Genomic DNA, 72,089 nt, shown 5'->3' with positions numbered 1-72,089 from the left:
CGGGAAAGGAAAACGGAGGCGCAACAGAAGCAGCAACAACAGCAACAGAAATAGAACAAGAGAAAAAGGAGCCTGAGGGGCAGCCAAAAGCAAAACCAAACAAACAAATAAGAGGAAGGCGTGAGTGCTCTCAGGTCCACCTGTGCACAGGTTTTGCTGCTATTTACTTTGAAATTTATTTCTGTTACAGAGTTTTATGCATGTAAGTTTTTATAATTTTTAATGTCATAAAAGCCTATGCTCAGAGACAATACTCAATCTCACTTTGTGCTATCCTTCTGTGTTAAAGTGTAATGGTCAGATGTGGATTCATAATTTTGGGCAGTTAGGGTTAGAGGGGAAAAGTGGTCTCGTAGTTAAGTATGCATACTACTCTTTTCTCATGAGAATCTTGCAGAGGATCAGTAGTGAAAGGATGTATATGTCCATCCGCTAATAACTTGTTTAGCTAATAATAGTTTTGCCATATGTATAGGTAAAAAAAGTAAAAAGTGGAAGTAAGGTAAGCGGGGACGAATTTTCGAAATGGAGGGAAATGTAGATCTAGGATCAACAAGAGACGCGAGCATCTTAAAGTTGGGCTTTTTAGTAGGTACATTACTTCACTCTTCTGATGAGAATCTCGCGGGGGACCAGAAAGGAGCAGTAAATATGTCAGTCGGAAAATAATCTGTGTAGCTCATAATTAATTGTTGGTATATTTAAACCACATCAAGTAGAGAATGGTAGTGGAAGTAGTAGGTACGAATTGTCGAAATAGTGAGCTCTGTAGCTTTAGTGTCACCACGAAAGCCAAGAATCTGCCAGTTTGGGTCATTATACGTACATTACTTCCATTTTCTGATAAGAATCTCGTAGAGGATTAGTAATGAGAAGGTGTATATGTCCGTCCCAAAATAACTCGTGTAGCTAATAATTAAGTGTTGCTACAGGTAAGGCAGAAAAACTTGAGTTGAAGTGAAAGAAGTATGTACGCATTTACAAAATGGACACCTCACTAGGTCTAGGACCAGCACGGCAGGCGAGTATTTGCCAGGGGACCACTTAAAAGTACTTTACTTCAATTTTTGATTAAAATATCGTAGAGGATCGGTAATGAAAGGATGAATAATTTCTTCCGAAAATAATTTGTGTAGCTAATAATCAAGTGTTGTAATATGTATTGCTAAAATAACTAGAAAGTGGAAGTAAAAAAGTGGGTACTTTCGAAATGGAGACAACTTTACGTCTAGAATCAACAAGAGAGGCGAGTATTTGGAAGCTGGGTTTTTATAGGTACAATACTTAACTTGTTGATGAGAATCTCGCAGATGATCAGCAACGAGAGCATAAACATACCAGTCGGAAAATAATCTGTGTAGCTCATAATTAATTTTTGTTATAGGTAAGCAGAACAAAAACGGAATGGTAATTGAATGAGTAGGTACGAATTGTCGAAATGGAGACCTCTGTAGCACTAGGATCACTGCGAAAGCCGAGAATTGGCCAGGGGAGCTCATTATACGTACATTACTTACATTTGCTGAAAAGAATCTCAGAGAAAATTAGTAATGAGAAGATGTAAATGTCCGTCAGAAAATAAATCGTGTAGCTCGTAACAAAGTGCTGCTATAGGTGAGGTAGAAATCCTTGAGAGTTGAAGTGAGAGAGGTATGAACCTATTTAACAAATGGAGACCTCACTAGTTGTAGGATCACCACGACAGGCGAATATTTGCTACGCGAGCATTTAAAGGTACTTTACTTCTATTTTCTGATTAGAATTTCGCAGAGGATCAGTAATGGTTGGATGAATATGTTCGTCCGAAAACAAGTTGTGTAGCTCGTAATTACTTATTGTTATAGGTAAGCTTGCTATATGTATAGTTAAAACAACTAGATAGTGGAAGTGAAAGAAGTGGGTACGAAGTTTCGAAATGGAGACCACTGGAAGTCTAGGATCACAACGACAGGCGAGTGTTTCAAAGGTGGGATTTGAAGGTGCATTAATTCCATTTTATGATTAGACTCTCGAAGAGGATCAGTAACGAGAGGAAGTACATATCCGTCCGAAAAAAAAATGTATAGCTCATAATTAAGAGTTGCTATAAGAAAGCTAAAACAAGTAGAGAGTGGAGGTAAAGTAAGTAGGTACGAACTTACGGAGTGGAGACTTCTGTAGTTCTAGGATCACCACGACAGCCCATTTGTCAGGTGGGCTTTCTGTGTGTAAATTAATTTCATTTTCAGATCAGAAACTCGGAAAGGATCGGTAATGAAATAAGGTACATCTCCGTCAGAAAGTAAAGTGTATACCTAATAATCAAGTGTTGCATATGTATAGCTAAAACTAGATAGTTGAAAATTAAAAAGTGGGTACGAATTTTTAAAATGGAGACCACCGTATGTCTAGGATCAACATGAGAAGCAAGTATTTGATCGTTGGTTTTATTAAAGGTACATCACTTCCATTTTCTGATGAGAATCTCGAAGAGGAGCAGAAAGGAGAGGTTACGCATGTCAGTCGGGAAGTATTCTGCGTAGCTCATAATTGATTGTTGCTATAGATAAGCTTGAACAAGTACAGAATGAAAGTGGAAGAAGTAGGTATGAATTTACGAAATGCAACATTCTGTTGATCTAAGATTACCAAGACAGTCGAGAATTTAGCAGATGTGCTTTCTATAGGTATATTACTTCCATGCTCTGATGGGAATCTTGCAGAGGATCAGTAATGAAAGGATGTACATGTCCATCCGAAAATAATTTGTCTAGCTCATAATTAATTATTGTTATAGGTAAGCTAGAACAAGTAAAGAGTGAAAGTGGAAGACGTAAGCACGGATTTTCGAAACGAAAACATCTGTATGTTTAGGATCACCACAACAAGCGAGTATTTGCGAGGTGGCCTTTTTATACGTACATTAGTACCTGGTGAGAATATCACAAATGAGAAGTAAAAAGAGGTTATATATGTCCGCCCTAAAATAAATAATGTAGCTCATAACTAAATGTTGCTATATTAAAGTTAGAAAGGTAGTGAGCGGAATTAAAATATGTAGGTAGAAATTTACGAAATGGAGACCTCAGTAGCTCTTGGATCACCACGACATACGAGTATTTGCCAGGTGGACTTTTTACGCGTACATTACTTCCATTTTCGGATGAGAATCTCGCAGAGTATCAGTAATGAGAGGAAGTACATGTCCGTCCGAAAATAATTTGTGTACCTAATAAGCAAGTGTTGCCATATATATTGCTAAAAAAAGCTAGATATTACGTACAAATTTTTGAAATGGAGTCCACTTTAGGTCTAGGATAAACATGAGAGGCAAGTAGTTTAAAGGTGGGCTTTTTATAGGTACATTGCTTCCATTTTATTATGATAATCTCGCTGGAGTCAGTAATGAGATAATATACATGTCTGTCCTAGAATAATTTGTTTAGGTCATAATTAGGTGTTGCTATAAGTAAGGTAGAAAAAGTAGAGTGGCAGTAAATTAAATAGGTAAGAATTTAAGAAATTGTGATATCTGTAGTTCTAGTATCACAACCGCAGGCGAATATTTGCCAGGTGGGCTTTCTATAGGTATATTATTTTCATTTTCAGATGAGAAACACGCAGAGGAAAAATACGAGTAGGACGTACATGCCCGTTCTAAAACGATTAGTGTAGCTCATAATTCAGTGTCCCTATAGGTAGGCTAGAACAGGTAGTGAATTGAAGAAAATAAGCAGGTACGAATTTACGAAACGGTTATATCTGTACCTCTAGGATAACCACCGCAGCAAGATTTGTAAGGTGGGCTTTTTATACGAAAATTACTTCTATTTTCGGTTCAGAGTCACGCATAGCGTCAGTAATAAGAGGATGTAAATGTCCCTCTGAAACAAATAATGTATCTCATAATAAAGTTTTGCAAAAGTAAGATAGAAACACTAGTGAGTGGAACTGAAGGAAGTATTTATGTATTTACAATACAGAGGCCTCACTTGTTCTAGGTTCAATACGACAGGCGACTATTTGCCAGGGAAGTATTTTAAGATATCTTATTTCAATTTTCTGATTAGAATCTCGCTGAGGATCAGTAATGAAAGGATGCGCCTGTCCTTCTGAAAATAATTTGTGTAGCTCATAATTAATTTTTGCCATTTGTATAGCAAAAACAACTAGATAGTGGAAGTGAAAGAAGTGGGTACGAATTTTTGAAATGTAGAACACTGTAGGTCTAGGATCAGGAAGACAGGCTAGTAATTGAAATGTGGTCTTTCTAGACGTACATTACTTTCATTTTCTGATAAGTATCATGTGTAGCATCAGTAGTGATGAGATGTACATGTCCGTCCGAAAATGATTTGCGTTGCTCATAATAAAATGTTGGTATTGGTAAGCTCGATCAACTAGAGAGTGTACTCGAAGAATTAAGTTAGAAATTACGAAATCAATACAACTATAGGTTTAGTATCGCCACGAGAAATAAGTAAATTTCCAGGTTTGCATTTTAAAGGTAGATTAATCAAATTTTCTTACGAGAACCACGCAGAAGATCAGTAAAGAGATTATGTTCATCTCTGTCCGAAATTATTAGTTTAGCGCGTAATTAAGTGTTGTTATAGGTAAGCAAGAACAAGTAGAGAGCGAAAGTAAAATAAGTAGCTACGGATGTACGAAATGGATACCTTTGTGGTTCCAAAATCACCACGACAGTCGAGTATTTGAATGGTGGGCTTTTTATAAGTGCATTACTCCTCTTCTCTGATGAGATTATCCCAGAAAATCAGTAACCAGAGATAAACATACCAGTCTGAAAATAATCCCTGTAGCTCATAATTAATTGTTGTTATACGTAAGCGTGAACACGTACAGCTTGGAAGTGATTGAAGTGGGTCCGAATTTTTGCAATGGAGACCACTGTATTTCTATAATCACCACGAGATTCTTGCATTTGATAGGTGGTCTTATTTAGGTACAATTCTTAATTTTATCATGATAATCTCGCAGAGGATCAGTAATGAAATGTTTTACGGGTCAGTTGGAAAATAATTTGTGTAGCTCATAATTAAGTTTTGCTATCTGTAAGTTACAACAAGTAGAGAATCGAAGTGAAAGAAGTAGGTACGAATTTACGAAATGCACAATTCTGTAGGTCTAGGATCACCACGAAAAGCGAGCATTCACGAGGTGGCCTTTTTATAGGTATATTAATTCCATGTCATGGTGAGAATGCCGCAAAGGATCAGTAAAAAGAGGATGTACATCTCTGTCCTAAAATAGTTAGTGTTACTCATTAATTGTTGCTATAGGTAAGCTTGAACAAGTAGCGCGTGAAAGTAAAATAGGAAGCTACGAATTTATGAAATGGAGATCTCTGTATTTCTAGGATCACCAAACAGTAAGTATTTGTCAGGTGGGCTTTTTTATAGGTGCATTACTTCCATATTATGATGAGAATCTCGCAAGTGATCGGTAATGAGAGGATGAACATATCCGTTGGATAAAAAAATTTGTGTATCTCATAATTATGTGTTGATATGTATATGTAAAACAAGTAGCAAATGAAAATGAAGGAAGCTTGTACGAATATTGGAAATGTTGACATCTGTAAATCTAGGATGACCACAGAAGGTGAGTATTTGAAAGTTGTAATTTTATATGTACATTACTTCCATGTTCTGACGAGAATCTCGCACGCATTAGTAATGAGAAGATGTACGTGTCCTACCGAAAACAAAAAAATCGTGTAGCTCATAATTACGTGTTGTTTTAGCTAATCTAGAACAAGTAGGGAGTGGATGTGTAACTCATAATTAAGTGTTGATATATGTATATGTAAAACAAGTAGCAAATGAAAATGAAGGAAGGTTGTACGAATATTCGAAACGTTGACATCTGTAGGTTTAGGACGACCACAAAAGGCGAGTATTTGAAAGTTGGGATTTTACATGTACATTACTTCCATTTTCTGATGAGAATCTCTCACAGCATTAGTAATGAGAAGATGTAAATGTCCGACCGAAAAATAAATACTCGTGTAGCTCATAATTAAGTGTTGCCATAGGTAAGGCGGAAAACCTTTCAAAATGGAGACCAATGGAGGTCTAGGATCACAACGACGGGCGAGTGTTTCAAAGGTGGGATTTAAAGGTACATTAATTCCATTTTATGATGAGAATCAGGAAGAGGATCAGCAATAAGAGGATGTACATATCGGTCCAAAAATAATTTGTGTAGTTCACAATTAAGTGTTGCTATATGTTAGCTAGAACAAGTAGAGAGTGGAAGTGAACGAAGTGAACGAATTTATGAGAAGAAAACCTCTTTAGGTCTAGAATCAACAAGAGACGCAATTTTTTGCCAGGCGGGCTTTCTATAGGTCCATTACTACCATTTCTTTATGAGAGTATCGCAGAGTATCAATAGTGAAAAGGTGGGCATGTCCCTACCAAAAATTATTCGTGTGGCTCATAACCAATATTGCAATATGTATAACTAAAACAACTAGGGAGTGGAAGTAAAAGAAGTAGGTACGTACTTACAAACTGGAGACGTCAGTAGGTGTAAGATCACCATGACAGGTGAGTATTTGCTTTTTATATGTACATTACCTTCATTTTATGATGAGAATTTCGCCGAGGATGAGTAATGAGCTTATCAACATGTCCATCTAAAATAATTTTTGTAGCTCCTAGTTAAGGGTTGCTATATGTTTAGCTAAAAAAGAATAGAAAGTGGAAGTGAAAGAAGTGGCAATAAGTTTTTAAAATGGAGACTTCTATCCGTCTACGATCAAAACGACAGGCGAGTATTTGATAGGTTGGCTTTTTATAGGTACGTTACTTCCATTTTATGATGAGAATCTCGCAGAATCACAGTAAAGTGAGGACGCTCATGTCCGTCGGAAAATAAATTGTATAGCTCATAATTATGTTTTGCTATATATATATATATATAGCTTAAACAACCAGATATTGGAAGTGAAAGAACTGGGTACAAATTTTCGAAATGGGGATCACTGTAGGTCTAGAATCGCCACCGCAGGCCAGTATTTGAAAGGTTTGCTTTTTAGGTACATTACTTCCATTTTTTGACGAGAATCTCGCAGCGGATCAGTAATGAGAGGATGAACATTACGTAAAGATGGCGGCGGAACGTTATACTTGTGTGGATCGTGCTCCCAGGAAAATCACCGTATTTTATAGAAAACAGAACGAGATTTTCATGTAAACTTACAACTCTTTATGTGATAGTGTGTGGGTGCTGTGCTTCAGAATTCTTGAGATCAAAATATTCTAAGTGAGGACATTTGTCTTGATAAATATTTTGCGAAAGCATGGCTCAACAGAAGAAAGTCAGCAGCCCATCTTGTCTCCCGGAGAAGCCCTCTCACGGCGAACTGGCAAAACAAATTTGAGCGGAGGTAAAATCAGTGATACAATCCCCCGAAGTGATGAAAATCATCGTGGACAATATCATTGAAAATGTGACAAGTCTTGTAGTGCAACGTAATGAAGACATTTTGAAATTCAATAGAGAAGTGGTGCATGACTTTGAAGAGAAGCTGAAGAAAAAAGAAAGATACTATCAACGATCTTTCTGCAGAATTTTTCCAATCTTCACGAGAGAGTAGTTCATCTAGAACAATATTGAGGAAGGAATAGTGTACGTAATTTTGGTGTACCACACAATTCAGATAAAGATACTACAGAATCAGTTATCTCACTGTTCAAAGAAAAAAAATGGTGTGGAAGTTACACCAAATGAAGTGTGTCGCAGCCATCGTGTTGGTCCCTATGCCTCAGATAAACTTAGACCTATCATAGTTAAATTCACCAATTATCACGCAAGGGCCAAGCTGTTTGCAAATAAGAACAAACTTAAAGGAACGAATATAACAATTCGTGAAGACCTGTGTTCTCAGCGCTTGCAGCTCTACAAAGCAGCATCAGCTCGGTTTGGCTTTAAGAACACATGGACTTACGATGGACAAATTGTAGAGAAACATGGAAATATTAAGCACTATATCAGTAGCTTTGCTCAGATGGACAACATATAAGTGCAATCCTGGTAGCACGTTTCTGTGAATAATTATGAACACTTTCTTGCAATATGTTTCTATTCAATTTACTTTGCCATTTTTTGCTACTTTTGTGAATTATTTTCATAGTTCAGTATATTTAACGTATCTATCAATAACTATTTCAATTTGTATTTGTACTCCACTTCATATTGCAAAGCTAGGGATGTCTAAGCTACATATATTTTTCCTGTCCAGTGCCTCATGTGTCCATGCCTCATTCTCCTCATGTGTCGGATATTTTTTTTTGTTTAGTTGTTTTGTTTAGGTATCCAGTGTCGGCAGGAGACGTGTTGTTCTCTGTGTGTGTGTTCATGCTATTATTGTGCTGTTATAACGGTGTTTCGTCTTTTATTTGTTTTTAATAAATATTCTGGTAAGCAGAACTACCGATTATCTTGTACGTATGTATAGAGAAGGGATTCTTGTGAACATTTCAAGTATATTACTTTACATTGCATCTGATTATCTTCTCAGGATAGGACAAGAATGACACATTCGCAGACTTAAATATGGCAACCTTGATTTCTAACTGTTTTAGTGGGCTTGACACTTCCACTCTCATAGAAAGTGACAATGACCTTCCTCCCTCCCCTTTGGAAACTACCTCCCATGACCAGAAACCAGATTTTGCCGAAGAGAACTTCAACGCTATTCATTTCAACGCGCAAAACCTTCTTTCAAATTTCGCGGAAATTGAAAGCATTGTATCCTGTTTTAAACATGTGCATGCAGTATCTGAGTCTTGGCTACAGGATTCCCTCTCAAACAACCTCGTTAATTTATCAGGTTTCCATCTCTTTACAAACAATAGAAAGGGTAAACGCGGCGGGGGTGTGGAAATATACTTACGAGACAACTTCCAGATCAAACTTCTGTCTCAGTCAGCTGGTGTATATAACAATAGCTCAGAATATATTATACTCGAAATCACTGTAGGTCACCAGGCATTGCTTTTGAGTGTTGTGTTTCATCCCCCCGCACATCTTTCATAAACTTTGTTGACGATATTGCAAAACATTTACCCAATTATCAGCATTCCATAATAATGGGTGATACAAATTGGGATCTTTTAACAACGAAAGACGAAGTCTTGCAATATCGGGATACGATCTCGGGCCTTAACCTTGCTATCTGTCCTCTTGGTCCAACCCATCACATAAGGAACTCAGAATCATGGATAGATGTCATACTGGTATCCAAGGAAGAACATGTAATTAGCCACGGTCAAATCCACACACCGGGCATCTCGTACCATGATATGCTATATATATCCTACAAACTTCGAGTTCCGCAATATAAAACTAAATTCACATCATACAGAGACTTTAGGTACATGAATGAAGTAGACCTGAACATCGACGCTGCCTGCTTGCCGTGACACTCAATAAACTGCCTCCCCACAGTTGACGAGCAGGTAAATACTCTAAATTCTTTAATAATAAATTTGTATGATAGACACGCCCCTGTAGTTAAGAAACGTGTTTCGCGACCACCATCACCATGGTTAACCGATGAATTACGTTCGTTAATGGCGTGGAGAGATAAAGCTTATAGAGCATACAGGAGACATGTTAAAAATAGTGATCCTTCCAGTGATAGGACAATAAATTCCAATACAGAATTCGAAAACTATCGGATATTAAGAAACCGTTGCACTCAAGAAGTAAGGAAGACAAAACGGCGCTTTGCCTCAGAAATACTTGAATTCGAAAATAATGGAGCAGTTCTTTGGAAACGACTAAAAGTATTAGGTGTTGGGAGAAACATAGCCAAGAACGCAGTTAACTATACGCCAGATGAATTGAACATTTTTTCTGTCATAGCCATATGATACCACCCTCCATGAAACTGCAAACAATGAATAATATTGTAGCTTCGGAAATTAACTCTCTGTTCTCGTTTCCTCACGTACAGCCTGCACATGTATTAAAAGCGATCCAAAGAATTAAATCTAAAGCCACTGGTACAGATGATATTTCAATAACCATGATTAGGAAAATCCTACCGCATGTACTTAATCCTATCACTGACATTTTTAATTACTCTCTTGCCACAGGTACTTTCCCACAGTATGGAAACACGCTAAGGTGCACCCACTTCCGAAAAAGAACAACGCTGATAATATTGCTGACTATCGCCCTATCAGTGTCCTTCCCGTGCTTTCAAAAGTTTTTGAATATATTGTAAATGATCAAATTCGGGAATACTTAACAACAAATAATTTACTGGATACATTTCAATCTGGTTTTCGAAGTAATCATAGCACATGCACTGCGCTAGTAAACGTAACGGAGGATATAAAATGGGCTATTGATAACAGAAAACTGACGCTCCTTACTCTACTTGACTATAGTAAGGCATTTCAAACGATTGATTTTGACATATTACTTCAAAAATTATCATTATCGTTTAGTTTTTCTGAATCAGTGGTTAAATGGTTTCATTCTTACCTTCACGAACGTAAACAAAGAGTAGTGATCAATCAGGATCACATATCGACATGGCATTTTATCAACAGTTGAGCCCCGCAGAGTAGCGTACTAGGTCCCCTTCTCTTTCCCTTTACATTAATGATCTCCCTAAAATTCTCACATATTGTAAATACCATATTTACGCTTATGATTTTCAGTTGTATGCTTCTCTTCCCCAACAAGATATTAATAATGCGATTGAGAAAATAAATACTGAGTTAAACAAAATCAGTGACTGGTCTACGGCTCATGGGTTAAAATTAAATGCAACAAAATCGCAGTGCATCTTAATTGGCTACCCAAGAATTCTTTGTTCTATTAATATCTATCAGCTCCCAAATATAAAATTGTAAAATACTGTTATTCCATTCTCTACAACTGTCAAAAATTTGGGAGTCATACTAAATTAACATCTCTCCTGGTCAGATCAAATAAATGGAGTTTGTAAGAGAGCATTTGGTGCCCTGCATACGTTAAATCGACTAAGAAATTTCTTAAGAATATCTTTGAAGATCAAACTTGTCAAGGTACTGGTGTTCCCACATCTTGACTATTGCAACTCAGTCTATTCTGATATAACAGAAAATCAATCAAAGCGCTTGCAAAGAGTGCAAAATACCTGCATTAGATTTATTTTCAATATAATTTACAGGGAACATCTCACATCTTTTTATAAAAAAAACTGTCATGGCTGTCGTTAGCTGGAAGAAGAAATTTACATAAGCTTCCCCTATTGTACAAAATACTGACTACGTCAGAACCATCGTATCTAGCCCGTAGATTTTCATATTTATCTGACTTTCATACTAGAAGCACAAGATCAGAAGATAATTTCTTGCTCTCCATACTCAGTCACAATTTTGATTCAAACTCAAAATCCTTCACAGTAAGTACTACACGCGTCTGGAACAGTATACCTCAATTAATACACAACGTTTCCACAGTTGCCAAATTTCAAAAATCTGTAAATTCCCTTCTCTTAAGTAAAGATAAGGATATTGGTAGCACATGAGGCATCTACGTTTTACCAGATTATTAATAACCCACATATGAACACATAACAAACAGGTAACTTATGTTAATTTGTACAGCTTATATATTCATACTTCTTTTACCGCTATAGGCAATATACAATTTAGGTTTTCTTCATGTTATTTTTGTTTCCTCTATTGTATATTATTTTCAATTTTTGTTTTTGAAGTGTTTAACCATTTTTTATTTAAGTAGCATATTCTTTTTTATGTGGTTCAGTACTTTTCTTATTGTAATTGTTAATATATTCTATATATTGGTGCTTTTTTTAAAATACATAATGTATGCACGTGGTTAAGTGCTCGGAGAAGGCTGCAGCGCCTTAACTTCGCCATCTAAAATAAGTCATAAATAAATAAATAAAATAAATAAATAAACATGCCCGTCCGAAAATAATTTGTGTAACTCAAAACTAAGTGTGAATATATGTAGATGTGAAACAACTCGATATTGTAAGTGAAGGAAGTGGGTACGAATTTTCGAAATGGAGAAAACTATAAGTCTAGGATCCCAACGGGAGACGAGTATTTGAAAAGTGGGCTTTCGTAGGTGCATTACGTCCATTTTATGATGAGAATCGCGCAGAGGATTAGTAATGAGAATATGTTCATGTCTGACGGAAATTAACTCGTGTAGCTCATAATTAAGTGTTGCTGTATGTAAGGTAGGAAAGTTTGGAGTGGAAATGAAAGATGTATGTACGTATTTACAAAATGGAGACCTCAGAAGTTCTAGGATCACCACGACAGGCGACTATTTGCCTTGCGAGCATCTAAAGGTAATTTGCTTTTATATGCTGATAAGAATCTCGCAGAGGATCAATAATGAGAGGATGAATATGGGAGTCTGAAAATAATTTGTGTAGCTCATCATTAAATGTTGCCGTATGCATAGCTGAAACAGCTGCAATGCGTCACACTAGCTTTCGAAACCGAAAAAAAGTTATAATTTCGGAACAAATGTTCATACGAAAATGAAATTAACAATGTACGTATCTTGTTGTATGCTAAACACGAGAAACGGTTGAATGGAAGAGCACACGTCAAAACAAATGCGATAGGTGGCGCCAGGGGAATTGCTGCTTTGCGTGGTGCGCGTGCGTTAGTGTGGCTGGAGTCGCTGCATCGCGAAGTTTGTTCTGTACAATGTACAGGGACGCGTGTTCATTGTTAAAAATATTGGATATCGGGATCGTATCAGACCGTTGAACGTGAATTTGGATGCCGTAAAGGACCAACGAAATCATCAATACATCATTGGTGAAGAAGTTCGAAACAACAGGAGTGTTTCTTACGGGACATGGAAGCGCGTGTCCACGGATATCCGAGGAGACAGCACAGAATGTGCAGCAACGTCTTTGCAGTCCCGTAAGAAGAGCCTCGATTATCACAAAAGGTAGGGGTGTCAATTCAACTGTGCCTAAACCAACAAGGGAGCCAAGCTGTTTCTATATCGCGTTACAGTCGTCCAGGAATTGAAGACTAAAAATTGGGAAAAGCGCGTGATGAATTGTAGTTGGTTGCAAGCTTTGTTGCATGACAATCCAGGAATCCTAGACTATACTTGGTTCACAGATGAAGCTTGGTTGCATCTTTCCGGTTATGTGAACTCGCAGAATAGTCAGGTGTGGGCCTCCGAAAATCCGCATGTGTACCATGAGATTCCATTTCATCCCTTGCAGGTGGGAGTTTTGTGTGCAATTTCCCAACAGCGTATCATTGAACCCAAATTATTTAAAGATATAGTAAACACACAAGTTTACTTACACATCTTCAGTGAATTTGTGAATCAGCTGGACGATCAAGAACTGCGTCGCGGTTATTTCCTACAAGAGGGAGCAACATTCCATACTTCCAACGTGGCCTTGGTAGAAACTGACTTCTTTTTTGGTGACAGGATAGTCTCCAGTGGATTGTGGCCACCAAGATCTCCGGATTTAAGAACCTGATTTCTCCTTAGCGGTTTTCTTAAACGTTGTGTCTACAGAAACAACCCACGATCGCTGCAAGAGTTGCGAAACAACATTTAGAATGCGTCGGACTTTTCGCGATATAGAACGACGTATCCAAACATGTCTTGACGTCCAGGGAGGACACATTCAGCACCTGCTCTGACGGTCATGTATTCAAAATGAAACAAGGTACGTGTATTGTGAATTTCATTTTCCTATTAATATTTGTTTGATACAGTAATGAGAGAATGTACATTTCCGTCCGAAAAAGAACTTCTCTAGCTCATAATTATAGGTAATCTAGAGAAAGTAGAAAGTGGAAGTAAAATAAATAGGTACGAATTTACGAAATAAAGGCTTCTGTATTTCTAGGATCACCGCCACAGGGGAGTAATTGCAAGGTTGGTTTTTATTCGTACATTTCTTCCATTTTCTGTTGAGGATCGCGCAGAGGATCAGTAATAAGAGGATGGATGTACATGTTCATCTGAAAATAATTTGCGTAGCTCATAACTAAATCTAGCTATAGATAAACTAGAACAACAAGAGAGATGAAGTCAAAGATGTTGGTACGTATTTGCGAAGAGAAGAGGTATGTAGGTCTAGGATCACACGGACAGGCGAGCATTTGCAACAAGGCTTTTTATACGTACATTATATAATTTTCTAATGAGAATCTCAAGAGGATCAGTAATGAGAGGATGGACATGTCAGACCGAAAATAACTTGTGTTGTTCATAATTGTTTTGCTATTGGTAAGAAAGAAAAACTAGAAGGTTGAAGCGAAAGAAATCGGTACGAATTTACGAAATGAATACACCGCTACACGCGATTATTTGCTAGGTGGGTTTCCCCTAAGTACATTAATTCCATCTCCTGGTAGAATATCGCAAAGGATCAGTAATAAATATGTCCACCGGAAGTTAATTTGTGTAGGTTATAATTAAATGTGGTTAAATTCTACTAATTTTATCATTTTCATTTTCTACTAATTTTACATGTCACCTTTGAACACCCCCTCAGACACGCTTGGTTCGAATTATGAAAGAAATCTCCTCTTCTTCCAGCCTATACCGCGAAAACTATGAATGTGACACTAACATCTGCTATTTTCTACTACTTTTTACTTATCCGGGTAAAAGCCACTATGATCCTTTGGTTCAAATTTTAAAAAACAACGCCTTTGGCCGGAAGCCGATGGGGGCTGCATTTGGACGTCAACGCCTGTGGAAGTATCACAATTGATCTCAGCGATAGCGAAAACTATGGATTTGACACTAATATCGGTCATTTTGAATTACTTTTACGTTTCGATATCCTTCTCCCCCTCCACGTTGTTCCCCGGCCCGCAGCCGAATAGGGTGGATGTGGAGGTTAATGCGATCGAAGTTTCACCATTGATCTTAGCGACCGCGAAAGCTATGAAATCGACACTAATATCGGTCATTTTCTGCTACTTTTACCCGATCCAGGTCCCGGTAAACGCCCCTCTGAGACCCCCTGGTTCGAATTTTGTCAAAAACGCTTTTCTTTGGTGTGGGACCTGGGAAAAGGAACCCGTGACCAAAATTTGGTTACTCTCGGTCAACTTGTCTGGTCCCCAGGTCGGTCCCGGAAAACGTCCCCCTGATACCCCCTTAGTTCGAAATTAAAAAAAATACTCTTCGTGTATATCAGGGGCCTGGTGAAAAGTTTAAGTCTACTCGTCTGGTCTACAGACTGCACAAAGATAGACAGACAGACAGAAGCAAACTATTTATTTTATTTATATTAGAAAGGTCAGATCCGCCGATATTGTAATAGAGTGGTGCTTGAGCAATTGATGGTAGAAATTCAAACTCCGATGAGTGATAATTTCATAGGCTTGTTTTATTACAAGTTTAAACTCTTTAGTCAGTAGAGAAGAGGACACGGATCATGGGTCAGAGTTGATGACAATGGATTTTGGTGGGTCTGTGGGTCACAGTGGGTCTGAGTGTTTCATGGTGGGAAGTGGATCATACTGGGTCACGGTGGGTCGTGTGTCACAATGGGTGGTGAGTCAATTGGTCGTGGCTAAAGCTTTCATTGCCCCACGCCCTCTCTGAACTACAGTGTTGAAAATTAATCAGTGAAAATCAAATGCAATTGATCAATCAAATGAAAATAATTGCTGTGGAAACAAATTGCAATTACTTTCCACTGCAATTACTTTCAATCAATTGATTAATTGCAATTGATTCTCCATTATTAATTGCCAACTGCATTTAACAATTAACCATTACTTAATTCAATTGTTAATTGCAATTAACAATTAAATTTACAAATTAATTCCTAATTGTTAATTCAATTGAAATTTGCCCAGCACTGCGCTAGAATATCTACCCACAATTTTATTTGCTTTGGCTCACTACTTCCTGTGCTATTACGGTAATATTTACTTTTTTTTTTAGGAGGAGTAGGCCCCAACACTGTTTTTCTACACAAATTAAAACACGTTTTGTTTATTGTTTTTCAAATTGTCCCTATACGAGGTTCCGTTGCAATTCTCCATACTCTTTAATGAATTCTGACATATAATTATTTGCACTTTTGACATTTCGTAATCAACGGTTTAAAACGTTCGTGATATACGCAACCCTTTTTTTTTTCAGGAAAATACGAAACCCAATTACCTCAATTTATGTCTACAATATCTGTGCACAGTTTCATTCATGTTGGTTCATTTCTACTGACGCTTCGGGCCCCAAGTTTCAAACTTTTGGGTGGAAGCTTTTGCCCCCTAAAACCGATTTTTCCGCAGAAAATAAAAAAAAACTATTTATTTATTTTTTATGTATTGTTCGTTCTCAAAGTGTCGTTGCAATTCTTCATGTCGTTTACACACATCTAATATACTGTTATTATTATTTTTGATATTTCGTGCTCAAAGGTTAGGGGGAGGGGTCTGTGCCACACGTAACCATTTTTTCCAGGAAAATACGAAACACGTATTCCCTCATTTTACGTCTGCGATATCTGTGCATAATTTCGTTCACTTTGGCTCACTTCTACTTGCCTTTCAGGCATCAACTTTCAAAATTTTAAGTAAGAGGTTTTGCCGCCACCCCTAAAACCACTTTTCCGCAGAAAAAACAATTATTCGTTTATTTTATGTGTAGTATCTAGCTGCCAGTTTATTTTCAAAATTGCAGTGTCATAATGTTATATGCATCACTTTTACTCTTCTAATAGAAACAAACCCTTGACCCCCAAGCATTCCCGTACCAAATGTTCTTTCGTACGAAATGAGCTTTGAACTAAACATCCCTGGACGAAATGTCCCTTGGACCAATTGTCTTTTGGACGAAATGTCCTTTGGACCAAATGTCTTCTGGACGAAAAGTTCTTTGGAACAAATGTCTTTGGACGAAATTTACTTTGGACGAAATGTCTTTTGGGCAAAATGTCCTTTCGATCAATTGTCTTTTGGACCAATTGTGATTTGGACAAAATGTTCTTTGGACAAATTGAGCTTTAGACAAAATGTCACTGGACCAAATGTGTTTCGACTAAATGTTACTGGACGAAATGCCCTTTGGTCAAAATATCTTTGAACGAAATGACCCCCAAACACCCAGGGACCCATTCTGTTTAATGCATTATAGATAGCATCTTCTGAAAACTGGTGAGCTTGTCTACGGTTTACTTTCAAGATCTCACTTCGGCTCACTTCTGCTTGCCTTTTGGACGTAAATTTTCAAACTTTTGGGTGGGGTTATAGCCCATAAAACCGTTTTCCCGCAGAACATAAAAAAACGTATTCCTTTGGAATTCTTCATGTCCTTTACACATTCTGACATATTATTAATAGTACTTTTGATATTTCGTGATCAAAGGTTTGGAGGGGTCGGCGCCCCACGCTTCCGTTTTCTCCAGGAAAGTACGAAACCGGTACTCCCTCATTTTATATCTAAATATATGTGCACAATTTCGTTCACTTCGGCTCAATTCTTCTTGCGTTTCGGGCGTCAACTTTAAAAACTTTGAGATTTGTTCTTTTTCCCGCTAAATATTTTTTCCGCATAAAAAGAGAAACCAGTATTCATTTTCTTTTTGAGTGTTCTCCATACACAATGTGTCGTTGCAATTCTTCATGACGTTTACAGACATCTGATATTCTGTTACTAGCGCTTATGAAATTTCCTGATCAGATTCCGAAGAGTCCTTGCCACATTTAACAGTTTTTTTTAGGTATATACGAAACCGGTATACCTTCATTTTATGTATAGAATATTTGTGTAAAATTGCATTCACTTCGGTTCACTTTCTCTTCCCTTTTGGCGCAAAATTGGGGTGGGTGTTTTGCCCCATAAAAACGTTTTCCTCAATTGTGTAACAAATATATCAGTGTGGCAAACTGAAAAATGTGGAAATAAAACAAATTGTTAAGAGTGACAATTTTATTATTGTGACGAAGTTGGACGACATCAAAAGTTACAAAATGATCTTACTTAAGCAGTTCAAACAAATGAATGGCAAGAGATACATATCGGAAAAATCATTTCTCTCGCCCCCCCCAAAAAAATTAAAATAAGTTACATAAACTAAAGGTTTAATATAAAAGCCCCGCCCAAAATTTTGAAAATTGACATGCGAAAGCAAGAACAATTGAACCGAAGTGAATAAAATTGTGCACAGATATTGCAGACGTAAAACGTGGCAGTATAGGCTTCATATTTTCCTGGAATAAACGGTAGGGTAGGGCACGGACCCTTCCAAACCTTTGATCATGAGATATCAAAAGTGCTAGTAACAGTAAGTCAGATGTGTGCAAAGGAGAGGAAGAATTATAATGAAACTTTTTCTATGGACAAGACGCAAAAAATAAAGGAATACGATTTTTTAATGTTCTGCAGGAAACAGTTTTAGGGGGCAAAACCCCAACTATTTTTTTTTAAATTTGACGCCCGAAAGGTAAGAAGAAGTGAACAAAACTGAATGAAATTCTGCATAGATATTACAGACTGAAAATTATAGACAGATATTACAGAATACGTTTTTCTTATTTTCTTATAAAAACGATTGGGTAGGGCACGGATCCCTCCAAACATTTGATCATGAAATATCACAAATACTAGTAATGGACAATACGCAGAAAATAAAGGAATACTGTTTTTTATTTTCTACATAAAAATGGTTTTACGGAAAAAAACACCCACCCAAAATATTGAAAGTTCACGAACGAAAAGCAAAGACAAGTGAACCGAAATTAATGAACTTGTGCACACATATTGTATACGTGAAACGAGTGAATCCAGGTATCGTATTTTCCTGAAAAAAAAACTGCTGGAAACGGCACAGAACCCTCCAAAGCTTTGATCACGAAATATCAAATTACTAGTAACAGTGTGTGAGGTGTGCGTAAAGGACATAACGAATTGCAACGAAACATTGTATATGGAAAATAACCATAAAATAAATGAGCACGGGTTTCTTATTTTCTGCGGAAAAACTGTTTTAGGGGTCACCCAAAATTTTGAAAGTTAACACCCGAAAGACAAGAAGAAGAAATGAGCCGAAGTGAATGAAATTTGCACATTTACTGCAGACCTAAAATGAGGATAAGGGTATCATGTTTTTCAGGAGCGCCGACTCCTCCAACGTTTGCTAACGAAAAATCAAACGTACTATGAATAGTATATGAGATGTGTGTAAAGGAAATAAAAGACTTTGAACGAAACTTTTTGTATGGAAAATGCGCTGAAAACAAAGGAATTCGGGTTTTTCACTTTTGTGGAAAACGGTTTTATGGGGCAAACCACCCCAACCCAAATTTTGAAATTTGGCGCCAAAAGGGAAGAAAAAGTGAACCGAAATGAATGAAACTTTACACAAATATTGTAGACATAAAATGAGGGTATACAGGTTTCGTATTTACCTAAAAAGCTGTTAAATCTGGCACGGGCTATTCCGAATCTTTGATCAAGAAATTTCATAAGCGATAGTAACAGTATGTAAGATGTCGGTAAAGGAAATGAAAAATTGGAACGAAACATTGTGTATGGAGAAGACATAAAAAGAAAATGAATACTTGTTTCTTAATTTATGCGGAAAAGATATTTTGCGGGCCAAACAACCCACCCCAAAATTTTGAAAATTGACGCACGAAACGCAAGAACAATTGAGCCGAAGTGAACAAAATTGTGCACAAATATTTAGACATAATATGAAGGAGTACGGCTTTCGTATTTTCCTGGAGAAAACGGAAGCGTGGGGCCCCTCCAAACTTTTGATCACGAAATATCAAAATTACTATTAATAGTATGTCAGATGTGTGTAAAGGACATGAAGAATTCCAAGGAAACATTTCGTATCGACAATACGCAAAACAGTAATGGAATACGTTTTTTTAGGTTCTGCGGGAAAACGGTTTTATGGGCTATATCCCCACCCAAACTTTTGAAAATTGACTCGCGAACGGCAAGCAGAAGTGAGCCGAAGTGAATTAAATTGTGCACAGATACTGCAGACGTAAAATGAATATACGGGTTTCGTATTTTCCTGGGGAAAACGGTTCCGTAGTGCGACGACCTTTAAGAACCTTTGATCACGAAATATCAAAAGTGCTAATAACAGTATCTGAGATGTGTATAAAGAACATGAAGAATTGCAACATATCATTTTGTATGGACTATACACAAAAAATTAAGGAATATTTTTTTTTATTTTCTGCCGAGTCAAATTTATGGGGGCAAATGATCTCACCCCAACATTTTATATTTAACGCGAGAAAGGTAAGAACAAGTGAACCGAAGTGAGGGAAATATTGCACACATATTGTAGGCTTAAAACAAGGGAATTTGGGTTTCGTATTTTCCTGGAAAAGGGGTTGGGTGAGTCACGGAACCCCTCCAAGCATTCGATCACAAAATATCTAAAGTACTAGTAACAATATGAGAGATGTTTGTAAAGGACAACAAGAATTGGAACATAACTTTTGTATGGACAATACGCAAAAAATAAAGGAATACGAGTTTTTAATGTTTTGCGGAAAAACCGTTTTTGGGGGCAAAAGACCACATCCAAAATTTTGAAAGTTGACGCCCGAAAGGTAAAAAAAGACACTAGCCGAAGTGAATGAAATTCTGCACAGATATTGCAGACGTAAATTAGGATATGAGTTTCGTATTTCCCTAAAGAAAAAGGTTCGGCCAGGCTCCAACCCCTTCCAAACCTTTGACCACGAAATATCATAAGCGCTAGTAACAGTATGTCAGATGTGTGTAAAGGACTAGAACAATTGCGACACATCTTTTGGTATGGACAATACGCAAAAAAATAAAGGAATACGATTTTTTTTATTTTATACGGAAGAAAGGTTTAAGGGGCAAAAGACCCCATCCAAAATTTTGAAAGTTGACGCACGAAAGGTAAAAAGACATTACCCGAAGTGAATGAAATTCTGCACAGATATTGCAGACGTGAAATGAGGATATGAGTTTCGTACTTTCCTGAAGAAAACGGTTGGGTGGGGCGCCCACTCTACTAACAGCTCTACTAAGAGTATGTCAGGTGTGTGTAAAGGACATGAAGAATTGCAACGAAACATTATGTATGAAAAATAACCAAAAAATAAATGAATACTGATTTCTTATTTCCTGCGGAAAACTGTTTTATGGCCAAAATCTCCCACCCAAAATTTTGAAGTTGACACCCGAAAGAAAAGAAGAAATGAGCCGGAGTGAATGAAATTGTGCACAGATATTGCAAACGTAAAATGAGGATACTGGTTTCGTATTTTCCTAGAGAAAAGAGTTGGGTTGGGCGCCGACCCCTCTAAACGTTTGATAACGAAAAATCAAAAGTGGTAGTAACAGTATGTCAGATGTGTGTATAGAACATGAAGAATTGGAACGAAACTTTTGTATGGACAATACGCTGATAACAAAGGAGTAGGTTATTTTTATTTTTGTTAAAAGGGTGGTTTCACGATTAGAGGCAAGTTTCATGTCCCGTGTTAAAATGTCCTTTTCTAAACAGAAATACGATTTTGTGTTTGTGGACATAAGTAGCTAGTGTCACACTAATGTACTGACAATACGTAACATTGAATTATTTATTTTTATTTGTCAAAAAAATTAACAATTTTATTCGTAAATGTCACTACCATAGCGTGTCCCCAGCAACAGGTACGGGAATATTCATGGTGTTTTCTGTTATATGCAAGTGCGAAAATGTATTTGTTTATTTGGCCGCCTAGAGAACTTGAGCACATTTATATAAATAAATAACAGTAGTTTCCTTTTCTTTTTTTTAAGGTTACATTTTGGTGATGGAAGCTGTGTCCCTAGCTTTTAGTGTCAGTAACGTCACTACTTACGTTTTTGTTCTTAAATGCTTTCGATTTGGCAATATTGCATCCGAAACAAATGCGCAGCGTAATTCGTATGCCTTGCATGCGCGGGAGGCACATGGGATCCAACGCACATCGGTCTGAAGATTTTTACCGTTGCTTTTGTCTGCAAATGAGTTGAGTTATGTTTTCTCATTGTCATCACCGTGACACAGTTTTATGCTAAAAATATAATATATAATTGAATGATCTAACGTCTGTTTTGTAATCCTTATGGATCAGGTCCTTGGTGAATTCATTTCGACTTCCCACCTTTGCAAGGTTTTCTAGAAATTGTTGTAATGCGAAGAAACATCATTCCCATAACGGCCCTTACCGTTACGTCAATATTTGTTACGGAAATGACTTGTTGTTTTTGTAGTGACAATCAGAAGGCAATGCTGTATTTAAAATATGAGAAAGAGTACAAAACGTGCTGTAAATTTATTTTGCACGTAAATTTAACAAATAGAAATATTCAGTTATATTCGATTCAGCATTCATATTCGAGTTTGATGTTGATGAAAAAAAACTTTTTACAATCTTGATTTTGCATCAATCTTGAACCAAGAAAATGATATGTCATGCATGCAACAGTTTGAAAATCAAAATTCAACATCAATGACGACGCATATTTTTTTTTAAATAAATTGCGAAAACACGTAAATAGTTACGGTATGTGCTGTAGAACTTTCGTTTTAAAGTTCAGTTAAAAGTGTTAAAGATTTTTTGTTTGTATTTATCTTAAAGATATTTTTTTTTATTTGTATCATTCCATTTGTATGTTTATTTATCCCACAGCAAAATGCTCTTGCAAAATGCATTCCAATTTACAGTTGAAAACAGATAAATTGAAACTTTTTAGGGTAGTTCATACAAATAATCTACATGAACTTGCTTAAACTTTATGTTGTAATCCCAAAAACAATCCTGTTCATACCGAGAATGTTTGAAGTGTAAAAGCAATTCGCTGAATATGACAAATCCAAACCCACAGGAGGAGACTTTTTGGTATTGTTGGAACAATAACAAAGAAAAAAAGAACGATGTACAATACGGACGGTACATCCGAAACAATTATAGTACGAATTACAGAAAAGAAAAGGTAAGAGGTTCGGTGACAGATTTAACACGTGCGTTTGAAAACGATATGCTGCCTTTTCTTAGACATAATTGCAACGTATATCATCAGTATTACTTAGTAGAGACACTTAAACAAACACTTACACGGAAATAATGTGTACTCTACGTTGATTTTTCTGAGAAGTATCAGTGTGAGTGTTCTCAAGATATACAGCAGATGCATTTCGGTGCTTCTCGCAAGACAAGCTGATATATTAGTTTCGCATGGACACGATTTAACTGATGCGAAAGCAATGTTCAATATGTTAAATAGGTCTGAAACTTCAAACATTAAGCTCTTTTACATTGACACTTCCCCAATTTCGGCTCTTGATTCCTAATAACTTGCCAAAAATACGAGATTTGACGAAAGTGCACCAACAGTCTCAGAGAGGAAGGGTTCTTTGAATGTAAGAATTTATTTCCTGTTTCTGTAACAGATCAACAGTGTGCAATTATTTCAGGCCCAAAAAAGTTGACATGACAAATATGTAATAGTTGCATTGTCAGAAAAAAAGACATGAATAGTTTATGAATATTGTTAGAAATGAAGGTTATTTGAATGCGGGAATACTTTCCTTAAACAGATCAGCAGTACAAAAAATAACATAAGTACATAATTATCTTTTTCTTTTGATCTGAAACAATTGCATAGTGTTCGTCTGCTTTATCAGCAGCAAATTATGTTTTTTTTGGTCTTTTATGCGAACAGTATTATTCTCAAACTGATGGCAATATTCACACACTGTATTACTGTGTGTATTATTATTGTATTGTATTTTGTCATTGCACTAGCAATAAGAAGCATTAGTAGTGTGTAGAGCATTAGTATTCATACGGGTGTTGTGCAGAAATTACATAAAACACAAATAAAATTTACTATAATATCTTTATATTTTGTTAGAAGAGTAAAAAATGTTTGGCTAGTGAACAAATATACAAGATGTGCTCCAAATTGTATTAGTGGGGTTCACCAGTTTTGAACCAGATCACTGATATAGGAGAATTATATTAATGTGTTAGTGTATACTGTCAAATATATTCCAATAATTGCATCCTGTGTGTCATAAGTCGTATCGATTACACTTTTGTCGTTACCGTCACGATAATGTATATCTTTGAAGAAAGTACTAAAAATTACTAATAGTTTCATATTTTTATTGTAAAATACTTTTACACCTCCGTTTGTCAATTTGTAACATAGTACTGCTTTTTCAACAGAGAAAATACAAAATAGAACGGAAAATTTGGAAACGTGTTACGTGTGACAAATTAATCTAACGCGTTTGGAAACTTTGTCACGTACCTCAGAAAATATAAACGTTCCTTCGCTGCCGTGCACAAGGTGACATTGCCACTTTATATATAAGACATATTTAGGGGGGAAAAAGCATTGAACTCCCCAAAAAAATTTTTTTCAGATTTTGCAACTTCCAACTTGCCCCTAATCGTGAAACGGCCCAAAAACGGTTTTATCGGGCAAAAGACTCCATCCTAAAATTTTGAAATTTGACGCGAAACAACTAAGAAAAATTTGAACCGAAGTGAATGAAATTTTGCACAAATATTGTAGGCATAAAACGAGGGAAAACGGGTTTCATATTTACCTAAAAGAACGGTTAGTTGTGGCACTTACTCTTCCGAACCTTTGATCACGAAATATTAAGAGTGCTAGTAACAGTATGACAGATGTGTGTAAAAGCCGCCAAGAATTCCAAAGAAACTTTCTGTATAGACAATACGCAAAAAATAAAGAAATACGTTTTTTAACTTTTTTTTGCGGAGAAACAGTTGTGGGGTCAAAAGAACCCACCCATAGTTTTGAAAGTTGACGCCCGAAAGGCAAGAAAAAGAAAGCCGAAGTGAATTACATTGTGCACATATATTATAGATATAAAATGAGTGTATACGAGCTTCGTATTTTCCTGGTGAAAACGGAAGAGCTGGGCGCTGACCCCTCCAACCCTTTAATCACGAAATATGAAAAGTGCTAGATTGTCAGATGTGTGTAAATTACATGCAGAATTGCAACACAAATTTTTGTATGGACAATACGCAAAAAATAAAGGAATACGGTTTTTTTATGTTCTGCGGGAAAATGGTTTTAGACGACAAGAGACCCACTCAAAATTTCAAAAGTTGACGCCCGAAAGTGAATGGAAGTGAATCAAATATTTCACAGATATTGCAGGTTTAAATTAAGGGCATACGGGTTTCGTATTTTCCAGAGGAAAACGCTTAGGGGGCACGGACATCTCCAAACCTTTGATCAGGAAACATAAAAACTGACGGTAAAAGTATGTCAGATTTGTGTAAAGACCACAAAGAATTCCAACGAATCTTTTTATATGGACAAATACGCAAAAATAAAGGAATACTTTTTTAAATTTTTTGCAGAAAAACAGTTTTAGGGGGCAAAAGAACCCACTCCAAACTGTTGAAAGTTGACGCCCGAAAGGTAAGAAGAAAGGGACCGAAAGGAATCAAATATTGCACTGATGTTGTAGGTTTAAATTGAGGGTATACGGGTTTCGTATTTTCCTGAGAAAAACTGTTATGGAGCACGAACCACTCCAAACCTTTGATCACGAAATATCAAAAAAAGCTAGTAACAGTATGTCAGATGTATGTAAGGGAAACGAACAATTGCAACGAAAGTTTTTGTATGGTCAATACGCAAAAATAAAGAATACGGTTTTCTCTTTTCTGCGGAAAGACGGTTTTATGAGGCAAATGAACCCATTACAAACATTAGAAAGTTGACTCCTGAAAGGTACATGTTGTTTCAAAGGTCAAGTGCATTCTTTATTGCTATTCTGAGGCAAAAAGTTTCTAAGTCCATCTTCGTGTATTTTCGGGAAAAAGTAAACCTGGCTCGAACCTTGAAGCCAACCTTTGCAATCAGTAGAAACTTTGCAGATATATTTTTCTTTTTTAAATATAGTAACACTTTTTATTAATTGTATAAAAACAACAATGATTGAAAAACTTAATAATACAACATTTCGAAAATTTGTATTAATGTCAACACATGCTTGTTTGTCATTTAGCTCTCCATTCGTAATGAAAAATTTAGATACGTAAAAGAATATTTCCGTATGTGAAAGAATGCTGAAAGTTAAGACATTGGACATAATTCACGCCTGAGTACTAAAAGTCAAAATAGAAAAACTGCGTTTGCAGTGGATATGAATCAGAGCCCAGCCGGACACAAATGCTATAGGACCGAACCGGGCGCATGTCTCGGTCCGGGCACTGAAAGACGGATTGGAAACTAATGTTGTCATTGTTTCCCTAAATATCCCCCCTATCCCTGCCTTTGCCCTGTTCGTACGATCTTACTGTCAGTCTATCTTAATCATAATGTGTTTCGGGGACTGTTTCTTTATTCAAGACTGCAAAGTACTGTAATACTACTTCTATTACTATTTTGGTCTAGGAATTAATTCGTGCGGGTGGACAAGAGATGGCGCAACGAACGGAGCGTCCCACAGTTCCGTGTATCCACACATGTGTTGCAGACCCCTGTAATCGCGTATCGTTCGTAGTATAGGGCAGTGGATTAAAGAGTCACCAACACCAGTTTGTATGTAAAGTGAACATGGCGCAATTTGTGCCTGATAAAGTGTTTTTACGGGGTGTCCTGCTGCATTACTTTAACATGCAGAAAAGTGCGACTGAAAGTCATCGTATTTTGGTGGAAGTGTATGGTGACCATGCTCTAGCTGAGCGAACGTGTCAGAAGTGGTTTGCACGGTTTAGAAGTGGTGATTTCAGCTTGGCAGACCAAGAGCGAGCTGGACAGCCAAAAAAATTCAAGACGAAAAATTAACAGCATTGCTCGAGCAGGATTCGTGTCAAACGCAGGAACAACTTGCAGCAGCATTAGGCGTTGATCAAACAACAGTCTCCAAACGCTTGAAACCCATGGGAATGATTCAAGATATGTCACATTGGGTTCCACATGAATTGCAAGACAGTGACGTTGAAAGACGAAAAACCATTTGCGAATTTTGGCGTCAACGACAGAGCAGAAAGGGGTTTCTGCATCGAATTATTACGGGTGATGAGAAGTGGATCCATTACGAGAACTCTAAACGAAAAAAGGCCTGGGTGAAACCAGGTGAACCAGGTCCATCACAACCAAAACGAGATATTCACTGTGCAAAGGTTATGCTGTGCATATGGTGGGATATGAAAGGTGTGGTGTACTATGAGCTGCTGCAACCGGGTGAAACTATGAATGGAGAACGTTATCGACGACAATTAATGGGTTTGAAGCAAGCTCTGGCCAGAACACGACCAGAATGGGAGAACAGACATGATAAACTTATTGTTCAACATGATAACGCTCGCCCACATGTCGCAAAACCGGTCAAAACCTATTTAGAAAATGTCGGATGGGAAGTTTTACCCCACCCGCCGTATTCTCCAGACGTTGCTCCTTCGGACTACTACTTGTTCGATTGCATGAACAACGATTTGATTGGACAGCGGTTTACTTCTTGAGAAGATATCGAACATGGGTCTCTGACTGGATCGCTTCCAAGGATGAGGACTTCTTTCGCCACGGAATCCGTACATTGCCTGACAGATGGGCGAAAGTGGTGGCTAGCGATGGACAATATTTTTCTTAAGGTATTTATGTATTTTGTGTTTGTACTACAGCTTCAATGTGTGCGTACCAACCGCACGAATTAATTCCTAGACCAAAATACTACTTCTATTATGACTACTACGACCACAGGTAATACTACTATAACTCCTACGATTTCGCGTCAGAGTTGACATGTCTGGTGGTACAGAATTTACCTTGTAAGTACAGAAAAAAAGGAGAAATGCTAGTTATTATGGCCGGTCTGCATAGAATGTGAAGCGATTCTTGATCTACGAGCGACAGCGGTGACTCAGTAGGTAAAGCACTCACATCTGGTGCTAGAGTTCGTCGGATTAATCCTTGCTCATGCTATGTAAGCTTTCTGGTGGACAATCACCGTATAAGTGGGAGTTTTCGGTGTAGTCCCGTTTCCTCCCACTGTTTTCATCCACCAATTCATCCCGTCATCATCCATACGGCCTAAGCCATAGTTACCTAAAGAACGTATGATGATATCAAGTACTAGGCCTACTAAGTAAATTTGGTACGCTACCATTAAACCACAGAGGCCGAAACCGTGAACTGACCTGTTCATAAGATCAGTGCAATTTCTAGTAATGTTCCAGTAGCAAGGCAAATACCAAATGGTGTTACATGTTCCTGCATTGCTTACAGTATGATAGTACAAATATAACAAAATATAATGATAAAATAAATCACTAAGACGCCAGGGTACATTACGTGACCCTTGAACTGTGGCTCAGTGGTTGAGCGTTCAACTCTGGTTCATGGGGTCCCTGGTTCGATAACAGCTCGAGAAAGGTGAACTTTTTGGTGGACAAACACTGTGTGTGGGTTTTCTCTGCGTTCTCCCGTTTCCTCCCACTTTATTAATTCCACCATTTCATTTATATCTCCTCATGACCTTCTCCTTTAGCCTAGCCGGCATACGTGTGGGACGTAAAACTTGAAGATTTCATTTTCATTGTTTTGTTTTCGTATTACAACTAATAGCTACAGTTGTATTCGCTGTCGTATTGTAAAGTAATGAGTAGTAGTAGTAGTAGTGGTAGTAGAAATATTATTAGGAGTGACAGCAATAGTGAAATTAGCACTAGCATTCGTATTCGTAATAGTAATAGTAGTATTAGCAGTAGCAGTTGTAGTATTAGTATTATATACTGTGTAGCAGTTTTACATATCTCCTCTTGGGTTTTCGTAACGCACTAATAAGTGTAGTACAGGACTTTTTCGTCCATAAGCTGTCCTATTGTATAATAATCATGGCTGAATTGACCAAGCACAGCTAAAAAAATAGACAGACAGAATAGGAATATAGAAAGTAAACCTTAGGTAACCTTTCACAAGATTTTCCCATTCAAGAAGGACAAAAGGACATCAATATTATGACGACATATTTCTCATTTTCCATTGGGCCCAGCGTGGTCGAGCCGTTTTCGCTTTTACATGCCACGATTATACCGGATACACTAAAGGAGACTGTGATGATGATAATGAACATGAAATGCTATAATGAAGAAAGTGGGAGAAACTTGAGGACTCCAAAACACCCACGCACATAGCGTTTGTCCACCACAAAGCTTACTTGGCGCGAGCTGAAATCGAACCTGGGACCTCATACACCAGAAGTCATCACTCTACCACTAAGCCACCATGGTAACCGTTATTCTTCAGGCCATAATAACTAATGCAAAAAGAATTGTTGAATTTCCCATATTCTTAATCTTCACGAAAATAGATTTGGTGAATAATATTTCTTCTTTCTGTGTTTATTATACTTCCAAACAATTTTATGCATAAGTATTGGAAGTCTAATAGAAAGGCTCTGCCTGTTGACAGGTATCAGACCAAAAGCGGTAAGAGATATCGAAAAGAATTTTCCGGAATAGATTTAGCGTCATAAGAATAGGTTTCATCTCCTCCGTCAACCTTCTATATAGATCGGAAGTGATAGAGATCGACTACTTGCGGGTCGTAAATCAAAAACTATAATAGCTAGCGACAAGCAAGTTTAGGAAAATGTTTCAATGTCCCTCAAAAATGTGCCAATTATACCCCTATCTTTCTATCAAAACCGAAATTGGTAGAAATTTACTATTACTTCCAGTTTCAATATTGATTTTCGTATAAGATATATCGAGAAGCAGTTTTCTGTAATTCATTCAGGACCCCAAGAATAGGTTCCGTGTTCGTCTCCTCCAACATCCTTATACTTAAACCGTAAATGGTAAAAAATTACTACAACCAGTTTTAACATTAATGGCCATAAATGAAAGACTGAAATAATTAGGACGAGAGGATTTCGGAAACCGATTCGTTGTCAAGCAAATTTACCACCTATACCCCTATCTCATTATTAAAACCGGAAGTGGTAGAAAATTACTACTCTTTAGGGTTTCAATATTGATTTTCATAGACTAAAAACTGTCAGATAGGTCGAGAAGTTTTCGGGAATTCAAACAACATCTCAAGAGTAAGCTTTCTTTCTTCCGTTAATCCTGTATTGAAATCAGATGTGGTAGGAATAAACCGTTTTCAGTTTTAACATTGATCGCCATAAAAATAAATTGGTAGTAGATAGCGACAGTTTTCGAAAATCGATTGAGAATCTCAAGAAAAATACCATCTTCACCTATATATCTCTACTGAAACCAGAAATAGTAAAACAATTACACTCTTTTAGTTTCTTTTAGTTTCCATAGAGCACCCTCAGGACTATGTGGATAGCATACGCGTCTTTGGTTCGAAAGTGACGGGTTCGATTTCCGGTGGGAACTCGTGAGGTTCGTATTCCCTCGCTATAGGACCTTATCTCATATAGCCTTCCTGCTGAACTGTACGCGAAGCTGAAATCAAACTAAAATGAAATCCATATATCCATTGAGCAAAATCAATAAGTGATATCAAGAAGCAATTTTTTACTAATATTAAATTTTACCCACGATTTTTCTGTCCCAACGGGGCATATTCAGCAGGATGAAGCACTCCCAAATATGCTCAAACTGATTTCCACAATTCTTTGCCTTTGTTATTAATGTTTCGTTATAAAATGGCCCTTTGGCTCCATTGGACATTTCGTTTTCTAAAATAAATATTAATTAATACATTTAAATTTACTTGTCAGTGTGTGTGTGTGTCTTACACAGCAGCTGTCTATTTCTCAAAGCTACTCGTCTTGTAATGTTTTCTTTGAGAATCCATCAAATATCATGACGCAGAAATACTAGAATAATAGTAAAATTTATTTCTAAGTACTATTGCTGACAATTTTAATTTGCCACTTTTTTACAGTATAATATTTGATTTTGAGAAGTTTCACTAGTATTACAAGACTAGTAGTTTCAAGACGTAGGCCACTGTAGTCTCAAGTATAATTTTTAAAAAACGAAAAGAATTGGGTTCTCGATGTCATTCAAAACACAGATGTGTAAATAAAATATATATAGTAAAAGAATCATACGGACGGTTCTTTATTTTTATTCATTTCTAGTTTTATTAGACAATTTTGATATAAATATACCTAACAGACAGTAAGTACCAGCATTAAGTAAGTCGTCCGTTTTTCCTAAGACTTCTCTTTGATCTGTATGTTAACTTTTGTCAGTTTATGCAACAAATAAGCGAGTTTGCTCTACGCTCTACATTTCGAAACTGATTTTATAGGACGACCAGACTTCCCTCACTTGAATACAACATATACAGATTTACTGAAACTGGCGTACGTTGTTGACTAGAATATTCCTGTACAGGTAATTATTCGCGGAGATGTTTACATAGAATCAACGAAATCTTTACGATCTATGAAGAGAGAAAAAACAGAATTTTGATCTTATGTGCTGTCAAAGTGCATTTCATCGGTTTCTTTTCCTCCGCGGACAACCCTAAGTTCACGCCATGACCTAGCGAGGGCAGAGAAAGAAAGAAATCTACCTGGCTAGCTTCCTATCTGCTGTTCTGCACTGTTGCAAAATGCGGCCAATATCTTAAACAGCTTTTAAATGGATGAAAATTAATTTTTAATTAGCGCGCTCTAATATTACCTTAGCAAGAAAACGTAAAAATGAACATGCAATATTAATATTAATAAACGTTTGTCCCACTTTTGAACTCTATAAAATTAATAGTTTTTTAGAAAATTTTGGAAAGAAATATGCTATGTTATTATATATATAACGTTTCTTTCGCCTTCCCCTCAGTTTTACCCCTACTAAAAATAAGAAATAACATTTCCCTTTATACGTATTAAGGAAATAACAAAATGGATATTCAGAACAGTTTTCGATTTCAAACACTATTGCCAAGTAACAAACACATCTCCATCAAATTATCATATCGTATTGTTTGTTTCTTTCTTTTTTGACCCTTCTAGCTATTTATCTAGTCGATCGCCTGAAGGAAAAATGTCCCACAGCAAACTAGCTGATTCGGCACATGCCAATGACAGAACGAAAGTCTTGATTTTAGTACTGAACCTACACTCAGGCAAAAAAAAAAAAACAAAATGCCGGCAGGCTTCTGTGCCTTGTAACATTGTGTTAAAAAAACAGAAACATGGTCAGTTGTCAGTTGCTTAATTCTTTGTAAAACAACTCATAAGAATTTTATAAAATTGATGTCGTTTGAAGCCTCTTTATTCCTTATAAAAACAATATATCCAGATTTACGAAAGCCCACAGGGATTGTAATAGAAAGTTAAAAAAATCTTTATCACTCAGATCCTTTATTATTATTATTATTATTATTATTATTATTATTATTATTATTATTATTATTATTATTATTATTATTATTATTAGTAGTAGTAGTAGTAGTAGTAGTAGTAGTATTACCACATAATACTTTCCGTTAGTCCTCACAGCAATTTGTACTTAGCAGCAGAGGTAAAAGTGCTTGGGAATGCAGGGGACGCCATCCCGCAGATCCAAAAAATGTGTACGTCATCCCCCAGTTCCTCAGAAATTACAATGGGCAAAATAGGCATGGGGGACGGCGTGAAGTCATGCCGCTACCTACCGTTCCCCTACATTTTCAGATTCACTTTATCTTTGCTTAGCAGGAAATGATAAAAGGGTTAGTAGGACATCTACTCTTTATTGATAAAAATCGTAATTGGCAGTTATTAAAAACAATATTTCTGTGTCTAGAGTTAGAAGGGAGGGGACGATGCCACGTACAAAAATGAAACCTGTATTCAACAGTGACTACGTATAGTTCAAGGATTTTTTTTAAAAAAAAGCGAAATGTTTAAACCTTTTCAAAAGTAAAATTAAAATAATTACTAAGAAATACATTCATTGAAAAACTCAGACGTAGCATGTCCACCGTCTTAAATCCCCTTGAGAGCGTTCGAGACAAATTCAAGTAAAGTTAACGCATTGAAGACAAAGGTTCGATTCCCGGTGGGAGTTCATGTGATTCGGATTCTACGTTAATTATTAGGTCCACGTTTCATATAGCTTCGCTGCCCAAACGGACGTTAAGCTCAAAATAAACTCAAAAAAGTTAAAACAATGAGAATATTTTCTACTGTTTTGGCGTATGCAATTCTGTGTTAAATAGAACTACATATACTATTTGATAATGGAAGCATCGTCATAAATACAGTATCCAATAAATCAAACTTTTCGAGGTGGGTTTATCTGAAGATACATACAAATATTGAAAATAGTTTTAAAAGGTGCATAATGCCGAAATACTATTTTATCGCGTATGAACTTGAGGCTTCTAGAACAGCAATTTCTTACCAGATATTAACACCGCAGAACCAAGATATGATCAAGGGATGGACTAAACCATAGTTTCCAAATTTACCCAGTGTAAATAAAGTAGGATTGAAACTCACTCCATCCAGTGTATACCGAAGCGTCATTCGGGGAGCGCTGCACCCCTATAAAATTTCCCTTGGATCCGCGCCTGTTGAAACCAATTCATATTTCATGACTTCCAACACGACACAATCAACCACTGAATCTATTGAAACCTTACTACGTAAAATAATTATCGAGTGTCTACACTTTTTCTATTAAAGCTCATAGTATATTCTATCATTATATAAATTGTCACTCATGTAGTGTATGCTAATGTAACAAGGAATGAACACGAGACAAGATTTTTGGCTGTCTCGTCTCGAAAATGTGCTGTAAAAGTGATGTCTCAACTCGAAAAATGTATATGTCTCATGGAAGTGCCGTGTCTAGACTTGAATTTTGTCAGGAAAATCCTGTCTCGATTCGTCTCGTGCGCATCTCTAAATTTAACTCATGACAAAAATGTTTTGTTTAAAAACAAAATGAAACGGTTGAGTTGGACTCTGCAGAGTAGAAGACATCGCCTCGTAACCCACTTGGCCACACACACATGTTACACTTTTCACCTTTTTCCCATGCTATCTAAAGTATCGGCTAACCTTAAATTCGCATTGCTGATTTGGGTTTTCTAACAAGAATTATTATGTTGCAACTTAATTTGGATGTAAAATCCTGACTTATTTAGCATTTAAGAGCTTCGCAATGTGCATTAAAATCATGAAAGAAGTATAGTTAAATATCAGTTTTAAATTTCATGTCTATCTTGCATCCAATTACTTGTCCTGTCATTTCTTTCAATGTTGGTAGGAGCAGAAAGTTACAATGATCCCATTTTTTTTTTTTTTTTTGCTTTAATTCCCTCTATTTGTTCATAAAATTTTAAAGAGATATTATTATTAAGAAGCGACAATTCTGAAATGTAACACTCCGAATTTGATAATATTTGAAACGTTGATACTACACATGGAATAAACGAATACGTGTTTTTTTATTTTCTGCGGAAAAAACTGTTTTAAGGGGCAAAAAGCCCCACCCACAATTTTGAAAGTTGACGCCCCAAAGGCAAAAACCAAGTAAACCGAAGTAAACGAAATTTTACACACATATTTCACACATAAAATGAAGGAACACGTGTTTCGTATTTTCCTGAAAAAAAAAACGGTTAGGTCGGACCCCTCCAAAACTTACATCACGAAATATCGAAAGTGATAGTAACAATATGGCAAATGTGTGTAAATGACAAAGAATTACAACGAAACTTTCTTTTTGAACAACATACCAAAAAATAAAGGAACACGGATTTTTATTTTGTGCTGAAAAACGGTTTCAGGGGGCAAAAGCTATCACCCACAATTATTAAACTTAAGGCCCGGAGGGCCAGGGGAAGTGAACCGAAATGAATGAAATTGTGCTCAGATATTGTCGATATAAAATGAGTGAGTACGTTTTTCTTATTTTACTTAAAAAAATAGAAAATCGTTTAGGTTTGACACACACACCTCCAGAACTTTGATCGTGAAATATCAAAACTGCTAATAACAGAAATGCTTGAAGGACATGCAGAATTGGAACGACACATTGTGTAGGAACAATATGCGAAAAAAATAAATAAATATGGTTATTCTTAGGGGAATAGAACCGAAAAATTGTCTTAGGGGGAGAAAGCCGCCTATTCCAAATTTTGAAATCTGAGGCCCAAAATACAAGAAGTGCACCGAATTGAATGAAATTGCGCGCAGATATTGTAGACGAAAAATGAGATAATTGGGTTTCGTATTTTCCTGGAGAAAGCGGTTGAGTGAGGCACGGACCTTTTAAAGTGTTGATTACTGAATATTAAAAGTGCAAATAAGCAAACGCAAAAATTCCTAAAGAATATGGAGAACTGTAAAGAAACTTCGTAAACTGAATATTTGAAAAACAATATATGAATCATGTTTTAATTTTTGCGGAAAAACAGTTTTGGGGCCTAGGTCCTTATCCGAAAAAAAAAGAAAATATTACCGTAATAGCTCAGAAAGGAGTGGACCCAAGCTAATCAAATTGTGTGTAGCTATTATATGTAATATAAGCGCTCTCGTGTTTCTCAAGTGTTCCTATCCGTTTTGCTTCAAATTTGGCATATTAATAGCAAACGAATTAAATCGAAACATTTTTTTCTTTATGTCGAAAAAACATTGCAAACAGGGTTAAAGGTGGCTCCTGAAATACTATAAAATGCGCTATACTGTTTGTGTTTGCTGTTACTTGATCTGCCAAATTTGAAGAGATCGATGGAGGCACGACACTTGTGAAACACGGAAGGCCATATTTTACCAATATACCTACAATTGCTTTCGCTTCGGTCCGCTCTTCCCGCAAGTAAACACCTCGGTTCAATCACAAGTTTCCTTCCAGAACCGTTTCTTCCAGAAAAATACTAAACGCGTATTCCCACATTTTATACCTACAACATCTGTAAAAAACTCATTCACTTCGGTTCACTACTTGTTAACTTTCGTCGTCAAATTTCAAAATTTTGTGGTGAATTCTTTTGCTTCCTAAACCGTCTTTGCGAACAACAGAAAATTCTGTATTCCTTAATTTTTTTGTGTATTATCCATACAAGAGATTCCGTTTCAATATTTCAAGTCCTATACACTTATCTGACTGATATATACTTACTAGCATTTTTCATTCTTCGTGATCAAAGGTTTGGAAGGATCGGTGTTCCACTCAACCGTTTTTTCCAGGACAAAAGGAAACACGGATTCCCTGATTTCGTCTACAATAACTGTGCACAGTTTCATTCACTTCCGTTCACTTCCTTTTGCCTTTCGGGCATCAACTTTCAAAATTTTGGGTGGGAGCTTTTGCCCCTAAATCCTTTTTCCGCAGAAAATTAAAAAAAGGCCGTATTCCTTTATTTTTTTGCGTATTTTCCATACAAAAAGATTCGTTGCAATCCTTGATGTCTTTTACACACTTCTGACATACTGTCACTAGCAGTTTTGATATTTAGTGATCAAAGGTTTGGAGGAGTCCCTGCCCCACGCAACCGTTTTTTTTCTCAAGAAAATACGAAACTTATTCCTTCCTTTTACGTCTGAAATATCTGTGCACAATTTCATTGACTTTGGTTCAAATGTTCTAGCCTTTCGGGTGTCAACATTCACAATATAGGGTGCGGCTTTTATATTAAAACTTACATAACTTTATGTAACTTTTTCTTTTTTACGAAATTCTTTTTTTGGGTGGTGAGGAGAAAAATGCTTTCCTTTGATATTTGTTTCTTGCCATTTATCTTGTTTAAACTGCTTAAGTATGATCATTTTGTAACTTAGGATATCATCTAACTCCGTCACAATAATATTATTGTCATTTTTTCCAATTTGTTTTATTCCCTTATTTGCAGTTTACCACACTGATATATTTATTACAAAATTGAGGTTTGGTCCAGCGGCTTTCGAGTTCGTAACCAACCCTACTGACGAGCGTTTGGGTTGCCTGCTACTTCAGGAAAACGAGAGTTGCAGGTGGTAATGCACTTTTGGAGTCGTTCATACTTTACTTTCATTTCCAGATGAGAATCTTACACCATATCAGTAATGAGATTATGTAAATTTCCGTCTGAAAATAATTTGAGGAATTCATAATTAGGTGTTGCTATAAGTAAACTAGAACAACTAGAGGGTGGAACTTAAAAAAAAGTAGGTACATTTTTATGAAATGGATACCTATGTAAAAGATGGAGAGATGAGGTCAAAATCCTAACGACGGGCGAGTATTTGCAATGTGGCGTTTACGTAGGCAAAATAATTCCATATCCTGGTGACAATCTCGAAGAGAAGCATTAATGAGGGGATGTATATGTCTGTCCGAAAATCATTCCTTAGCTCATAATTAAATGTTGCTGTAGATAAGATAAAACACCTAGAGAGTGGAGTGGAAGAGGTAAGTACCAATTTAAAAAAGGGAGACCTGTGTATGTCTACGATCACCACGACATTCCAGTAATTGAAAGCTGGGATCTTTATAGGAACATTACTTCCCTTTTTTGCTGAGAATCTCGCAGTTTATCCGTATCGAGAGAATAAACAAGTAAGTCGGAATACAATCTGTGTAGCTCATAATTAACAGTTGTTATAGGTAAGCTAGAACAAGTAGAGAGTGGAAGTGAAAGAAGTAGGTGTGAGTTTACGAAATGGAGACCTGTGTTGTTCTACCGTCACCACGACATTCGAGAGACTGCCAGGTGTGCTTTTTATAGGATATATCACTTCCATTTCCTGATGAGAATCTCACAACTTTGAGTAATGAGAGGATGTAAGTTTTCGTCTGAAAATAGTTTGTTTAGTTCATAATTCAGTGTTCCTATAAGTAAACTAGAAGAACGATGGAATTTACAGTGGAATTTACGAATTTACAATGGAATGGAACGAATGGAATTTACAATGAATTTACGAAATGGAGATCTCCGTAGGTCTGAAATCCTCCCAACAGGCGAGTATTTGCATGGTGGCCTTCTGGTAGGCACTTTAATTCCATTCCATATCGCAGATGGTCAGTAATGAGAGGATGTACATGTCCGTTGGAAAATAATTTCTGTAACTCATAGCTAAAACAACTAGAGAGAAGAAATAAAAGAAGTGGGTAAGAATTTTCGAAATAGAGACCACTGTAGGTCTAGGATTATCACGACATACTTGAATTTGCCAGTTACGATGAGAAACTCGCATAGAATCCGTAACGAGAAAATAAACATGTCTATCGGGTAAAAATGTGTGAATCGGAATTAAGTGTTTCTATATGTATAGCTAAACAACTAGATGATGGAAGTCAAGGAAGTAGGTACGAATTTTTGAAATGGTGACCTCACTAAATCTAGGATCACAACGACTGGCGAGTAATTGAAAGGTGGGGTTTTTATATATCCATTACTACCATTTTCTGGTGAAAATATTTACGAGTAACAATAATGAGACGATAAATATGTCCGTCATAAAATAATTTGGGTAGGTAATAATTAAAGTTGCTAAATATATAGCTGAAATATCTAGAGAGTGTAAGTGAAAGAAGTAGGTATGGATATACGAAATTAAGACATATGTAAGTCATGGATTATCACAAGAAGCGAATATTTGGCAGGTGGGCTTTTTATAAGTACATCACTTCTATTTCCTGATGAGAATCTCGCAGAGTATCAGTAAGGAAAAAATGGAAATGTCCCTCCAAAATTAATTCGGGTAGCTCATAATCAATGTTGCTTCGCTTAGCTAGAACAAGTAGGGAGCGGAAGTGAAAAAAGTAGGTACGAGTTTACGAAATTAAGACCTCTTTAGGTCTAGGATAAACACGACAGGCGAGAATTTACGATGTGTGCTTTTTATAGATACAGCACTTCCATCTCCTTGTGAGATAATCGCAGATGATCACTAATGAAACGATGTACATATGCGCTCGAAAATAATTTCTGTAGTTCATAATCAGGTGTTTCTATTGTTTAGCGAGATAAAGTAGAGAGTGGAAGTGAAAGAAGTAGCTACGTATTTACGAAATGGAGACCTCTGTAGGTCTAAAATCACCATGACAGGCGAGTATTTGCAAGGTGGCCCTTTCGTAGGCACGTTAATTGCAAAATCTGGTATAATCTCACAGAGGAGCAGTAATGAGATGATGAACATGTCCGTAGGAAAATAATTTGTGTAACTGATAATTAAGTCTGCCATATGTATAGCTAAAACAACTGGAAAGTGAAAGTGAGAGAAGTGGGTAGGTATTTTAGAAATGGAGACAACTGTAAGTGTAGGTTCATCACGACAATCAAGTATTTGAAAGGTGAGCTTTTATAGGTACATTACGTTCATTTCGTTATGAGAATCTCGCAGAGAGTCAGTAATGTGAGGGTGTGTATGTCCGTTCACAAATATTTTGTGTAGCTAATATTCAAGTGTTGCCATTTGTAAGCTACAACAACTAGAGAGTGGAGTCGACGAAGTAGGTACGAATGTACCAAACGGAGTCCTGTATAGGTCTGCGATCAGCAGGACAAGCGAGTATTTTAAAGCTGGGCTTTTTGTATGTACATTATTACTTCCCTTTTTTGCTGAAAATTTCGCAGTTGATCCGTAACGATGTCAGCCGCAATATAATCTTTGTAGTTCATAATTCCGTGTTGCTGTAGGTAAGCTTGAACAAGTAGAAAGAAAAAGAGAAATAAGTAGTTATGAGTTTACCAAATTGAGACCTCTGTACTTCAACCATCACGACGACATTCAAGTATTTACCATATGAGCTTTTTGTGGGTATATTACTTATTTTTCTGATGAGAATCCCGCAAAGCGTCAGGAATGAGAGAATGCAAATTTCCGTGTGAAAATAGTTCTTGTATCTCATAGTAAAGTGTTTCTATAAATAAACTGGAACACGAGAGTGGAAGTGAAAGAAGCCGGTACAAATTTACGAAATGAAGACCGTTGTATGTCTGGAATCACCACGATAATCCAGTATTTTTGAGGTGGTTTTTTTAAGGTCTCAAAAAGGTTGAGCGTATTCTTTATTGGTGTTTTGAGGCAAAAAGTTTCTAGGTCCAACTTCGGGTATATTCGGAAAATAGTAAACCAGGTTCGAACCACCAAGCCAGCCTTTGTAATCGAGAAAAAGTTTCAGATGCGTATTTCTGCTTTAAAATATAATAAGAGTTATTATCAAGTGTTGAAAAAAAGCAAACTTGATTCAAATACTTAATGATACAATATTTCGAAACCTTGTATTAATGTCAGCACATGCTTGTTTCTCATTTAGCTTTCCATGCGTAATGCGACATTTAGATATGTAAACGAATCTTTCCATACGTAAAAGATTAAGAATGCTCAAAGTTAAGACATAGAATATAATTATCGCCTGAGTACTAAAATAATAGTCAAAGTAGAACAAAAAGAGCGTTTGTAGTGCATATAAATGTCATAATTTTCTTGAGAACGGTTATACATCGCTAGAAGCATGGTTCCAGAAGCCCTTGTGGTAGCTCACTGGTAAGTTGTCGGATTTCAAATCATAAGGTTGTGAGTTCGATTCCCATCTGGGTCAATGCTCCTTTAAAAATTATATTTTCCGCAATGTATGACAAATTATATAAAATAATTACATTAAAATACATCAGTTATATATATATATATATATATATATATATATATAACATAATCATTGCAGAATATAGTAAGTATTATGTTTAAAATATAACATCTGAAAAAGGTAGGTGCTCACGGTAAGTCGGTATCATATATAAGAGAATGTTAAATACAAGTTAAGAAACTCGTTCAATGGCAATAGATAAATCATGTAGTGTATTTATTTGCAGCTATTTGTCATATAGAGTGTAATTCTCCACATTCATAATACAGCATGTCATTTATGTTCTTGAAAATTTATTCGATGCATAAACAGAGGGTTTAAACAGAGAATCCAAAGTCGCAACGCTCGCAATGAAATTCATGAAGCCCAAAGGTCACGTGAGCAGACTGGAATTGTCATTATGAAGCGTGCCACAGCAGAAATCTTTACATAGAATTTCAATTCAATTGCAGATATGCTTTTGCAATGTGGAAGTGGTGATGCCTTGAATCGCTCTCTCTTGCTCGCTGTCTCACTCTCTATTTATACAGAATATAAAAGTGGATGTATGTGTGTGTTTCAACATAATTCTGATATATCTAGCGCAATTTTAACTATATTTCTTACAGTCTGGAAAGAGTACTGACGGAATACATATCAAAAATGCTAGAAACGGGTCGATATTAGTATCGAATCCATAGCTTCGTGGTCGCTTAGGTGAAGAGTTCTACTTTCAATTAACCTCCCATTAGCACCCTTGGTGGTTACGTAGCGACATAAAAATATCGAAATGAACCGATATTAGAATGGAATCGTAAGTTTTCAGTGCCGCTAACACTGCCGCACTTCCCATTAGTCTACATTAGTCCATGTTTCACATTAGTCCTATTGCCTAGAGGGCAACATATTTGCAGAGTGCAAAGTTTAAAACTTGAATAATATTTTAATTTTTTCCGTATGAAATAGTTAAAAATCAAGAGCAAATATACAATTACATGAACAATCCTCTTTTACTATTCTAATATGCTTAATAATAGCGTAAGAAATCTAAAAATAATTCAGAACATGTTTCACATTTGTTATTTTTTGTTACGTAGTTCTAGCTGTAGCATGTAGTGAGTGGTATTTAACTGTAATAAATTAAGCATATTCGAATAAAGTTTTATTTTTAAGTTAGGGATGAAGGGCGGATAAACTTATAGTTATTGGGGGCTCCGAGAGCAAAAGTGTGTAGCGGCGCCGAGCTTTTAAATGCAACACTGGTCGCTAAATTAATTGGTAGAAATTTTAATGTCATTTACGACAAAATTTAGTTCTAACGGTGGTAGTATCCGTTTGCTCTCCTGGGAGAAATGAAAGGGGCTGACATCAAAATTATATAAAAAAAGACCTACATTAGTGTCGAATCCATAACTTTCGGGGTGCATTAGATAAAGAGTGGCACTGCAGGTGCTTAATTATAAAGAAAAAGTTTCTCTTACTTTTTATTACGTTGATCTACTTTTCCTTGATTTGAGAAGTCATCCTATTTTCTACTGAAATGTGTCTGTAAGGCAACAAAGAAATAATTATATATGATAAATTAAAATTCATCTTAATTTGAAAGATGAGAAACACTTTACCATTGTATATCGTAAAGGTTAGATTCACCGGTTTTGTAACAAAGCAGTGCTTGAGCGATTGACGGTAGGAATTCAATCTCCGATACGTGATAATTTCACTGTCTTGTTTTATTTCAAGTAGTCAACGGAGAAGAGGTCGTGGATCATGGGTCAGAGTTGATGTCGATGGGTGTTGGTGGGTCGGAGTTGGTCCAATGTTTCAGAGTGGTTCATAGTTGGTGGTGGGTCAGAGTGGATCACGATGGATGATGGGTCAGAGTGGCCCAATGGGTCACTTGGCTGGTGGGTGATAGTGGGTCACGGTGGGTCGTGGATCAAATTTTCATTGACCCACACCATCTCTGGTTAAAATTGTACTAAAGGTAAGAGGTACCGAAGATGCATGTCAGCTATTATGCTCAAATTTTGCACATAGATAATACCCCACCAGGATGCAAAAAATCTGAAACGGTTCAAGGTATCACGTCCTAGAACTCGAGATGTAGCGGTTTGTCTGATTGACTAAATTAAGACGTCAATGATTTATCTCTCAACTAGCAATCTTTTAATGATCGTTTCCGTGGGGAAGTCAGAAGAACACGTGCCTAGTAATCGTAATATTGATAGTTCGCGTCCACCCCGGGGTATTTCTTTGTGTTTTTTTGACTCACCTAAATATAAACAAATCACACATATAGGCATTTTAACATATTTTGGGAGAGTCATTTTGTGGTTCGTTGTCGTTACATCACGTCTCTGCCGCTGGTAGTAAATTTTTCGAAATGGAACTGGTTTCAGCGCTGATTGTCGCTGCGGGGCCACCAATTTTTGGTGAGAGGTCAATAGTTGACCATCTGTAGTCCACCGACGCTTACAGCTTAGGGTAATGAACGATGTCTTTGCCTTGTAGACTTCATGACTACCGACGTCAGCAGTCAACTAGCTTTTAGCATTCCTTTACTAACCATCTATCGTTTATGATTATACACGGTGTTGTAATTATAATAATAATAATTATTATTATTATTATTATTATTACTATTATTATTATTTGTAGCAATAGTAGTATAATTGATAATAGAATAATTATATTGTCTATCTATTGTCTAGGTAGGACTACACACAGGATTAGGCTCGTTTTGGTTCGACTTGACTCTAATCCGAGTTGAGTTGGAGGATATTTGTAGCGCCGACTCCTAAAGTAAACCTCCAAAATGTCTGTTTCGAGTTGAGTCGAGTTTCAAAGGAAAGTTGCTCTTGCCCATCCCTACCAATGAGAGCCTAATCGGAGTTAAGCGAAATCGAAAGTCACACTATTTATCTAAGCGACCCCGAAAAATATGAATTCGACGCTAATAGCGATCATTTTCTAGCAATATTTTAATTGTATCCCCCTCCCATTCACCATAGGCAACCCGACAACACTCTTTTTCAGACTATAAGAAATGTGGTTAAAATTACTCTAGGCCAGTGGTTCCCAATCTAATTCGTATTACGATGTCCTTTTATCACATCCTCTTGCCAGCGACCCTTTTATAATTTGTGTTTTATAATAAGCTTGTGTGGGATTTTTAACATACCTATTTCTATAATAGTAAAATCCATTTCTTGTTTATAGTGAACAGTGTCGTGGCATAGAAAGTCAGCGTTCGGGGCGAAAGTATACGACGATGTTTCCGTACATATGAGTGAGATCGACAGACTAGCTGCGAACCGCCACCATGGTTGGCACGAAACTCAATAAAATTTTCGAAAGTGAACCCTGCATTTCGTTGATTTTGAGCACATTTTATTACGTTTTTTCTTCCATTTTATACATGTCTACATGCACTTTCCTAACATCAGTAACACATTTCCTCAGAAATTTGTGTCCCCTTTTTTCGGCGCCCGACATTGACAGTGGATACAGTAATTGTAATATCTATATTCCCAGCTAAGATGGTGCTGGTTCAATGGATATTAAACTCCTTTATTGAAGAGGCCGTGATCGCACAACTTCCTGACCAAATAATAGAATGATCATGCTACATGCCTTTGCAACTGGTTTTCTGTAACGAAGACTTGGACAAGTTCTGCCTGATGAGACAGAAGAATATCCTGGTCTGGTGTCTGCTGCTTTAAAAGTAATAATTCCATTTTCTACATCGTACTTGTGCGAATGTTTTTTACTATTAAACATTAAAACAAAGACAAGGATTCGCTTATCAGTTGAAAATGGCTTCATAATGTTCGTCATGAAGATTGAACCGGCCTTTGCTGCACTAGTGAAATTACACCATGCTTAGGTATCTCATTAGGTTTCAATTTTAATTGTATTTCAATGTGAAAGTTTTGTTGCATGTGTATTTTTCTAGTATTTCTATATACAATTCTTATTAGTTACATGTCATATCTATTTCATTTATATTCATTTTTAAACAACTCTTCAGCCTTTGAAAATGTTCAGTTGACTTATTTTTTATTCTTCTTTACAGTATGTATAAAAATAAAAGTATGCCTATTAGAACAAAATTCAAAATAATATTTAAAAATAATTTCCGGTATTAAATTCTAACTACATTTATCTCTTCCGCTTATCTTCGCGACCCCTACGGGCCACAACTCCCAGGTTAAGAAACCCTGGTCTAGGCATACATGAGTTATGTTGGAACATATATACATACACTTTTATATGTATAAGTGCAGATAAGAGAGAGTTGAGAAAGAGCGATTAAGGTATTACCGCTCTCAATCTCTTCACTTTACTTTTGCGATTTGTGAATTTCTTACGGGACAGTTTGGACCAGCTAGTTTCTGGTCTTGAACCACGATCCGATTTTCGATATGCTCTACCTAAATGCTGTAATGCGAATATTCGTAAGTTATCTGCATATGAAAATAGCTGCAAATAAATACATTACATAACTTATTTATTACTATTACACGATTTTTTTAATTTGTATGTAATATTCACATATAACATACCGAAGTTCTGTCAATACCTCAAATGTTATATTTTAAAGATAAGAATTGCTTATGTCGTGAAATGATATGAATATATATATATATATATTCAACTGATATATACAACTTACGAATTGTAATGTAACTCTTTTACATAATTTTCATGCATTGAGGAAAGTAGAATATCATAAAAGAATCTCATTTGAACAGATATCGAACTCACGATTTAAACGCTCGGGGGTGTATCACTGAGCTACCATTACCGCTTTTCGGAATCTGCTTCTGAAATATAACTGAGCTCATACGTAAATGCTCCTTTCCGTATGGAAATCACAATGAGGAAACGAGAGTGTCAATATATAATTTCGAATATTATATCATTAAGTATTTCAATCAATTTTACCCTTTTCTACATTTAATACCATTTCAACATGTCTTATTATATTTAACAGAAGAAAAAAACATATCTGTACATTTTTTCCCGATTCCTAAGGTTGGCTTGGAGGTTCGAACCAGCAGCTTTAGTTTACTGTTTTCAGAAGGTACCCGAAGTTGGATTTCAAAAGTGCTCGTCTCAATACAGCTGTTATATCGCTCAATCTGTTTGGTATATGGTATATGTTTTTATAGGTGTAAAGTCAGTAACAATTCATTGTTTAAACAGCTTTACGTATGTATTAATATTCCTTTATAAAAACTGTTTTTAATATTATTATTACGGCGCACCATCTTCAGATTTCTTTTGCGAGTCATTGACCAAGTCGTTCCCCACAATAGGTGTGTCGTGCTAGGGGAACCGCACACCAGGTACTAGCTTTTACCTATTTCTTCCTGCTCATAGCTCAGAACATTGGTAACTATGGATAGACGTACAACAGAAATTACTTTATGGGAGTTGGAAGGCTATTCTGCAACTGCAGCTAGCAGGCAGGTAGGTGTCCCGGCCTCTACAGGAAAGCGATAAATTCGGAAATATGGTGCTACACGTCAGACTGGTAATTTACGATCTACTGGTGTCCGCATGTGTAAACGGAAACCGAAGATGCGAGATTAGTAAACGAAGCCGGTTAGGCAAACTAAGAACGTTTAGACTGCTAAGGGAAGCTTCTCTCTTTCCTGGTGGTAAAACATACAGCTCTGCGAAGGCTTCATCATGCTGGGTTACTTGGCCGTGTTGCTGCCGTGGAGCAAAAACTCTCAGACGACCACAAAATGTACCGTCTCGCGTTTGCACAGGCGAATGTGGGTCCCAATTGGGAAAACGTAGTTTTCTCAGATTAATCCATATTCACAACATCAAATGAGGAACGCCGTTATGCGTATCGTCCGAGAGACACCCGATATGGCCCTGGATATGTGGCTGCTTGAAATCGCAGTGGCCATGCATCCATTTCATGTTGGGGTTGGATTTCCACTCGCGGAGCAGAACAGCTTCACAGAAATGAAAGACATCTGCACAGTGCTCAGTACTTAAATATTATATGTAATATCATGGTGCCATCTTCACTAGTATTTCAGCCTGATGTTGTAATTCAGTTCCAGCAAGACCAGTCGCCAATACATACTTACCGTGTGGTTCAGGAATGGTTTGCAGGGCAGCCTAAGATTGATTTAATTGACTGGCCGCCCCGGGGAGCAACCTCAATCACATGGAAAATATGTAGGCAGAAGTAAAGCGTACTCTAAGGGACAGTTGGGCTGAGGCAGATCCACCAAAAACTCAGGATGACCTGTGGCATCTTGTTTGCGAAGCATGGCTGGAGATAGAGGAAGGAGATAGATTTGTCACCCATTTAATAGATTCCATGCCCAGAAGAATGGGGCGTGTAATAAATTCAGAAGGGTCTTCGACACAATATTAATGTCCCCACCTTAACTCACGAAAACAGCCCTTCTCAGGGCTATCTAAACGCTTCTGAGAGCTCCCTCGTGGCTAAGCGGTTAGCGTACTCGCCTCTGGCGTGGGAGACCCGGTTTCGATTCCCGGCGGGAGCTCATGTGGTTCGGATTCCAAGTTAATCTGTAGGTCCACGTCTCATATAGCCTTGCTGCTGAAAGGGACGCTAAACTAAACTCAACTCAACTCAAACGCTTCAGAAAATATTTCTAGAAGTAAACTACTCCTTGTATCCGATTTCTATGCAATTCTACTAACAAAAAAGTTTTCTGCGGGCTTTGAACTCAAGACGACGTCATTAACAAGCCCGTACTGTGGCAGTGAGCTAACTTGAACACGCAAATCCAAGCTGAAGGAACATGACTTTCAATTTCCGGTATTCCATGGCACTGATGCTCATATACTTTACAAATATTGTATTCAACTTGGGATATTCTGCAACACACACACAAACATAAACAAAGCGAGAGATAGAGAGAAAGAGAGAAATATACAAAAGCATATTCAACGTATTCGAATGAGACTTTTAGTAACGACATTCCGTTGTAAACAGAAATTGTGTTTCTTCCTGTGACGTTAAGGGGACCGGGAAAAGTTATGTGTCTTGAAGCAGAATCCGACTTTGGATACTCTGTTTATACACTTTCTATATCCGTAGGAATATACTGTATTTCACGAATGTAAATGACATTCTGTAATGAGAATATTAGGAAGTTACATCTGTATGGCAAATAGCTGCAAATAAATACACTACATAGTTTATTTATTGCTATTAAACTATTTTCCTAACTTGCATTTAACATTCTCATATATAATATCAACCTACTGTGAAAATTATGTCAGATTGTATAGTTTAAACATAATAATTACTATGTTCTCCAATGACTATATATATACAAATGCTGTATTTTAATGTAATTATTTTATATAATTTTTCATGCATTGCGGAAGATATAATTTTTAAAAGAGCATTGACCCACATGGGAATTCAACTCATAACCTTATGATTTGAAATCCGACATCTTACCAGTGAGCTACCCCAAGGAATTCTGCTAAAATGCTTTTAGCGATGTATAATGATTCTCAAGATAATTACGACATTCATATCCACTACAAATGCTGTTTTCTTTCTACTTTGACTTTTATTTTAGTACTCAGGTTATAGTTATACCCTATGTCTTAACTTTGAGCATTCTTTTACATATGGAAAGATTCGTTCACATATCTAAATGTTACATCACGTATGGAGAGCTAAACGACAAACAAGCATGTGCTGACATTAATACAAGGTTTCGAAATATTGTATCATTAAGTATTTCAATCAAGGTTGCTTTTCTCTACATTTGGTAACAAGTCTTCTTATATTTCAAAGAAGAAAAACACATCTGCCAACTTTTCCCGATTGCAAAGGCTGGCTTGGAGGTTCGAACATGGTTTACTATTTTCCGAATATACCCGAAGTTGGACTTAGAAAATTTTTGCTCAAAACACCAATAAAGAATGCCCTTAACCTTTCTGAGACAAGGTGTACATTAATTCCACCTCCTAGTGAAAATATCGCAAAGGTTACAGGATGTACATTCCGTCAGAAGAAAATTTGCATACCTCATAATTAAAAGTTGCTATAGGTAATTAGAACAACTAAAAAGTGCAGTCGAAGAACTAGATACGTATTTACAAATTGGAGATCTCTCTTGGTCTAGGATCATCACGCCAGGCGAGTATTTGCCAGCTGGGCTGTTTAAAGGTACATTTATTTCTTCCATTTTGTGATTAGAACCTTGCAGAGGATCATTAATAAGAACATCTGCATTTGCTTCAGAAAATAATTTGTGTAGCTCATAATTAAGTGTTGATATAAATAACCTAGAACAAGTAGAGAGTGGAAAAGAAAATTGTAGGTAGAAATTTACAAAATGGAGACCTGCATGGTTCTAGGATCACCACGACAGGCCATTATTTCCCAGATGAGCTTTTTATAGGTACATTACTTCAATTTTCTGATGAGAATATCGAAGATGATCACACCAAATGAGAGGATAAACATGTCCGTCTGAAAATAATTTGTGTCGCTCATAATTGCAAAATGCATATATTAAAAACTAGGTAATGAAAGTGAAAGAAGTGGGTACGAATTTTCGAAAAGGATACCTGCGTAGGGCAGGATCATCAAGACAGTCGAGCATTTGCCAGGCGGGCTTTTAAAGATACATTACTTTCATTTTCTGATGAGTTTCTCCCAAGGGATGAGTATGAGAAGATTAATATGTCCGTCTGATAATAATTTGTGTAGCTCATAATTAGGTGTTGCTATATGTATAGCATAAACAACTAGATAGTGGAAGTGAAAAAGATGTTAATAGTAATTTTCGAAATGGTAACGTCTGTAGATATAGGGTCCACACGACAGGCCAGTATTTGAGTTGTGACCTTTTTATAGGTAGATTACGTCTATTTTTTGATGAGAATCTTGCAGAGGGTGGTAATGAGAGGATGAACATGTCCGTTGTGAAATTATTTTGTGCCGCCTAAAATTAAGTGGCTATATGTATAGCTAAAACAACTAGATAGTGGATGTGAAAGATGTTGATAGTAATTTTCGAAATGGTGACTTCTGTAGACCTTCGGTCAACACGACAGGCCAGTATTTGAGTTGTGGACTTGTATAGGTATATTGCTTCCATTTTCTGGTAAGAATCTTTCAGAGGGTCAATATTGACAGTATAATCATGTCCGTCGTTAAATAATGTGTGCAGCTCATGTTTAAGTGTTCCTATATATATAGCTGAAACAACTAGATAGTGGAAGTGAAAGATTTGGATACAATTTTCCAAATGGAAAATTCTATCTGTCTAGGATTATCACGAGAACGAGTATTTGCCAGTTGGCCTTTTTATATGTACATTACTTTCAGTTTCTAAAGAGAATCATTCAGTTGATCAGTAACGAAAGGGAAAATATGTCCGTCGGAAAGTAATTTGTGTAGCCCATAAACAAGTGTTGCTATATATATATATAGCTAAAGCAACTAGAAAGTTGAAATGAAAGTGGTGGGTACGAATTTAAGAAACGAAGATTTCCGTATGTCTAGGATCACCACGAGAAGACGGGTATTTGGCAGACGGGCTTTTTATAGGTGCATTACTTCCATTTCCTCATGAGAATCTTGCATCATGACAGTAATGAGAGGTTGTAAATTTCCGTCTGAAAATAGTTTATGTAGCACATAATAAATGTTGCTATACGTAAAGTAGAACAAGTAGAGAGTGGAGCGGAAACAAATAGATACGAATTTACGAGATGTAGGTTTCTGTAGGGCTAAAATCACCACGACAAACGATTTACAAAGTGGCTTTTTCTTAGGCACTTTAATTAAAAATACTGATGAAAATCAAGAGGAGGATCACTAATGAGAATATGATCATGTCCGTCGGAAAATAATTTGTGTAACTAAAAATTAAGTGTTTTCATATGTATAGCTGAAACCCTAGAGAGTGTAAGTGAAAGAAGGTGGGTACGTATTTACAAATTGGAGACCTCTGTAAGTCTAGGATCACCACATAAGGCGAGTGTCTGCCAGAAGGGTTTTTTTTGTAGGTACGTTAATTCCATTTCCTCATGCGAGTCTTTCACCATGTCAGTAATGAGATATGTAAATTTCCGTCTGAAAATTATTTGTGTAGCTCATAATTAAATGTTGCTATAGGTAAGTTAGGACAAATAGACAGTTGTCTCCAAGGAGTAGGTATCGAATTTACGAAATGGAGATCAACGATGACCATGACCACGAAGGGGGTATTTGAAAGCTGGGCTTTTCATAGGTACATTACCTTTCTTTTGCGATGAGATTCTCGCAGAGGATCAGCAACGATAATAAATATGTCATTCGGAAAATTATCTGTGTAGCACATAATTGAGTGTTGTTATAGGTACGTTAGAAAAAGAAGAGAGTAGAAGTGAACAAAGAAGGTATGAGTTTACGAAATTGAGACCTCTGTAATTCAAGAATCGCCACAACATTCGACTATTTTCCATGTGTACTTTTTATGGATATATTACTTCCTTTTCTGATTAGAATCTCGCAGACTATCAGTAATGTGACTATAAATATGACCGTCGAAAAGTAATTTATGTAGATCATAAATACGTGTTGCTATATGTATAGCTAAAATATCGTATGCAACTCTTCTAAGGTTATTTGATGTTGGAACATTATCTTCTAGACGAAGGTATTTTCAACTTATATTTCTTTTTAAGTTAGTGAATGGAATTGTTGTTAGTCCTGAGTGTTTGTATTTATTAAATTTTAATATTACACATAACTGTGTGAGGAAAAAAAGGCTTTTATTTGTAAAAGATACAAAGCCATTGCACATTTGCATACGCCCTTGATAAGTATGTGTAGACTATTTAACAATGTAATACAAAATAACGTTGACATTGATTTTGCTATGGAACGTATTGCCTACATGAAATCGCTTATAACAATTTTACCACGTTTTGATTATCTACAGTATTAATATTTCTATATCTACTTATTATATAAGCCAATTTAATATTAACATGATAATAATGGAAGTTCTTAATATTTGAACAATCTTTCTATTGTTAATATTTTGAATTTGCTTACTAACAATATTGTATCTATTAAAAATTACTTTGATAATTTAGTTTATGGTCTTCTATATGCTCTTTCACTAAAAGAATGGCTTCATAAATCTACTTTAGAAGAATCTCACTGTTCCTGTGCTCATAAAAATTATCATATCAGACTTCTAATGCATTTTCTATTGTTTTTTGTTTGCATGTGATTTGGTTGTTTGTTTATCTTTTCTTCCTGATATTTTATTTACTTCTTGCTCTCTCCCTATGCATTTAGCATTTTGCAATTGTATGTTCTGATATTTTCTTGTGGATGTTTTCATTTATTTTGTTTCTTCTGTTTTTATTTTCTCTTCTATTGTTCATTTGTAGATATAATATTAATTTTGTAAGCCGCTTGTAACTGGGATAAACTCCTGTAATAGGCAGCAATAATAATAATAATAATAAAACTACTGGATAGTTGACATGAAAAAAGTAGCTACGAATTTAAGAAACAAAAATCTCTGTTTCTCTAGGATCATCACCTCAGGCGAGTCTTTGCCAGAGAGGCTTTTAATAGCTACATTACTTCCATTTTCTAGTGAGAATCTTGCAGAGGATCAGTAAAGAGAGGATGAACATCTCCTTCCAAAAATTATTTGTGTAGCTCAGAATTAAGTGTTGCTCTAGGTAAGCTTGAACAAGTGAGAGTTTAAGTAAAATTAGCAGGCACGAATTTACGAAATGGAGAAATCTGTAGTTTTAGGATCAACACCACAGGCGAGTATTTGGCAGGGTGGTTTTTATACGTACATTACTTCCATTTTCTGTTGAGAATCACGCAGAGGATCAGTAATGACAGGATGTACAAATTTATCCGAATATAATTTGCGTAGCTCATAACTAAATGTTGGTATAAGTAAACTAGAACAACGAGAGAGTGCAAGTGAAAGAAGTTGGTACGTATTTACAAGGTGGAGACGTTGTACTTCTAGGATCACAACGACAGGCGAGTATTTGCCAGGCGGGCTTTATTGGTAAAATTCTTTCATTTTCTGATGAGAATCTCGCAGAAGATGGGTAATGAGAGGATGAACATGTCCGTCTGATAATAATTTCTGTTGTTCACATTATGAGTTGTTACATGTTTAGCTAAAACAATTAGATAGAGGATGTGAAAGAAATGGGCCTGAGTTTCCAAAATGGAGATTTTCTAGGTCATGAATCACCACGACAGGCGAATATTTGGAAGGACAGCTTTCTACACGTACATTACTTAATTTTCTTATGAGAATCTCGCAGATGAGATGATGATGAACATCTACATCAAAATTAACTTGTGTTGCACATAATTATTTTTGGTATTGGTAAGCTAGAAAAAGTAGAGATTGGAAGTGAAACAAGTAGGTACGAATTTACGTAATGAAGACCTCCGTAGGTTTTGGATTACAACGATAAGAGAGCATTTGCCAGCTGAGCTTTTATAAGTACATTAATTCCATCTTTTGGTGAGAATATCGCAAAGGATCAGTAATGAGAAGATGTACATATCCGTCAAAATAATTTGTGTAGCTCTTAATTAAGTCTTGATATAAGTAAGATAGAAGAAGTGCAAGTGAAAGGGAAAGAAGTAGGTTCTAATTTACGAAATGGATACCACTGTAGGTCTAGGATCACCGCGACAGGCGAGTATTTTTGAGGCTAAAAAAGTAGGTACGGATTTACAAATTGGAGACTCTGTAGTCTAGGATAACCACGTCAGACGAGTGTTTGCAAGAAGGTGTTTTTAAAGATACATTTCTTCCATTTTGTGACGGGAAGCTCGCAGAGAATGGATCAAAATGTCCGCGTGAACACAATGATGTAGCACATAATTAAGTGTTGCTATGTTTAGCTAAAACAACTAGAAAGCGAGACTGTAAGAAGAGGGTAAGAATTTTTAAAATTGAGTCCACTGTAAGTCTAGGATCACCAACTCAGGCGAATATTTGAACTGTAAGCATTTTATAGTTACATTAATTCCATATTTGGCAGTTGGGCTCTTTATACGTACATTACTTTCCTTTTCTGATACGAATCTCGCAGAGACTCAGTAAACATTGGATAAACTTGTCTGTCGGAATATAATTTGTGTACCACATAATTAAGAGTGGATACATGTATTGAGAAACAACTAGATAATAAGAGTGAACAAAGTAGGTTCGAATTTTCGAAAGGCGACCTATGACAGGCTAGTATTTTAGTTGTGGGCTTTTCTAGATACATTACTTCCATTTTCTGAAGAGAATCTCGCAGAGGATCAGTAATGGGACTTTCAGCTTGTACGTCGGTAAATAATTTGTGTAGCTCATAGTTAATTGTTGCTATATGTATATTTTATTCAACTAGATAGTGGAAGTTGAAGAAGTGGGTACGAAATTTCCAAATGGAAATTACTATCTGTCTAGGATCACCCCGGCAATGAATATTTGCCAGGTGGTCTTTCTATAGGTATATTACTTACATTTGCTGATGAGAATTACGCAGAGAACAGGTAATGATAGGAAAAATACGTCCGTCTGAAAAAGAATTTCTGTAGCTCATAATTAAGTGTTGCTATAGGTTAGCTAGAACAACTAGAGAGAGGAGTTTAAGAAGTAGGTCTCGAATTTACGAAATGAAGATCTCTGTAAGTCTTGGATTTTTGAACGAAAAACGAGTACTTGCCAGTTGAGATTTTTATACGTACATTAATTCCATCTTCCGGTGAGACTATTGCAAAGTATCAGTAATGAGAGGATGTACATATCCATCAAAATAATTTGTGTAGCTCATAATAAGGTGTTGCTCTTGATAAGCTAGAGAAAGTACAAGTGGAAGTGAAGGAAGTAAGTACGAATTTACGAAATGGAGACCACTGTACGTCTAGGATCACCACGACAGGCGAGTATTTGGAAGGTTGTCTTTTTATTTGTACATTACTTCCATTTGCTGATGACAATCGGGTAGGCGATCGGTAATGAGAGGATAAACTAGTCCCTTAGAAAGTAATATCTCATAATTAATAGTTTCTATATGTATAGCTAAAACAGGTAGATAGTGGAAGTGAAACAAGTGGGTAGGAGTTTTCGAAATTTTGACCTCTGTAGGTCTAGAATCATTACTACAGATAAGTACTTGAAATGTGGGGTCTTTATAGGAACATTACTTCCATTTTCTGATGCGAATCTCGCGAAGGATCAGTAATGAGGGGATAAACATGTCCGCCCACAAATAATTTGTGTAGCTCATAATTAGGTGAGGCTATATGTATAGCTATTCCAACTGGATAATGCAAGTGAAAGAATTGGATAAGAATTTGCGAAATGAAGACCTCTGTAGATCTAGGGTCAACACGAGAGTCGAGAATTTGAAATTTTGGGCTTTTTATAGGTACATTTCTTTTATTTTCTAATGAGAATTTTGCAGAGGATCAGCAAGGAAAGGAGAAGTATGTACAACACAAAGTTATTTATATAGCTCAAAAATTAGTGTTGCTATAAGTAACATACGAACTAGACAGTGGATGTGAAATACGTAGATACAAGTTTACAAAATGGAGAACTCTTTCGGTCTAAAATCAGCACCACAGGCGAGTATTTGCAAGGTGGTCTATTCGTAGCCACATTACTTTCATCTCTTGGTGAGAATATTGCAGAAGATCAGTAATGAGCTTATGTACTTGTCCGTCCGATAATAATTTGTTTAGTTCATAATTAAGTGTTGCTATATGTTAGCTAGAACATGTAGAGATTGGAAATGAAAGAAGAAGGTATGCATTTACAAAATGGAGACATCTGTTGGCTTAGGATCACGGCGGCAGGCGAGTATTTGATATGTGGGCTTTTTATTGGTACATTACTTCCATCTTCCAATCAGAATGTCGTAGAGGATCAGTAAACAAAGGATAAACACGTCCGTCGGGACAGATTTGATATGCGTATATCTACAACAATAATTGAGTTGCTTAGAGGAAAAGAGGCGTATCACACAAAATTTGGAAAATCGAAATATCTACATATTTGGATACATTTAACTATCCAGTACATTGGAAAGAAGTGTTATGACTAGGCTCCGTATACTATAGATCCCATAAGCGTAGGACGAAAATGAGAAAATATTTGTGTCAAAAATGTTAGTGGAAAAATGACGTATCCCCTTTCAGGTGCAACTCTTTAGTGGCAAAATGACATATCCCGCTTCCAGCTATATTGTGAGTTTGTGGTGATGTAACACTATCTGTCATTGGTTGTGAGTCTAGAAATCAGCCAAATGTGACCGCTGATACATGATGTAGAAAGTAATAATGACTGCTCTGCAGGACGTTGATAGTAATTCCAGTCTTGGAAATTCACCTGTTCAACCACGAACGAAAATGTAACGAAGAGAAATGGAAGGATAGTAAACGTAAGCGTAAGAGGAACGCAGAAAAGAGTTAAGTTGGACGCACAGTTAAGGAAGTACCGGATTAAATGCGAAGTGATATGAGGTGTTGTAAAACTGAGTGGTGTAGATATATGAAGGATATGGATTCTGAAACCAAAGATAATATTTTCATTTCGTTTTACAATATGTATGTTTTCAAAACTCAAAATGCCTATCTATTTAGGCTAATCAGGAGTTCAGAATGTGAACGTGTATATATTAAAGACAGGAAAAATGCAAATGTCCCCAAGCGCGCCAATACTTTTCATTAAGTTCTTCCTTCATCATCAGGAATGGAAGTTAATGTCTGCAAGCAAGCATTCTACAATGCCCATGGTATCACTGATCGTAGACTGCGTACCGCCCGTGGTGAACCGAGAACACATAAAAATTATATGTCTACTTCTTTGCATTCTCCCAAAGAGGTCCGTCGAGGTAAATTTCGCAACCGCCCCTATGCTATTTCGGAAGAAAAACTAGATATTGCCATTAATCATATTAGGTTGTTTCCAAGATATTGTTCTCACTACAGCAGAGCTGCAAACCCTGAACGTTCATATATAGTTTTGGTGCATTGTGAGCAACAAATGTACGATTTGTAAGTTAAGAGAAATCTTAGCAGTAAAATTACATACGTATCTATAAGTGTTCAATAATGAATTTAGCATCGCGTTTAAAATGCCATGTAAAACTTCTGATTCGCTGCTACGCCTAGAACCTAGACCATGTGAATATCATATACGCATTTGTAAAGCCGAAACAGCCTAACAATTTTTGAGAAATGCAAAACAGAAATTCAAATACATTGGTAGCAGCACTATAGTTGTTGCAATGGATCTGGAATAAGCACTTCCAACACAGATGATAAACACGGAAACGGTTTTCTGTTTGCGGCAGTTGTGGACATGTTGTTTTGGGTTCCATTTCTGTCATGATGATTCTGCAATTATGTGAGTCTGGCCAGAATCTGTTTCTTGTCGTGGCAGTGATGAAATTGAAATGTGTATTCTTCGAGTGATAATGCACCTACCGAGGATATTTGCAGCAGACGTAATTTAATAGTGTATCGTTATTCGTGCGTCGGGCAAAATAAAAATTCTGTCATTATGGGACTCTGGCTGTATTTGTTTGACGTCACCGATCTCCAGATAATAGAACATAGATTTTTGGTTCCTAGCCACACTAGCCACACATTTCACCCCTGCGAAGCTGATTTCTATATTATTGAGAGAGCAAAGAAGAAAGCATAATTTGTGTACACCCCTCCTCAATGGGCCACTCTGATAACGACAGCACGCAAAAAGAAACCATTTCAAGTCATCGAAATGACAAAAGAAGACCTGAAGGTTGTATAACCGTTGCGATCTGTTCTGACATTTCGCAAGAAAACAGGTGGAAAGCTCTTTGATATGAGAGCAGCGACTGTAGTGAAATTTCTGAAGGGCAGCCAACTGGTCCAGATAAAATACACATAATCGACATGTGAGTCTTGGACTACTCTAAGTTTGCATCGAGAAAGACGACTACCGCACTCTCTGCAAGATATGGTTTTGGTATCCAAGTATCCGGAAGGAAGACCTATTCAGAAGCCTAAGTATGATAATCTAATGAGCATGTTAAACTACATTACACCCATTCACCATGAATATTATAGATCTCTAAAATGGGACAATAAGGACGTGAACCACATAGGGGTAGATTATATTGACAGTAGCAATATCGAGTGCTTGTATGAAGTGAGCTGTCTCTACAGAGACGCGAGTATTGTGTCCCAGGAAATTGTGTATTGTGCAATATAATGTGTATTATACTCGTCTGCAATGTTGTGTTGACTTTGTGATCGGTTCTAGCATATTAGAGTGCTGCCGTACGGAGGAAATATTTTTGTTCTCGAAACCATGTTATTTGAGTGGCGACACAAGCACGTGTGATTCTTTTTCACTGAGTGGAATACGTGAACATTATTGGCAGTGATGAACATGGTATAACTTGTGTTATTCTGTATATTACATCAATGTTCGCGTATTGGAACTTTCATTTTGATTCATTAACATAGAATGCTCGTATTGCCTTGGCAACCATGATCATGTGTATATCTTATGTTTATTTCTTGTTAGACACAAGAAGTAAGATGCATGGTGATTTTTTATGAAATATATCATACCTACTTCTAATATGTATTGTTATATTTATGTACCTTTCTTCCATAATAAAATTTTGTCAGTTGCAACGCAAAACCTTCTTGTTCTCCAAAACATTCAAATGTGGGATACGCCCCTTTTCCACTAAGCCCCTCAATTTTGTTTAAGTGAAAGAAGTGAGTAGCAATTTTTATATATGGTGACCACTGTAGGTATAGGATCAATATGACACTCGAGTATTTATCAGGTGTACGATTTTGTAGGTACAGTACTTCCATCTACTGGTGAGAATATCTTAGAGGATTAGTAATGAGAGAATGGATATTTCCTTCCGAAAATATTTTGTGCGGCTCATAGATAGGTGTAGTCATATGTAAGCTAGAACAAGTAGAGAGTGCAAGTGAAAGACATAGGTACGAATTTACTTAATACAGTCCTCTGTGTTCATCCTCTCGTTACTGATCTCCTACCGGATTCTCATCAGGAAATGGAAAGAATGTACCTATATTAAGTTAACTTTTCAAATACTCGCCTGTCGTGCTGATTCTAGACCTACAGTGGTCTCCATTTCGAAAATTCGTACCCACTTCTTTCACTTCCACTGTCTAGTTGTTTTACCTATACATATGGCAACACTTAATTATGAGTTACACAAATAATTTTCCAACGGACATATTTATCCTCAAATTACTGATCCTCTGCGAGATTTTCACCAGGATACGGAATTAATGTGCGTACAAAAAGGCCGCCTTGCAAATATTTGCCTGTCGTGTTGATTTTGGACCTACAGAGTTCTCCATTTCGTAAACTCCTACTTGTTTCTTTGACTTCCAGTCTCAACTTGTTCAAGTTAACTTTCTTGAACTTCACAAATAATTTTCTATCTTGTATGTAGATCCTCCCATTACTGATCATCTGCGATATTCTCACCACGATATGGAAGTAATGTAGCTATTCCCATCTGACAAATACTCGACCATCGAGGATAAACATTGCTATCGGTAGCTCATTGCTAAGTGTTGCTATATGTTTCGCTAAAACAACTAGACAGTTAAAGTAAAAGAAGTAGATACGAATTTATGAAACGAAGACCTCCGTATGTCTGTGATCACCACGAGAGGCGCGTATTTGCAAGGCAGTCTTTCTATAAGTACTTATCTTAAATTTCCTGATGAGAATGTCACACCATATCAGTAATGGCAAGGTGTAAATTCCCGACCGAAAATAATGTGTCTAGTTCATAATTAAGTGTTGCTATAAGCTAGCTAGTAAAGCCAGATAGAGGAATTGAAAGAAGTAGGTATGAATTTACGAAATGAAAACCTCATTATGTCTAGGATCAACACGAAACTCGAGTATTTAAAAGGGGATTTTTATAGCTACAGTACTTCCACCTCCTGGTTTGAATATAGAAGAGGATCAGTAATGAGAGGATGTATATTTCCTTCTGGAAATAATTGGTGTAGCTCATACAAGAAGTAGAGAGTAAAAGTCAATGACGTAGGTAAGAATTTACTTTCACCAGGTTTGGCGAGTATTTGCCAATTTGGCTTTTAAAAAGGTACACTACTTCAATTTTCCGATGAGAACATCTCAGATGATCAGTAATGAGATAATAATGTGCACGTCCGTCCATAAATAATTTTAGTAGTTCATAATTAATTGTTCTATACGTTATCTAAAACAAGTAGTGGGTGGAAGTGTAAGAAGTATGTAAGAATTTTCGAAATGGAGACCTCTGTATGTCTAAGGTCACCACGACAGAAGAGTATATGAATGGTGGTGCTTTACAGGTACATTACTCCTATTTTCGCAAAATAATTTTGTTGCTCAAAATAATTTAAGTATTGCTATATGTAAGCTAGAAAAACTAGAGAGTGTGGTCGAAGTAATAGGTACGATTTTACCAAATTTGGACCAGTGAAGCTCTAGGATCACCACGACAGACGAATATGTGTCAGGTAAGATTTCTCTAGGTACCTTACTTTCATTTTCCGATGAGAATCTCGCAGAGGATCAGTAATGCGAGGGTGAACATGTCCATTGAAAGTTAATTTCTGTAAATCATAACTAAGTGTTTAAATATGTATAACTAAGGCAACTAGTTAATGAAACTGAAGGGAGTGGGTAGGAATTTAAAAAAAAAATGGAGAAGTCTAGGTCTAAGATAAACACGACAAACGATTATTTGAAATTGTGGTGCTTTTACGGATACATTACTTCCAATTTAAAATGAGAATCTCGCAGAGGATCAGTAGTGAGAGGATAAAGATGCCCGTCGGTAAATAAGTTGTGCAGCTCATAGTTAAGTGTTGCTATTTGTTTAGCTTAAAAAACTAGATAGTGGAAGTGAAAGAGGTAGGTACGAATCCAAGAAACGAAGACCTCTGTATGTCTAGGTACACCACGAGAGGAGTATTTGCAAGACGGTCCTTTCATAGGTACTTATCTTCCATTTTCTGATGAGATTCTTGCACTATATCAGTAATGAGAGGATGAAAATTACCATCCGAAAATAATGTGTGTAGTTCATAATTAACTAATGTTACAAGCTAGCTAGAACAACTAGAGAGCGGGAGTGAAAGAAGTAGGTACGAATTTACACGGATCAGAATCATTGCCTAGTATCACAACGAGAGGCGAGTATTTACCAGGTTGGTATTTTATAGGTACAGTACTTCCGTTTCCTGATGAGAATATCTCAGATGATCACTAATGAGAGGATGAACATTCCCTTCTGAAAATAATTTGTGCAGCTCATAATTATGTGTGGCTATATGTATAGTTAAACAACTAGATAATAGAAAAGAAGCTAGGAGGTGGGAATTTTCGAATGGCGACCTTTGTAGTTCTAAGATCATCACGACAGGCGAGTATTTGAAAGGTGGGATTTTATAGGTAAATTACTTCCATTTCCTGATGAGAATCTTGCAGCGGATCAGTAACGAGAGGATGAAGACGTCCGTCGGAAAATAATTTGTATAACTCATTATAAGTGTGTATGCTAAAACAACTAGATAATGAAAGTGAAGGAAGTGGGTACGAATTTTCGAAATGGTGACATCTCTACTTCTAGGATAAATACTACTGTTGAGTATTTGAAATTGTTGTCTTTTATACGTACATTACTTCCAATTTCTAATGAGAATGTCGCAGAGCATAAGTAGTGAGAGGATACACATGTCCGTCGGTAAATACTTTGTGTAGCTCGTAGTTAAGTGTTTCTATACGTTTAGCTTAAACAATTAGATATTGGAAGTAAAAGAATTGGGTATGAATTTTCCAAATAGAGAATACTTTGCTCTTAGAATAACTTTACTCTTGACTGACAGCAGCTGGTACTGCTTAATAAATTTGTAAAGTAAATTTGTGGTTAGATGACGCAAGAAAGTTTTCTCTATTCTGAGATAAATCTTTCTGGTTCAGAACGTGTTGTCAATTAACGTTATATGTCAAATTCAATATTGCTGTGTACATTGAAAGAAATAAAAATACTGATCACATATCTATCAGATAATGCTTGAAAGTAGCTGAAAATATCAAATCTAGTACAACTGCTGGAAATAACTTTGCAAATTATTACTTTCATTGAGAGACCTTCTCCAATTCTCCTCATTCCAACATCTTATTTCTGGAGGGAGAAGATCTTCCTTACCACCCTGAGTATGCATTGAAATTTAAATTAAAACAAGAAAAAGCGTCAAGCTCGAACCCGGGTCCACCAAATAGAAGTACAATGCGCTAACCACTTTTTTTTAACATCTTTATTTCCCAAGGTCACTTACATACCTGAAAGTAATTGGTCGTGTAGACATAAGACATCGACGGTAAATACAAGTAGAATTTTGGCACATACACAGTGCTTTAAGAACAATACAAATCACAGCATCACATTACATTTTTGAACTTATCAAAGTAGACAACAACGTTTAAAAGAGAAACAGTATTATACAGAAATTTAGAGGTACTATAAATAAGATCTTACAGATATTACACTAGTCATATCGTGTTAAAATGAGGCAGTCAGAAAGTTTGCGAAATTCTTGTGGAAAGGTACCATACCAGAAGTTTTCCACCTGGTGCGTTTTAAGAATTCATGATCTGTGACACTTATGTGACTGCGCCTGGAATCAATATAGTATAAGGTGTGCCCTATTAGCCAAGTAACAGCATTATTGCGGGTTGGATGGTACCAATGATAATCAGGTAAGGTAATAATATCAGGCGTAAAATGGTGTTGAGATGTCCGATATACGATAGCAAGGAGAGGACATAGTTTTAACCACACAGACCTGACTATCTGGCAAGAGGTGTATCTGTGGAGAATGGTGTCGGGGTGTCCACAATGGGAACACGCATTATGTGGGAGGCGATGGATGTCGAACAAACGTTGATTAGTAGCATGGATATCATGCACAACAATGTACCATAAACTACGTACACAAGTAGGAAGAAACTTTCTATGAATATTAAACCATATGCGGTTCCAGTTACAACTATTATGGTTCTGCTGTACTCGTATCGTAGTTGTACTAATGGTCATTTTTAAAAAATAGAGATAAAGTCCACGAGAACAGATCTCGCTTATCTCATCATGTTGAGGTAGATAACTCCAGGCTAGGATGAATTTATATACATATAAGGGTGCGTGTTGAAGGAAAGGAACATTGGGTGGATTTGGAGCAGGTAAGGTGGGCGTCCAACATTATAGCCATTGTTGTGTATGACTATAGTCCAAATGATACAATTTATAGCTACGTAATAAAAATATTTTACACTTGAGTCGGACATTGATTAAAGCAAGGCCACCATTGTCTACTGGTAACACCATTACTACCTGTGGAACTCGGAAGAAAAAGCCACACCAAATAAACCAGCTAACGATCGATTGCACTTTTTTGGCACAGATTTCAGGAAGTGACCATACCTGTGCTGTATACCATAATTGAGAACATATATAAGTATTTACATACCATACTCTCTGGATTAAATTTAGCTGTCGATGACGATTTTGGAAAACAACTGTCCTGATTTTATTGATTATTGGCGTCCAGACTGTCTCAGAGTCTGGATCAAGATTACTCGTAAAATTAACACCTACAATTTTTAGTTTCGTCACAATTTCTGAGTGACAGATAGTTAACCATTTATTGACCGTAGCCCAATTATTAAAGGTTAAACTCTTCGTTTTATTGACATTAATACTTGCTCACCTAGCATTACAATAGCTATTTAAGCACTTGTGCACATAGTTGACCTGAGCAACAGTGGTACAACTGATTGAGACATCATCGGCGAAGGCAAAACAAACAATATTTTGAAAATCATGTAAATGTGAGACTGGAAAACAGGACAAATTTTGCAATAAAGGTTCAAGAACTAAGCCAAATAACAACATTGACAATGGACATCCTTGGCGGATACCTCGCTTGATAGATATGGGTGAGCTAAAGTAGCCATTGATGTGAAGCTGGGATTTTGCATTGTGATATAAATTTCTAATAGTATCAGTAAAGCGTGAATCAAAACCAAAAGCTTGTAATACAGCGTACAGATAGTTATGCTCAACAAAATCAAAAGCATGTTTGAAATCTATAGAAGTGACACAGACAGGGAGCTGTTGCACTTGAAAATATTCCATGATGTCTCGCAGGCTACACAGGGCATAATAGATATTACGTTCTTTTGATAGCGCTTCTTGCTTACCACTTAAAAGTTTCTCGAGAACTTTTTCCATGCGTACTTTATATATCTTAGACAATAATTTTACATCAGTATTTAACAGCGTAATGGCTCTAAAATTAGAAATATGAGCTTGGGCTCCTTTTTTTGGAACTAAAATAATGATACAATCATTTTGCATAACATTGCCAGATTGAAACATATCATTAAGTACAGCAGTGAAAGTATCTCCTACCACATCCCAATACTGTTTATAGAAGAGAAAAATGAGTCCATCCTTTCCAGGACTGCTACAATGCTTGGTAGTATTTAACACATCATAAATCTCTTGTTTAGTAATCGGGGCTAACAATGGGGCATTGTCAGCCTCTGTTAATTTAAAAGATATATTGTAAAAGAAAGTGGGCCATGTCTGAGTAGCAACTGGATGCGATTCAAACAGTTGTTCATAATGCTGTGTTAAACTGAACATAATGTCAGGTAATGCAGTGACATCTTGGCCATTTTCTAATACAAGATGTTCCATAAAATTAGTTCGCCTTCTATTATGTTGCCGCATGATGTGGAAAAATGTAACTCGTTCATTGGACAACAATAATTTCGAATCGAATGATTTAGTGATAGTCTGTAAGTAGTCGTTTTCTAATCGAACTAATTTTGCTCTTATTTTATTAATATGCATATACGTGTGCGCAGAGGGTGGCTGTTGCCACAACTCATGTAACATTTTGTACAGGTGGTCAATGGTATTTTTGCTATTCTGACGATATTCAGAATGCATCCATTGGAAAAAAGATTTAATTTTATGCTTAGCATAGTGAACCCACCACAAATTTAAACTGTCGAAATATCTCTGTTGTCGACACCAGTAATCCCATTTCTCTCGAAACAGTTCTTTAATATCATCAGATTTCAGAAGCTGTGGATTAAGTTTCCAGTTAGAGGGACCGAACGTTGGGTTCAAACCAAGCAGAGATGGAGGAAATTTGAGCAACATAGACACAGCACTATGATCACTAAACGGAGCCATAAGAACAGGAATGTCACACACACGAGGTATGAGATCGAAGGAGATATAGATCCTGCCTATGCGTGATTTCAGTGATGGAGTGACATGCGTATAAATGATATCAGTTTGTTTTAGACCGCCAGGTGTCAACTAATCGGAATCCGTGGACCAGTCTTTCTAACGCTAAGCATTTATTAAAATAGCCAGTAGAATCGTCACAAAACAAAATGGAACTGAAATCTCCAGCAAGGAAATACTCGTATGCGGCACAGAAAACAGAGATACGATATCAGCATTAAAAAAATTTTCACGGTCAGTTTTGTGTAGAAAACCTGACAAACAATACACATTTACATATAGAATATTATCGCATACAAGGCTGAGCCCATTGCCAGACGGTAAACGAGTAAGGTGGGGCACATGGATTCCTTTCTTCACTAATATTGCAGTACCCCTACCACTATATCCAAGATTAACAAAACAATATACCGAGCTATAAAACTTAAATCGGCAATTTTTAATTCTTGCAAATTGAGTATATCAAAGTCATGTAATCGTATAAAGTTTTGTAACAAGCGTTGTTTCGTAGGACTAGTTATAGCATTTAAATTTAAAGTACCCACTTTACGAACAGTGACAATAGGGTAAGACATACAAAGCTGATAGAAAGTAAATAGTTATTAGAGCTGCAAAATAAACAAACTGCATTGCGAGACCTGACAAACAGAAAAAAGAAAAAAACAACACTATTCAGGTTGATTCTTTACACTGTCTGTTTGTAGTGAATCGTCAAGGACAGTCGAGAAGCTAGGTTGCGATGATGTAATCGAAGCACCAACAACAGGCTCACGTGAGTCACGTGTCACGACAGCCTTCCCTTTCCCTGTGTTTTTTTTGATTTTCTTGTGTGTTGACAAGGCAATCTTACCTGCTTTTTCACTTATATAAACCGTTCTCACAGTTTTGCTGCTTTCCGCACCTACTGATTCAGATAAAAGAGGTGGAAGGTCGTGAAGTACTTTAGTAGGCGGTATCTGAGAAGCACTGGTGTTGGAAACTTCCTCTATTGCCGACACACTTGTTAACGAACATTGGTCATTAACATCCGGCACCATGGGCGGATCTCCTATATCTTCAGGGGACGCACTAGTTATCGAATCCTGTATCCCGGTATCCGTGGGTCGATCCATGGAAGTAGGCCCATTCAGCACAGGAAACTCATTGAGGTCCTGTAGCGATGGAGCACTGTTGGCACTGGGTAATGAGTCAGATAAGGCCGTTGTTAATGTATTGTTACCAGGTTGAAAGCTCTGATCGGCTGTGTAACGAGGAGTTTGAGGAAGAGTTTTTCCAGATAACTGGGACACATTGAGCGTCAGAGGAGCAGTACTCAAATATTTGGAGCGCTGTAGACGTCGGGGACAAGAATTAAACATGTGATCGACCTGGTGGCACGCGAAGCAAGTTGGGGGTTGCCCAGAGTATATCACAATTGTTCGATAACCTTGGATGAGTAATTTCGAAGGAATATGCTTCTTGAGTTCCATATACGCTATACGTACGCCATTAAACACAGGAAAGCAGTACTTCTGGGACCACTGCTCATTTTCTATCCTTTTCACACTTCCGTAATTACTGAGGGCAGAATTGAGAGAACTAACATCTAATTCAAGGGGAAGATCTGTGATAAGCACACGTGTAAGAGTATCTGAAGCATTTTGAACTAAAACAAGACTCTGGGAGCCATCTTGATGCAAAAAGGGAAGTTCACTAGGTGTATTAATGATAAATTGTTCAAATTTTTCTGGAGAACTAAATTTTAAGAACACACAATATTCCTCACTGTTTAATTGAATACCATCAATCTGATCCAAATTCGCATGTACCTGTTCATCCAGCCAAACATGGATATCCAAAGCAGTTGGGCGTATATGTCGTGTACTTTTATCGAATGCAAGTTTCACTGTGTTCTGACGTAAACCACGAAACATGATGCGCACCAAATCAAACAAACAAAAAAATACTTTTCAAACAATAACTAGATACTCTACAAGTATCAAAGCTGGTCAGTATAGCAAGGTAACACTAATAACAGACACTTGAAATAGGACTTAGCTAGCCGCACTTAACTGGCGACTCGGTAGTCACAACGAGTAGGAGCAAACGTCCGCACTCCTTCACGTCTACCGGTGAACTGACCACTCTCCCACCGCGTCATTTAAACTTCCACCCAAACTAATACCTAGTTAAAATCCTTTCATGGGAAAGTATAAACAAGATACTCAAATATAACAAAAACAGACAAAATATAAATAAGAAAATATAAGCAACTCGTGTGAGTGGCTTAATGACTTACTCGAGAATTCATTGTTTAACGCAAAAACAAGTTATATATAAGTAACTCAATGAGGAAAATATAACGAAAGGTTCTTCAAATTGAGGCTACGCCATTGCCAGAGCCATAACTTTTGGGGGCTTGGAGCTACTGCCATTCCCTAGAGTAGCTTCCCACCGTTCGACTAGCCCATTATTCTGAAAAAATTTTCTCTAACTCCATATACCTAACGAAAAAAAAAATTAGAAATGAAGCTATGTCACTACATTACATAAATAATGTCGCTACATTACATAAATAAAACACCACACAAAAGGTTAACAGAACAAAATGAGTCTTGGACCCATTTCAGTAACAAATGTCTAGTATTACGGACTCTAGCAATAACATTTATTCGTATGGCGTATTCGTCCCTTTAATAATTTTGTGATGTATGGAAGGATCCACGGAGTAACTAACGGAACCGGAGATCTTGCCATGCCGTAGGGCCCACAGGTTCCGGGAGGCCCAGAAAGATTAAGAGAAAGTTGGAAAGAGGGGACTCAAGAAACAAAGGAACAACTTTTTCTAGGGTCCCAAATAAACTTATTCAAAAAAATGCATGTTACAGAGCTGGTCTTCGGTTGCAGGGATTCTCCCAATTTATTTCACTCGAACGAGAATCGAACCAGGAAACCTTTGCATTTAAGTAGCTGATTCCTCTCACTCTGCCACGCCGTCATTTGATAAGTTTGCGCGTCGTACGGTATATGCTTCGAGTAAAAAACTTTATGACGGCTTTTTCCGTCATTTTTATTCATTGCGCTCCCCCAGTTTATAATATTAACACTTTAAATGTGCACTATCACCTCGCAAAAAATGGTCTTGATGTTTACCTACGAACGTTTGCCTTCTCCTTGTTAGACCCAGAGAAATTGAATATTTTTCATGTTAGTATACATCGGAAGTAGCAGTTTTGTAGAATGCAACAGTTTATTAAATTGTCACGCTCCAAATCGAACTCGCGTCTCCAACATTATGAAACTAACGCTTCAGCCATTAGTCTAAGACATCACTGTTCTGAGAGAAGGAAAAAATGGAACAGTAGTGAATTGAGTAATTACACACTTTTTCTATTCCAGTGTAATAATTCTGAAATTTTATGATTTTAGTCATGATAAAATAGTAAAGTATAATGCAGAAAGAATAGTCCAGAGAAGTCAACTTTAAATTGACAACTCATATGTGCGGAGGCGCTCCCATACGCTCTCGCCTCGGGACCTGATTTTCAAGGAACGGCATTGGACAGATACTTCTAATGATTGGAATCAACGAACCTTCCTCAGTACCTCGTTTCATATTTTTACGTGTTTTACTCACTTTTATAGTTTTGCAGTAACTCCTTAAGAAGAGGGACAAAACATTGAGGAGAAAAAAAATTACAATCACTATTCGCGCTTTCTTTCCTTGTCTGAAGTAAAACAATAAAATATGTAGAGTATGCAATTTTTGGTTTTCCAAATTATATGTGTTGTCAAATCTGTAAAACCAAACCAAACAAAGAACAATACTACTACACAAAACGCTCAACATGTTAACTATTCATGACATAACTATTGCATGATCCGAATAACTCCAGTACATCCACAAATATTCATTTGTCATGTTTTACCGAAATACGTCATCGCTGTTTTGACAACCTGAGACTTTAAATGTTGTTAATACGCAAACGTTCACTGATCTCAGCCCTTATTCCCTTACTTTCTTATGATCATCCCAACCTTTTTGGTACTTCCCGCAGATATAGAAAGGTGAAATGTAGTATGAAGGCTTGGTGTAGCATGGAAGTAAAGCAATAAAAAGCAACAGGATGATATTTGCCTCCCCCAAATCCCCTTCAATGGAATGTGTTGTATATTCAACAAAAAGACTTGAAATCCAATTAGAAAATGCATAAAATATAAAATATGTAGCCGAGTCCGACTTTTCAATAATAATAATAATAACAACAATGACAATAATAAAGAATAAAATAATTACAATATCAATTACGTAAACAATACCTTCATATCAAGAAATAATTATAAATGCCAAACCCGGATTCGAACCCAGTTCACTGTAATGGCTGTTCTCTGCTCTTACACTTTGCAATAAATTCCTCGGTCAAAGATCAGAAAATAAATTAGTAGTTTTGTTAGATAATCATAGCACACACTATTTCTACACGTATTGATATAATTCAGAGAATGTAAAAGTAATTTCTATCGTCTTTTCTTCTTTGGAAACTAGAAGGTAAAGAAGAATTATAGGGATATAACCGCTACCAGGTTATAGAAGGATTTTTTGTGGACGCCCTGTATATTTCGTGAAGACAGTGATTATTATTTTCGATTTGTACTTTATTCTGCAACGCATATAAGTTCTTTCTTTGGTGGGAATTGCTTCTTTCCCACATAATTGGACAAAGAAGTCTTTCATCGTTTTTTCATATATATATTTAAAACGTTGCTTTTGCTGAGAACATTTCAGTTAGTGACTAACCATTTCAGTGTTTCTCCCTGACTTATTATATGCATAGTATATATTCTATAGTTAATGGGAACTGAATTAAGTGTTTTCTTTAATCGCTTATGGAAACATTATAATAGATTGGAGAAATACGGACTGACCAGATGTTTCAGTAACCAAAGTGGCACCAACTGTGTTGTTTCGTAGCCCGTTATCTGTACTTTCTCACGTCAGTGTTATCGCCGTGTCTAGTGCATTATGGGCAGTTGACTAAAATTAACAGAAATTGTTTTCTATATTCTGTTTGTATGTGCATACAGGGGAGTTAACTGAGTAATTTTTGAAATGAACTGCCAACACTTTTCCGTTGACCATTGCAATCCGTAGCTTGAGCTTGGACGCTCGAGGAGTTTGACTCCAGGTCTGGAAGATGCAACCACGCATCTCGCGTTGAACTTCAAACATAAGTTGTGTTAAGGGGCACAAGCTATTTAGCCGATGAAGGACGATTTCTTACGGCTAGCCCCAATCAGTGAAATCCCAGGTCCGCAGACCTTGTGCGTTTCAAACGTTATATACGCGCCCTCCAATATCAGAATTCAACTGCGAAGACCTTCTTTTCGTTTATTTACTCAAGATTTACTTTTACGCTGCAGGACTGTTCAGCGTAACAATTGGGTTCATCGTGGGACGATCCAGACTACTTTCCCCCAGTGCGAATCCCCCAAGTGTGTTCATGGTGTGAGCAAAGTATTTATAGTGATACCTGAATTATAATCATATATATATATATAAAGGGCTATATTTCCCGAAAAGGGCAAAGCGTAATTTCAGCGGCAAAATTTATTAGTGTCCAGTGTTGTATTCATTTCTCTTCGTTATTTTTTTTCAAAATAGTGTTCTAATAAATAAGTATAGTGTCAATTAATCCAGTGTGTTTTCGTTGTTTGTATGAATGGTGTTTGTGTGCGTTATGGTCTGGATGACCGTCTGATCGTCCGTAAGGTTTTCGAGACGAGACGCCCGAACCTCTCGGCGCCTAATGCTCATCTCATTATTGAGACCGACGAGCTGTTTGGGAAACAGTTTGTAATCTTCTTTGGAGAGGTCTTCGTCGTCCTGTCCAGGTAAGTTAAGGTATCAGGAATATACTTATTGGTAATACCACGAGCCAAGGACAGCGACCAGAACTACAGGCGGTTACAAATAAATAGCTGCCCGAACAGTGACACGAACACTCAATCGATTACAAATAAATGACGCCCGAACTACCGACCCGAATCGAGACCGTTGGTGCTCGAATATACATTTAAGATTAATATTTTAATATATCATTTCTCTTTCAGCTTAGTACCAGTAATCTGAGAAAAAAAAAAAAAAACTTCTCTTTTAGGTGATTCTAATCATAGCTTGTGACATTATATTTTATTCTAATTGTATGTTTTGAGATAGCCTACTTTATCTTGTTCAAGATGGCATATAACGAAGCAGATTTGTTTACTAAGATAGCTTCAGTTTTTCAAAAGCATTTAGATAGGTTAGAACGAAAACTAGATAAAAATAATGAAAAAATTGAGAGATACATAAAGGAAAGTAAAGTTGATTTTAAAGAGAGCTGTGTTGAGTTTAAAGAGAATTGTGCTCGCTTGAAAGAGAATCTCGTTGAGTCAAAGAGTAGATTAGGTCAGAAGGTAGACGCTTTACGGGATGTGTTTCGTGAAAATAGTCAGCAAATAAATACAGAAAACAAAACACCGGAATGTGAACCCCAGTTACAGTTAGATGTTCCTACTGAATACGAAACACCGGAAATTGAACCTCAGTTAGTGACTGATATTCCTAGCGTAAACAAAACATTGGAATTGGAACCTGAGCTAGAGACTAACATCGCTAATGAAAAGGAAACGCAGGAATCTGAACTCCAACCAGAGACAGGTAGTCTAAACCATCCTCGTAACAAATCCGATAACGATTTTATTCATTCAGTATCTAGCAACACCACTTGTAGTAGAAGTAGTGAAATCCACGAACATACAATTGTAGACGACAGAGGTCGTAAGCGCATAAAAACAGCTGTCACAAACCACAGAGAGAAAAAGCATAAACGAAGTTACAGTTATTGTAATAAGCAAAGATACCAAGTTCAGATCGTAAACAATACGAAATTTAAAGGGAATCAGAACCAAGACCGCACTCGAAAAGGTAGTAACAGAAACAGAAGGAGTCGTAAATCACGGCCACGAAATATGAGTTATCACAAACGAGATTGGAAACGCAACTTGAGTGAGAACATTAAGAGTATTTTTGTACATAGAGGTAACCATCGTAGAAATAAACGAACAGACTGCAGTTACCAAGGCAGAAACTGTAATCATAGGAAAAGAAGAAAAAAAAAGAGGGGCAACCAAGACTTTGTGTGTTGATACAAATTTTTCTTTCAGAAAAGCGACGCATTTCTAAGCGAT

Source organism: Thermobia domestica, chromosome 4 (assembly GCF_964235325.1).
Source record: "Thermobia domestica chromosome 4, izTheDome1.hap1.1, whole genome shotgun sequence".
In the NCBI taxonomy this organism is placed as follows: domain Eukaryota; kingdom Metazoa; phylum Arthropoda; class Insecta; order Zygentoma; family Lepismatidae; genus Thermobia; species Thermobia domestica.
Note: the sequence above shows the minus strand (reverse complement) of the source record.